This window comes from Poecile atricapillus, chromosome Z (assembly GCF_030490865.1).
Source record: "Poecile atricapillus isolate bPoeAtr1 chromosome Z, bPoeAtr1.hap1, whole genome shotgun sequence".
In the NCBI taxonomy this organism is placed as follows: domain Eukaryota; kingdom Metazoa; phylum Chordata; class Aves; order Passeriformes; family Paridae; genus Poecile; species Poecile atricapillus.
The window spans coordinates 19048653-19120741 of NC_081289.1; the positions used below are offsets into that span (position 1 = coordinate 19048653).

At 39.4% G+C, this 72089-nt stretch overlaps 1 protein-coding gene across 1 annotated transcript; it reads left to right on the top strand.

The window, feature by feature from the left end:
* Positions 1 to 17761: 17761 nt before the first annotated feature.
* Positions 17762 to 48838, top strand: LOC131573247 (myotrophin). The gene is made up of 4 exons (XM_058827009.1): positions 17762 to 17953; positions 39823 to 39936; positions 41010 to 41093; positions 45586 to 48838. Exons 1-4 carry the CDS (start codon positions 17882 to 17884, stop codon positions 45670 to 45672), a joined length of 357 nt encoding a protein of 118 aa, XP_058682992.1. The 5' UTR covers positions 17762 to 17881; the 3' UTR covers positions 45673 to 48838.
* Positions 48839 to 72089: the final 23251 nt, after the last annotated feature.

Consider the following 72089-nt stretch of genomic DNA (forward strand, 5'->3'; position numbering starts at 1 on the left):
ATCACATTTAGAATGAGACAATGGAGGCAAAAGAGCATCTTGAAGAATCATAAAGCACAAATTGTCAACTTTAAATGACCAATTACAACACAGTCTGTATTTAAAGCACTGTTGTTAATCACAAGCTTGAAGATAGAACTTTAAAAATGCACTTATCTAAAAATGAATACTAGGAAGCTGCAATTTGCTCATAGATATTTCATGATCTAAGAAAAACTCATCAGATAAATTGTTTGCTGTGAATTATTCACTTGGGTTTCAAATTGCTACATGTCCAAACAAATACAATGAAAACCTATGACTCCTTGTCATTGAATTTGCTCTTTGGGAGCTGCATTACACTCACTCCTCAGCAAAACAGGCTTTGTGTGGCAGCAACATAACATTAACAAAAGGATTTTCTTGCCTTTTCCTCCAGGTTTTAAATTAGCTTCCAACATATCCATATTATAACTCTACCTTTCCCATACAGACCCTGATGCAGCAGAAGATTTCAACTTCCTTGCCTGCAGTCAAGCACGGCTAAAGAAAGATCTTTAAAACTAGGAGAAAGAATGTATGGTGAAGGGTGCACTTCTCTTCCCTGCTGAATTGGCACACTAACATGTTTTGTAGCTGATCTGAACTTTACATTCCAAAGGCAAATATTTCTGTCAGTTAACCTAATCACAGCTGAGGTCTGACAAAGGCCATGTTATTGCTGCCCTTTAAGCTGCAGCAGCTTAAGAGCCCACCAGAGTGCAGTCCTTTCTCCTCACAGAAAAACCACTGGGCATTGCATAAAGAAATGGTTGAGTAAGGAGCTTTCAAAAAAGTATCACAGGCAATCAAAACAAAAGACTATAGAAAATAACCTTTTGCTACTGCAAAGTAATTGTAGAGAATCAGTTACCCAAAAAAAAAAAAATACTACAATATATTTACACAAAAAACTTACGTCAACGATTTGAATCTTCTTTCCCATTTGAGCCATCCAGAAACACAGAGCTTCCTGTTTGCAGTTTAAGAAGTCTGGCTTCCCCTCCTGCCTGTTATATATAAATACATCCACATAAGGCAGTATTTTTCCCCTCCCAGCTCCCTCTATTATGATCAATAATGAACCTATATTTCATTGCCATATCCTTGCCAATCTCCTTCAGCATCTTTGAAAAGGGATTATTTCAGTTGCAGAGTGCTTATAATAGTACTTATATTTTTGTTTTGTCCTGCTTCAGTCAGTAGTCTTGAGATGGATGACTCAAACATAAAGCAGCTACCATAAAAGTCCAGCTGATGCACTGTAAATCTGCACACCTAACTGTGATTAATAGAGAGAGGTGTTTCAGACAGTGATCATATGAGGGATGTTGGTGAGGAGGAAGAAAAAGAGATCCAAGAAACCATAGTGAAGAATAAATTGTCCTGACAAAAGTGGCAATATATATATATAAAAATGTTAACTATCTGAATAAGATAAATGGTGGGCCAACAGCAGAGAATGTCATTTGCCATAGTGAAAAACAGTCCTTTCCTACCAGGGAGCAAAACAACAGTGTCTTTGGCTGAAACAAAAGTGCCTGAAAGCATTACTTTTTTGGACTGTTTCCCCAGTTAAGTACCTTATTTACTTTTCATGCCCCTCTACCTCCTGACAGGGAGGCTGAAGGAATAACGGCACCTAGGGAGTGCTCTCTTAAACTGTCAGGTGCAAGTCTCTGGATGCATCAAGAAGTATGAAGGGCCTGCATACGGAATCTTCTCAGGTTCTTTGATCCCAAGCTGCAGAAAAGACTCCCATAGGTACATGAGCCTTTGGTTCAGGTCATACAGACATTTTCAGAAGCCCTGAGATATATCATTCAATAAGCAAAGCAGCAAGCATGTAAGTTTGTCTTCTGTTTGAGAAATTCAGCCCCAGATGAAACCAAATGTCATGGATCAATTCAAGTTTAAGAAAAGAGTGATTTAGGGTGGTTTCTAAAGGTCTGAAGAAGAGGTTGAATGAGTGACCTCCACACGCCAATGAAAAGAGTGCTGGACTATTTTCATGATTGTCTGCCCAGAGGAAAGTGACACAGTGCCTACCTCTCACATGTCTTCTCATGTATATCCATACAATGAAAAAAAGAAAGTTATAACTACTCCAGAGCACGCAGATATCCCTTCAGAAAGTTACCAAATAGCACTTCAGCAAAATATGTAATGGTAAGTTAGAGAAGCTACCATGAAACTAGATAATTTTTCAAATCCATTTATCAAAGTAGTTACATTTCTCATTTCAGGGCAAGTGACAGATAATAAATATAGATCAAAGGAAGCCTGTCAGTACATAAAAAGTTGTATTAAATGAAAAATTGATTCACAAAATAGTATTATATATTTTATAGCCTCTTCAAAACTCCTATTTAAAAACTGAGCTTTTTTTTCTACACTGAACTTTAACAGCTATCATATCACATAGCTATAACCCTTGGGGGAAAAATCATGGATTAAAGATCTATAGTGACTAGAGACGGTTCCAATCACAGTCCAGAAGTAGGATGTGAATCCTTTCAGATTCTAAGGACATCTAAAATGAGATTTCAGTTAGAAAACACAAACAAATGCTTTAGTTAAGAAAATTCATGCTGGAAATCAGATTCAGTAAATGCCTTCAGCCATTCTGCTGAGCACACACAGACATTTTAGATTTATTTTTCTGAGGTGCAAAACAGCAATGCATCTTCCCATCAGATGAGGCATTCCTGGAGCTTCAGATCATGTGGCTGGGAAAAGCCACGGCCCTGGGCTTTGGATGCAGATTGTGCCACTTGGCAGGACCATCTTTTACTCCAGGTCTGACTGGTAACCAGCTCTTTGGCAGCAACAAGGTGTCCCTGTTTCTTCCCCATTTTGTGATCTCAGCCCATGAGCACACAGGTGATCTCCTTCACAGCTGCCCTTGGCAGGTTTAGCAGGAGAAAATGCCAGAGACAAGCCCTGTCAAAGAGAGACAAAATCCCTTGCTGTGGGGAGGAGTGAAGTGTAGGACCATATTTACAGGAAAATGGGCGTGTACTAAATGAACCAGCCTAATCTTCTGGAACTAAAGAATGAGGTCATCTTTGTAGATAAAAAAGCTGATGTTGCAAGAAGAAAGAAGAAGCAGAAGAGTTGCTGACAGACAAAGGGGTGTCAAACCAAGTAAAATGACACTTATAGAATCTACCAATTAAATTAAAAATAGAAGTGTGTGCTTGCCTCATGGACAAAGCAGAGCAACCAATCAAGAGATACGTGGACAAAGCAGAACAACCAACTAAACAATGCATGACTGCGTAGACCAAGATAAGAAGTAAATACAAACAATGTTTAAAACCACAATAAATGGCTTTTGCTTGATGCACATTAAATTGTGCAGAGTCCTTTATCTTCTCTCCTCAGTGAAGGAGAAGTTGGATGGACAAAGCTCACGCTGAGTGGCCAAGACTTGACAGATGTGTGGATGCAGCCACCACTGCTGATCTTGGGACAAAACAAACGTTGGTGCCGATGACCTTCACACGCAGCCTGCTTGTCTGTCCTCTGCAATCCACCAGAAGTGACAGTGACAACACAAGTCATTTTTACCTTCCCCAGCTGCTTCTAGCCAACCTGGCTCCCTCATGCACAACAGTTTTCTTTTTGAATCTGACAGCAAATATGGATTTTCTAGAGTGCTGAAGTCTAAAATGTAGCCATCATTGCACACTTTATAATGTACCTTGTCATTTCTGGCTATTTGATCCCTTCCATTCCTATAGTAAGAATTAAATGTTACCTTGAAATCTCAGAAGCTGAAGTTGCATCCCCTAATATCTTAGGGATGTTTGACTGTAAAATTTGTACACAGTTTGATTGAAAGTTATCACTATTTTAATATAATTTTTTAAATGGTAAGTGTCACTTTTTCACTTAATTTTTCAGGAGAATTTAATCCTTGGACGTATTACTGAGAAAATTTTAAATGTTGCATCCATTCCAAAGCATATGCTTAAAGTTTTGTTAGAGTTTGTTTGCAATGTAATCCTAGCTTCTGATCTGGAAACAACAAATATTAAAACTGTAGAAAACGGCATGAAAATTCTATAGGTTGTCAGATCTAAAGTGTTTTACAAAAAAACATCATTTCTACAGATTCTCCTGCATCTGAAAGACCTAGTCAGGAAAACATGTTTTAGACATATAGATGAATAAAGCAAAGCCAAGAAACAGGAGAAAATGTGCATGTATAGGCGAGGAAAATCACAATTTGCTTCCTGTAATGTAATGCCATGAGAAAAACAGGGAAAGAAATGCCAGTCCTTTGGGGTTAGTTACTCAGTCCCTGAGCTGGCAAAACACTGCATAAAACAATGTTAATTTGCCTGTGGTCTCTGCTGAGGTTTGCAGGTTTGAAGAGAAGCTACGACAATGAAAGTTTAAATATATCTTTTCCTCTCTTCTAATATCTCATCTAAACCTGCCCTCTTTCAGTTTAAAGCCAGTACATGCCCTTGTAAAAAGGGCCTCTCCAGCTCTCTTGTAGGCTCCCTTTAGGCACTGGAAGGTGCTCTAAGGTCTCTCTGAAGCCTTCTCCAGGCTGAACAATCCCAGCTCTCTCAGTCTGTCTTCACAGCAGAGGCACTCCAGCCCTCTGAGCACCTCCGTGCCCTCCTTTCACTGGAACAAGCAGGCAGGTCCCATGTGGTGTCAGCACTGGTATCACCTGCCTTCCTGGCCCTGCCTTTGACTAAAAGTGCAGCAAGAAGTCCTCATGAGAGCATCCTGTAGGAACAGAGGGGCTTTTTTTCTTGTAAGGAAATTATATAAGAGCTTGAAGGACCAAAAGGGAGAGCTTCTCTCTCTCCTGTTCTGCTCTGTGCAGTGCTGTGGGAAAATCTATCCAGGTTCCATCAGATGCTCCACAAACATAGAGTGACCAGAATCTGAAGGGACATTAGATTTACTGGCCATCTATACTCTTATTATTATTCTGTTTTATTAAAGCAGTTCTCTTATGAAGACATTTGTTTTTCCTGTTAAGGTTCAGACGGGATCCTGCACCATTCCTCTCCTCTCTCACCTCTCCACCCCCATGCAGAACAGCTTCCAGATGAACACAGTCTGATATCATCTCATTTAAAAGGGCACAAAAGCACTATGCCACTCCCCAAAAATATCTCCAAGCATTTCTCACAGTGACTACTCCTCCAAAATTAACACTCTAACATTGCATCGAGGATGGGAGCTTGAGCTAACTGCCACCTCCATCCACTCTGACAGGGAGGCAATGCAGAATCTGTCTATCTGACAAAGGCACAGGCAGTTTACTGACAGGATAACAGAACAAAGCTTCCATCTGCATCCCATTACAGGTGCTGTGCTGACATCTATAAATTAACTCTTTCTGCTTCCTTCAATTGGAATTGCTCTTTTAAGGACAGCAGTAAAATATATATGACTCCCAAATAAAGGGCATGGTATCATTCTAGATACATAATGAATCATGGACAGGGAATACTATGTTTCATATGACGTTCATTAGTAAAATAAGCAATCATTTCAAAACATCAGTGCAGATTAAATCCAGTTCTCAGCTTCTTAGAAAGTAAACCTCAATACCACCAAACCCAACAGTTGGGATCACTGCTAGCCAGCAAAGCTAAAGCTGGGTTTACCCTTTTCCTGTATATAATTTTTTTAATTAGAGCAGCTGTGAATGGTGATTTTAATTAAGGCTGACTGCTCATTATTCCAATTCTTCTTAATTTTGCTAAATTTTAGGCACTGGTTAATAATCGTAAAGAGGACAATAATACATCTGGTACACCCTAATTTAGAGGTGCTTGACCTTGCATTTTTAATCTTCTCTCATTAATAATGATTTTGAGCAGGTAAAGCCAACTTATGATGGTCAAAGCTCTGCACAGCTACTTCAATTACAAAACTGCCTGATTCAGAAAGTCTTGACAGAATATGTTTAATATTACTAGCCCAAGGCTATAAAAGTAGCTAATATCAGAATTGCCAATAGATTACAGAAGTTTTATGCCTATAATGTCATGATTCATCCACTAATTTTTTTATTAAATAGAGTTTTCATTCAGATTATATTCTTGTGATGCTGACTTTGAGCATTAGTTACCCTTTTGATGTCAGATGGTTATGGAGTAGAACTCCCCTAACTGTAGGCAAATGGAACAGTTATTCATTGATGATAATGTGAAAAATTACAGAGAACATTCAGCTCAGCTCCAAACCTGCACTTTACTAAGGTAATGCTTCAAATACCATGGCTGGTTCATCAACCATGTGAGGTTCAATAACAGAAAATTAAATTCAAAATTTAATATATTAAAGAACTAGTTAGGTATAACAGGGACAGGCTCCAGAGAAAAGGAAAAAGAATCTGTTTACTGTTACTCAGAGTACATTCCCATATTTTCTCCTATTTTCTCTCCCTACTTGCATAGGAAACTTATTTCACTCTCAGATGTTCAGACTATGATGCACTGGGATTTTACACCATTACACAGTCTGGTGGATCTATCAACCAGAAACCCCTTCCAAATGCAGGAAGGCTTCTCCTACCAATTTTAATATCTGCAATACAGACAGGAAACATTAATGCCAGGCTAAAAGAAATCAGTAATGTCAACATTTCTAAGCTGAACTGCTTATGTTAAAATCATTACCAAGAGAAATTGGTGTAGGCACTGACACTGACCATTCTAATGCCACATTCATGCTTCTGGGAGAAACACCTATATATAGTGATCATTTTTTTAGAATTAGGTACATACTGAAAAGCAAAACTGTTTTTCTATTAGCATGGCAAGTGTGGCCAGCAAGATTCTGGATGGAAAAGTGCAGCAGCATCTGGGAATTTGCAGAGCTGAGCTGCTGAGATACGAGTGACTGGAACAGCAGTGTGAATACCTGCCCATTCCTTCCTCAGGTGACTTGGTTATGAACATGTCTGTTCTGGTGAATACGAATTATTTATGCTTCATCCATAGTTTGTTATAGCAATTAAGTAACTCTGTTAAGTAAGCAGACGGTTATGAAAGGTCTAAATTCACAGAAAAGGAACATGACTAATCCTCACAGGAGAACCAGGTTTGACGACATCAGACTGATTGTGCACCCACTGAAACAGGATTAAAGCAAGCAGAAATCTGCATGCAGATTCAACCTGCAGAAATATGTTCTAACACATCTCGCATAATCTGCATGCACACGCATGCAAACAGACAGGCTTACCTGCAAAGGGATAAGACCTATAACTACAGAAATGGCTTCATGTGATTTTACAAGCAATAGAGATAACCTTTGAGTATCCAGGTGCTGGATATCACTGGATATCACTGGATATCACACTGGTGTGTGATAAATATGGACATAACACACTGAGAGTATACACATCCTTACATAGATCCAGAAGGTCATTCCTTCTTTATAACATTAGGTCAGGATAGCTTCTATCTGGTGTCCAACCTTTCTATCTCTGCTAGATCAAGTCAACCTAAACCCATGAAAAACTGATCCATAGATGTTAAAGCACTTTATAAAAAGATGGATAGGTATTACTTCAGCTCACAGATGTGTAGAAGATAGGCCTAAATTCATGCAGAGGGCTTCAAGTTTCTAATCACATGCAACTAGTCATGCAGCCCTTCATGCAACAACCCTAACTGAGAAAGAGTCATAGAATCATAAAATCATTTTGGTTGGAAAACAGCTCTAAAAACATATAGTTCAACAATTAACTTAATACTGCAAAGTCCTACTACTTAACCATGTTCTTAAGCGCCACATTTACATGTCTTTTACATACCTCCAGGGATGGTGATTCTACCACTCCCCTGGACAGCCCGTTCCAATGCTTGTCAACCCTTTCAGTAAGGAAATTTTTCCTAATATCCAACCTAAACCCTCCTGGCACAACTTGAGCCTATTTCCTCTTCTCCTATTGCTTGTTTCCTTGGGAGAAGAGACCAACCCCCACCTGGCTACAGACTCCTTTCAGGTGGTTATAGAGAGTGATAAGGTCTCCCCATGGCCTCCTTTTCTGCAGGCTGAACACCCCCAGCTCCCTCAGTGGCTCTTCACAGGACTTGTGCTCCAGCCCCTGCTCTTCTCTGGACACGCTCCAGCACCTCCATGTATTTCTTGTAGTGAAGGGCCCCAAACCGGGCACAGCGCTGGAGGTGTGGCCTCAGCATCAGTTCCGTGTCCCTGTGATGTACCAGCATGCTGGCTGGTTCCTGCCGGGATGCCTTTGGCATGCTCCTGACACCCCGCCTGGCTTCTCTGCGTGCTGCACTCTCTGCACGCAGGAGATTCACTTCGGCAAGAAACCACTAGAGGTCAGGCAGGATATAATCATGGCCACAATGAGACGGGAGATTGTTCAGAGTGCCTTTTGCAAGAGCAATGAGGGACCAGAGTGACACTCACAGTAACAAAAAAAAAAAAAATTAAAAAAAAATAAAATAAAAATTAAAAAAAAATAATTGGCTACTTTTCATGTCAGGAAGCAAAACTCTGCTCGTGAAAACTGATATTTTCAAGACACATCACATGCACTGGTATGAAATTATCAGAGAGGAAATAGTTTTATTAGATAGAATACAGGTGTGGAGCTAAATATGGACATTCTATAGAAATTGAAGTTGTTCACAGTAAACACAGTTGCTGAACAAACACTCAGAAAGTGCTCAAATCTACCCAAACTTTACTGTATCTTCAGCTGTCACCTGAATCAGGTTTTCCACATTGCTTTCATTATACAAAGGTGTATCTGGGCAGGATAATATGTAGAAAAACACTGTAACACTCTTTTTTCCCTCTCTTCTGAATGAGAAATGCAGTCCCAGTCTTAGAATACATGTACAATATCATACTGAAATGAGCACAATTGCTCAGCAGCTGCTTCCCTGAATCTCCCACTGAGTTGTCACTGCTCTGGTGATCTGCTCAGGGATCTCTTCCTTCAGTGGAAATGGATAAGTCAAGCTCATGGCCTCACAGGTGACCACTCCCTGCCACAAAACCTGCGGCACCACTCAGTGGGAGAGCTGATCTGCAGCTGCCACGGACTCCTTCAGCCTCATAGGTTTTCCTGGCCACAGGAAAAGTGCTACTTCTGACAAAATATCCCTCCCCTCTGATATAGACACTCATATTCCCCTGCATCTTCTACAGGGCTGTAAGGTCAAAGGCTAGGTGGAATTTTTCTACTTCAGAGTATGATTCAGAGGATTTCCTCAAACAACCACATTTCTTTTTCCCCTGTGCCACTTCACTACTTGGTGCACTCATCATCCTGCCTGATTTGCAGCTGAGTGCTCTAACAGCACTTCTATATTTCCTGGAAGCTTATTTCCCAGGAAGCACTTCAAATAATTCCACCAACACTGACATTAAAGTAGGCTGAGTTATCAAAAAGAAGGCTACAATAGCTTTGGTTTGTTTACTCACTTGCAAATAGCCATATTTATTTTATCAGCTACCATACCCTCAGGGAACAGAAGAAATGATTGAAAAGTCAGTAACATTTACTAAGCTTCGCACCTAACCCTATCTCCTACATTCCTAATTCAGTATAGATCTGTAAATCTATATCTAGTGATACCTGTCTGTGATAGCTCTGTCAAAAATAGCACATCCAGCAGAAATATCACTTATTTTAAGTTAGGCAAAATCTGTATAGGTACTTGCCATCTACTAGACTGTGAGACAGCTGTCTGAAGTGTGTAAGTCCTTAATGGTATTAAACAAAAACAGAAACACAAAAATTTATACCTACTTGCCACAATATTATGGGAAATAAAAAAGGGAAAACATGCAAACATATGTTACTCATTAAAACAGAATCTGCTAATCTTTTAATACTTACTGACTTCTGTCAGCTCATGTCATCTTTAACAGATATTAAAAGTCCTACATCTTCTTCTTGGCTGCTTCAATGTCAGAACCGACATTACACAAAGCTGGAAAAGCTGGGAACCCTTCTGTTCAAATTTATATCTGAATAGACAGACAAAAATTAATGTCTAATTGCTGCCTGTAACAGTGTAAACTTGTTTCTGAAACAAGTTTTCTGGCTCACAGTGACTTCATTTGCCTCTTAGCACTATGAACAGGGTCTACAGAGGCAAACTGAAAAGTGCTACTGAAGACTGCTCTGGTTCCTGTGTCCCCATACATTATATGTATGTGGCATCACTGTTTTAATACTCCTAAACCATATTCATAGCCAAAATGCATGTATGCTTCAGTTCCTTTAGATTAAAATAAAAAAGCACCCCTCAGAGAAAAGCCCAAATAAACAAACAAAAAGCCCCAACCAAATGAAAGAGGGACAATTGTTCATCAGTTTCCATGGAGCAGAGGGACAAGGAAATACACAGACATAGGAAAAGTCATTGTTTTTCTCTTCTTTGTTTTTCACCTCCACTGCAAATCCTGAATTTCACATTGCATAGCTGCTGGAAATTGGAGAGTAAGACCCAGTGGATGGATAGAGAAATAAATGCCACATCTCTGTGCATAGGCTGTATTGTTACCATGTACATAATGTAATCTGCAATCGCCTTTCAGATGGGATCTGTGAGAAATCAGTCTAAATACCCAATCAGGTGTCATTAGTGATTCTGCAAGATAAGGAAAACCATGAAAGAGGGAACAGATATGGGATGAGGCATGCACAGCATGTGTTGGTTTATCCAGAGAGGCTGTATTAACACATTGCTCCTATACTCAATCCCCTCTGGCAGAGACAGAGTAGATGCCTTGACAAGAATAGTGACAGAGCTCCTGAGCATATTGATTGGATGGAGCAAAGCATAGATAAAAACCGGCTCTGCCAATTCATGGGGGATGAGCACAAAGCTTTATTTTCTATAGCTGCAGAAATATTCTGGGCATAGGATACTCCCTCTCCTTTTTCAAGTTGAGTCTTTTAAACTTCATTAATCTGCTAAGGAAATAATCAGAAGTACCTATTAGCACATGGTTGGTTAACTGAAAGTACAAATAAACCGTGAGAGTCAGGAGGGGCTACCAGAGCCAGCCTTTCCGTTCCTAAGGGTACTGCAGGCACTTTGGGAGGCATGAGATAGCACAGTGCAGAGGCACCTGAGCTGGCTCCACTGCTCCAGCCAGGCATTGCCCAGGATGAGAAAAAGCAGTGCAGATTTTTTGTGCAAAGGGCACACGGTGATGGAGAGCTGCAGCCTGTTAACAGCGGTGATGGCTGTACCCTGTCACTGTGCCCATGCCTACAAACATCAGCAGCTGTGCTTCTGGAGTGTGCCATACACACAACAGGAGCAACCTGACAGAACACACTGAGCATTACTCAGCTCTTCTCTTGAGACACTCCTGCAGTATTCCCACATACTGTGCTGGAATAATGAATGTTACAGGTTTGCTGGGGCCTTCAGTAACTGCGCTATTAAGATGAAAGATAAAATTGTAGGCCATTTCAATTTAGAATTGCATTTAATCCTTCAACTGCCTGCTAGGACCGTGGAGAATGCAGCAAAAACATTCATTGAAAGAATAGAAGGGGCAGCATTGCAACACAACATTGCTCCAGACCATACTGTACTGAAGATCCACTCCAAACTGAGCAAAATGTTTCATACTCCATACAACCAATGTAGCAAGATGAAATATACACCCATTCAAGGAAGATATTCCCTTCTGCAAAAGAAAGCACAAACTCTTACACAAAGAGATTATGGTAAGAGCATCACCACAGTTCTGCCTCTGCTAATATAAAGGGATAGCCCATGTATTAAATAGGAAATGGACAAGAGAAAGAGAAAAATATGGAAAGAGAGAAGGAGAGGGAGGGAGGGAGAGAGGGAGGGAGAGAGGGAGGGAGGGAGGGAGGGAGGGAGGGAGGGAGGGAGGAAGGAAGGAAGGAAGGAAGGAAGGAAGGAAGGAAGGAAGGAAGGAAGGAAGGAAGGAAGGAAGGAAGGAAGGAAGGAAGGAAGGAAGGAAGGAAGGAAGGAAGGAAGGAAGGAAGGAAGGAAGGAAGGAAGGAAGGAAGGAAGGAAGGAAGGAAGGAAGGAAGGAAGGAAGGAAGGAAGGAAGGAAGGAAGGAAGGAAGGAAGGAAGGAAGGAAGGAAGGAAGGAAGGAAGGAAGGAAGGAAGGAAGGAAGGAAGGAAGGAAGGAAGGAAGGAAGGAAGGAAGGAAGGAAGGAAGGAAGGAAGGAAGGAAGGAAGGAAGGAAGGAAGGAAGGAAGGAAGGAAGGAAGGAAGGAAGGAAGGAAGGAAGGAAGGAAGGAAGGAAGGAAGGAAGGAAGGAAGGAAGGAAGGAAGGAAGGAAGGAAGGAAGGAAGGAAGGAAGGAAGGAAGGAAGGAAGGAAGGAAGGAAGGAAGGAAGGAAGGAAGGAAGGAAGGAAGGAAGGAAGGAAGGAAGGAAGGAAGGAAGGAAGGAAGGAAGGAAGGAAGGATTAAATAAACCCATCTGTTGCTTCAAAGTAAGGAAAGGGTGGCTGATTAAAAATGGACACAAAGTCACTCTCGTAAGCTGAAAGACACTGGAAAGTTCTCAAGCACAGCATTTTTAGTTTATATAACCTGTCTGATTTTTACAGAAAGCAGCAACTGGAGAAATGACTGAAGTATAAATGACATAAGAATATGGTTAGTTCCTGTGAAATAAGAGCATTTTCATTAATGCAGAAAACAACTTTTTCAGTGCTGTACTACAAAAAAGAATTTGTAGTGTGGCTATGGTCTTTCTTCAATCTGTTTCTGAACTTTTTTTTTTTTGAAACAAAGAGTCTCAAAAAACAGGATATGTTCCAATTTGTGAATAAATCTACTTGTCAATGAAGTATCCTAACTCATTTTTCTTTTCCAATTCTTCTCCAAAGGGAAGTAATAACAACCATAACTGATTCCTTACACTTGTATATTCTGCACATCAGCATATGATTTCCAGGAAAAAATGCATCAATATTTGCAATATTTTTTACTGATGTAACATTCTTCATCTGAGATTCTCAAGGCTCGCCACAATTGTAGAAAAATATTGGATTATGGATGGGAAAATGAAGGCATAGAAAATGATCATTGGGACAACGAAGTCTCCCTGTGCCACTGTGTGACTGTTTTTGCTTATTTGTTAAATACCACAGGTGAGTAAGGCAAAACCCAAGAAAATAAGGAATTTGCTGTCCTTGCCCTTATAGTTATAAGGAGATACTTGGCTTGTACACATATATATAGTCAAAATATTTCTCAAAGTATTAGACTACATAAATTAGCACATACATACTTAACTGAATGAGGGTTTTTTTTGTGGTTTGGGGGATTTTTAAAATTTTTTAGTTGGTTAGTGAATTTTAGGATTGGTTTGGCTTGGCTTTATTTGTCTTCTGATGCTTATAGGACAACCAGTATAGCTGCCACCCACCTACACAAAGCCAGGACCATACTGCTCTGAAAATGTACATGTCAGGGTGCAACCCTCAGTGGTCCCCATTTGATTATGACACTGAGTAAACTATGAGCATAAATTTTTCATCACTGGTTTCAAATGCTCAAAAATTAAATCCCCTGTGTATAATCTGTATGATTAATTTGGACATTCTGAACTTGAAAACTGTTGGTTTGATTAAAGCAGATGTATTCCATATCTTGTAATAGAAACCTCTTTGTTTTCTAGAACAATGATAGCTTACAGTACACATGCACACTATACACACAGTAGAGTTTCAGACAGTGCTTAATGCACCTAAAATATGGAACTCTTTCAAAAATAGCAGGATTTGGAAGCCAGCAGTCAATGTTTCTCCCACTTGCATAATCTTGCCACCATGAAAAAAGGGGTTTCAGGAAATTCCTATAAAGGGTAAGAAAACCCTAACACATGATGAAGTACGTAGTCCATGAGTGGAAAATTGCAGATCTAGCAAGTAGAAGAGATCCTGAGGCAGCTTCCTTAAAACTTTTTGGTATTTTCTTGCTTGTTTGTCCTACTTCTGGTTTTACCCAACACCTCCACTCCTTCTTTCACCCAACATATAAATTAGACATATTTATGCTCGCTTTCCACATGCAACTTTCACACAAACACCTTTTCTGAATTAGCCTAACACTACAAGCGTAAGTGTAATTTTTTTTTTTTTGTCTAAATGGCTATTTCTAAATAGATATTCTATTTATTTAGCCATTTCTAAATGGCTATCATTTCCACAAAAGCCAGAATGTTGACATCCAATTCTTCCATAAAGAGCTGGGAATTTTCAGTTTTCTAAGTGCTTGTAAAATTCTAGAAAGTCACGGTATTACTCTAGGCAGCTGAGAAAATGTAATACTAATACTAATACTAATACTAATACTAATACTAATATTAATACTAATAATTTATTTTCATTTAGCTAAAAAATCACATTGGTATCACTTTTAGTAGTCAGTTGTTTATTTCATTAACAATGAGTACCGTGAGGGAAATGATGTTGTTACATTTCCTCTTCGTTAGTATCAGTCCCTAATGCATCCAACTCTTATTTGCTTACTAGGAGAAGATTTCTCCTTTGTCAGCACTGCAAAGTCTGAGCTGCTGTGGGAAAAAAAAAAAAAAATCTGCAACCTATTCAGCCTCTGTCCCCATCAGCAAAGCTTTGGGCAAAGTTCTTCTCACTTCCAGTGTGGCACAATTAAATACCCTGACGCTTAACCCTTCACTGCAAAGGTTTTCTTGAAGGGAATTCCAGCATCCAAAGGAAAATCAGGGACACCCTTTTTACTCATCCCTTGTGAAGCCACAGATGGAGTGAAGTTCCGGGCTTGAACTTCCCAGGGTAAAAAAGACAGGGACATATTGGATTGAGTCCATTGGAAGATAACCAAGATGATAAGCTGACTTAAACAATTGACATATGACGAAAATCTCAAATGAATTGGCTTGTTCAGCCCTGAGATGACAAGGCTAAGGTAGCGAGATCTTGCTGCTATCTTCACCTATCTCATGAGAATACAAAGAGAAGATAGAAGCCAAACATTCTTGAAGAGGTAGGTACAGGATATAAAGTAACAAATAAAAAGTTACAGCAGTGAAATTTTGATTAGAAAGAAGGACTTTTTGTTTGTTTTGTGAAAGCAGTCAAACATCAGAATTAACTGCCAGAAAAAGTTGTGGTTTCATCACACTTTGAGATGTTCAGAACTTGACTGGTTGCCCTGAGCAGCCTCATCCAAATTAGCCCTGCTTTGATCAGGGATTAGATCATGTATATCCTCCAGAGGTCCCTTCCAATCTAAATTATTCATTGTTTCTAGAATTTTATAACTTTGATTTAAAGAAATAACAGAGATTATCAAAAGTTAATTCCTTGAACTTCCATTTTCTATGACCTGCTCCTGAACAGAGAGATAAGCTTATAGAAATAAAGGTAACTTCTTTTATGTGAAGTTTGCTTTAGTCATGAAGAACAGAATAATGTATCATACATGCATACCCTTGTAAATAAAAGAAGGTACTTAGATGTGAAATAAATAATGAAAACTTTAATAATGAAAGAAAGGAAACCTACAGCCAAAAGGAGATTTGTACTCTGTGTAAACAAGTCCAGCCTGCTTACGTAGTATAGGTCAAACTTCCCAACCATTATTCACCTTCTGATTTGGCTGAGAGAATTTGTCAACACTGAATCATTCCTTGGCTCAGTTTTCAGAGCCAGCCCCTTGTTTAGAAATTGCTAATTGTGTTTACTACATAGTGTCCAAGGAAAAGGCATTTCCACAGAATGACACCCTACCTCAGCACCAAAGGCTGGCCCCCAGGTGACTTTCCGAGGTCCAGCCTCATTGGGATTCATGAGCAAGTACCAAAGAACTGGCAGTGTGTGTCTGACTTTGCTTCCCCTCCTGCTTCAAGTCCAACAATGAATACAGTCAATAATTTTTGGGTTTCCCTGTCTGCACACCTCGTTTGACCTCGGGAAAGAACAAAATAACTCTTCTTTCCTTCTCCTTTCCACTCCATCCTCCTTCAGTGTAAATACAACTAACTCATAAACAGAAAGAAAATCAATTGTCCAATTTTCACCTGTCACTCCCAGATCTCTTGTGTCAGTTCCATAACTTTTTCTAGGCTGCTATATATCACCTTTATTATTTTCTCCTCAATAGACTGAGTCCTATATGATGGTATTTTATATTATTGCTTGGCTGTTGTCTGAACTAACAGCTGTTGTGTATGAATTGTTCAGGATTACACAAAGGGAATATAGCAAGTAGGAGATCAAATTTGTGTTTTTAAATAAAACCTGCAATGGAACCAATATGTATTCAAGTCTCTTTCTTGGATTTTTATGTTGTGTTTGTTCTTTGGGTTTTGTTGGTTTGGTTTTTTATTTAGATAGCTGAATTAATTAGATTATTTTTATTCTAGACTGTTTGTGTACTGTATGATTTATACCTTATAGAATACCAACAGTGTATAACTCACTGCAGCAATGAATTGCAATTTATTTATTGAAACAGATTGGGACACTTTACCAATAATATAGGACGTCAAAATAGAATTTAGCCAGTAAGCAGCAAATTGCACTTTATCTCAAAGAGAATAACTGGACTAGAAAAGGCACAGTTTGTTGATCTAGCAGTCTTCCTACACTTTAACGCATTATCATAGGATGATAGGTTCACAGAACCATAGAATGGTTTGGGTTGGAAGGACCTTAAAGATGTATGTAGCTCCAAGCCCTGTGCCATGACCAGGGACAATTTACATTAGACCACATCGCTTCAAGCCCCGTCCAGTTTGGTCTTGACACTTCTAGGGGTGGGGCATCTGTTAACTTCCTTGGGCAACCTGTTCCAGTGCCTCACGACCCTCAACGGGAAGGAAATTCTTCCTAATCTGTGCATTTTCATACTGCCTCCAGTCACCTGGAGGTGTTCGAGACTGGATGAGGCACTCGGTGCCGTGGTGTGGCAGGCATGGTGGCGCTGGGTCACAGGTCAGACTGGACGAGCTCAGATGATCTCAGATTTGGTTTTCCGACCAAATTATTCTGTGAATCAGACTGGCGACAGTCGCTGCAGAGCAGCTCCAGCTCCAAGGCTGTATGGGATGCTGTTTGCCAGGGGGGATTAGGAAGAGCGGCTGCCTGCTGGCAGACAAGCCTGACTCACACAACAGGCCGCATGTTCCATACGCAAAACATGTGGCTTTGGGAAACAGATGCAACCGCTGAGTGCCAACATATTAATTAACCACCATGTCCTTTCTTTCATGTCTCCCCGCTGCTGCTTTGGAAGCATTATGATAATTATCCGCAGCTCAGAGCCTCGGGGTTTGCAGAACAGCTATTCAGACACGTGGTTCCCTCAACGGGAGCAGACTCCTATGCCGGACCCCGCGTCCCGGCCGTGTCCGGCTGAGCTCGGCACGGCCGGCTGGTGGCGGGTCCGCCATAGGCCGCGTCTCCATGGCAACCGCGGGGCCCGGGCGGGGCGGCGGAGCTCAGGGCGCATGCGCAGCCCTCCCTTTCCCCCCGCGGTACCTGGGGAACGCGGGGACGCCGGCGGCGCGCGCATGCGCCTCGCGCTCCGTGTGCCGCCGTCCCGCGTGGGCGTCGCGGGGGCCGGGCACTGGGGGCTGGACACGGGAACCGGAAGCGGAAGCGCGGCCGCGCGCGAGTGAAGCCGCTCCTCGCCCCGGCGGGACCGCCCGCGCTGCCTCGTGCCCGGCCCCGCCCCGCGCTGCCCGCGCGCCTTCCCGCGCTGCCCCGAGCCCGGCCCCGCCCCGCCCCGCCCGGCAGCCGGGGAGGGGCTCCCGCCGCCCGCGCCGCCGCCCGCGCTCCCGGCAGCTGCCGCCGGCCCCTCGGCGCCTCGCCCGCCCGCGTTCCCCCGCCCGGCGGCCGCGATGTCCGACAAGGAGTTCATGTGGGCCCTGAAAAACGGAGACTTGGATGAGGTGAAGGACTACGTGGCCAAGGTAGGAGGAGGCGGCGGGGTGGGCGAGGCGGCGCCGCGGGCGGAGGAGGGAGGGAGGGAGGGAGGGAGGGAGGGATGTGCGCGCAGCCCCCGGGATGGGGCCGGGGCGGCGGAGCCGCGGCCTGGGCGAGCACCGCCGCTCGCTGAGCTCCGTGCGGAGCTGAGGGCCCCCGCCCCCTCCTCGGGGCCTCTCGCTCCCTCGGCTTCCTCCTTCCCTCCTGCCCCCGGCCGCCCCTCGAGCCTAACCCTGGAGTTATTCCGTGTCACTATGTGAAACTTAATGGACTGACAGCCAAGATCCCGCTCCTGCCTCGCTGATCTTGTGTGGATTTGTGGCTTCGGTCTGGTTATCCTTCCACTCTGTGCCTCAGGGCTCGTCCTTAATAGGATGATGCTAAGCTACCGGGTGTGCTGAGGCTTACTCCATTAACCTTCTGGGAAGTGTGGTGATACCTGGTCAGGGCGAGTGCTGCGGGCACGGCAGACACCTGTGTGATGGCTGAACACTCCTCAGGTACAGGGAAGGATTTGAAAGCTGCATTCTGTCCTCATTCGCCTTCTGTCATCACTGAGGTTTTGTGGGAAAAGTACATAAGGGCAACATTCTGCTTCAGTGAATCCTTACTGTTGAGGAATATTGTCTGGGAACTGTTACATCAGAGCAGAGGTGTACATCTAATTTACCTGTAATTATTTAGATCTCCGAACAAGTTAATGATTGTCTTTGAGAGCTTGACACATGCTGACACAACTTGCCATAATGATTTAAGTTCGTTCCACTCCAGTTGTCAACTTTCAAACTTGTAGCGCTCCTGGCAAAAAGAAAAGTGTGCAAGTACTTCCAGCTGCTTAAGTGCAAAGTCCAACAGCTTAGCCTGAATAGTCTTCTCTTGACTGTTCCAGCTAAGCTTCTGGACTTTGCATCAAAGTGGCTGTGCACTCACATGCTCTGCCTATAAAGTTCTAGAGGAAATAACTGGGAATAATGTAATTATCCCACTTCGGCTGTTTGCTAAAGGTCGTGTACCTGTGTCTGTGTAATAAAGTTGAGTAATATATTGGTATGTCTAATATCTTCTCAGATTTAGGGACTTGCAGAGTGTGTCAGCAGCATATTTGGATTTTCTCTACAGCTTTTAAAGGATTTCCATGTCTAGAAAATTCACTGCACACTAGTAATTAATGGTTCCTTGTGTATGTTTAGCTGAGGCAAAAGCTTTAAAGCTTTGGCAGTAACTGTCTTGGTTCAGTTTATGTCTACAAGTTCACCACAGTACTAATTAGAAAGGTTTTTTTTTGTATTCCCATTCTTCCCGAGTGGCACTGCAACTCATGTAGCAAATGGATTTATGTGATCACTCTCTATCTACTTCAGTGCTGTGTCTGATACTTGGTTCCATCTGCTACTGAAAGAGGCTTGAGCCAGCCTGGATGCTGCTGTAGTAAAGAGCTGAAGGCTATCATCTAACTGCACTAATGAGGCAGAAATCCTTAAAAGAGAGATCCTCACTGGGGTTAGGTGATTAGTGTAAAAGGTGCCTGCAATCCTTAAGCACTCTTACATTGTAGAACTGCTTCTAATGTAGAAATTTAATAAACTCTGGGTGTTTTCTGTTGATTTGTGACCTAATCTTATTCACACTTTTCTCCCACTTGCAAGTATACATTGTGACTTCAGCTGTTCAACAACCTACAAGAAGTCAAATGCTTTCAGTCCTTTTTGTTTCCTTGACAGACTGTGGGCTAGTAAACTCTTAGGCTGGGTTCCTGTAGAAAAAAAAAGCTTATATAAGCAAGTTTTGACTGATCCTTATCCTTCCTAGTGGTCTGTAAATAATTTTTGTCTTTTTTTTTGTAAGTTTTGCAGAGGTGCAGGTAGGTGTGTTTGGGAAGGTAAACGAAGCAGAGGGGGTGCCTTCAGGGAAGAAAAGAGTACAAGAATGAGTTTATGTTTTACTGTACAACAGGAAATATACGTTGAGGAGGGGCAAAAGAACTCCCATAAATCATCTGCATGTAGGAGAAGCCTCAGCTGGAACTTCACATTCTCAGTTCTGAGATTAATGAAATATGTGAAGGCAAATCATGTTTTGGTAGTTAGAGTTCTCAGGAAAGTATCTGTTCTGTGCTGTATGTTCTTTCTGGCTTTCTTCCTTATCAGTTATACGGCTTCTGCTCCCTGCTGCTTTCCTGCCCTAAGTATGATTTAATGCTCAGGAATTTTACTTACATAAACTTTGCAGTGGCAGAAATTTCCTCTCCCTGTAATGGGGGAGGCAGTCATATATCTTACAGTCTGCATCTTCATAAAATTCTTCCTTGTCTGTCTTCCTGAAACTTTTGTTTCCCAACTTCTCATTTGTTTTGTTTCTTGTTCCAGTCTTATTTCCTCATTATTTGTTTGGAAACAATACAGCCTTTAACTATAATCTTGCAGTTTTGCCCTAATTACCACATGAAGGATTTGACCTCTGATTTTGTTTCATAGCTGAATGGCAGTGCTTGAAATGCTAACTAGGTGACCCTGGATAATTTAAAAATAATAATAAATGGATGTTATCAGTGGGACTGTAGGAGTTGAACTCTCTTATTTCTTCACTTGTGTGTAATAAGCTGTAGAGGTTGTGTCTTTGGAATCACAAGTATCTCTTTTTTTCTTTTTTTTATTTGTTTTATCTGAGGTTTGGCTAGTAAGTACCAAAAAGAAAGAGAATGTTTTAGCCCCTTCAGCAGTTCCTGGACAAAGAAAGGATACAGAAACATAATCAAGGGTCTCCATTTGAGTTACGTGTTCTTCTCCATAGGGATCTTGCATTCTCCTGAAGGTACTTTCTTCAGGAAAAAACTCTTCATAGAAGGAGTAGTTCTGAGGGGTGGCAATGAAACAGGCAGTGCTAAGTGATACTGCTTTGTTGCGTAGCAAAAGAGATCTCAACGTTGCCAGTCTGCATTTGGAAGATACTGGTGGCTTCTATTTCATGAAAATAAGAAAGATTATTTTTATAGTTTGAATAGTCTTTAAGACTTCTTTCTGGTTTTTTAAGAGACATCATATTAGCATCTACATTTCTCAACTTGCAACACTGTCAACTTTTTCTTTATAGTAAATGTAAGTTTCTCATGAAATACTGTATCTAGTGTTATGCCAGAAGTACAATGTCAGCTATTTTTATGATAACTAGATTAAAAAGTACTTTTTACTGTTTGCTTTCTTTGATGTTTTCCTTTTTAACATAGCCAGCATATGTTGGCTTCAGAGATGCCTACAGGAATCCAAGGGATTGAAGGAATTCTGCACTCTTCCCACGTACATCCACTCAAATTTTTCAAATTCCTCAAGAAAGCAGAAACTTCCATGGGAACAGCTGAATCAAATGTGCAGTTTAATGGGTGAGGAGGACCCACGCAGCTGAAAGAAATTTATCTCCCTCAAGGTAGGGAGTGGGTTAAAAAGTACTAGTTAGAAGAAAAGCAAGTTATATTAAGCCTACAGATTTTCTTAACATTATGGTGTTTGCTCTTTTTCCTTTTCTTTAGCCTTCCTCCCCAGTGGAATTAGATAAACTGTGCAGTTGCTTAGAGAGGACTTCTCTATCAGCATGTGCACATAGCATTTCCAGTCAACAGTAGATTTCTGAAGCCAAGTACAATTTTTTTATTCACTAGGCATAAAGTTATTTTGCAAGATAAACTTAGATTTGCAGGACAGGCTTCAATAACTATTTCTTCTGAAGTAGTTTCATCTCCCACAGCTTAACTGAGAATTCCCCACTTTCATGAGCTGCTTTAATCCCTTACATCGTTTCCTAAACCTACCACTGCTTACAGTTAAGTTTGGTAAATCAACTAACCTAATACCATAAGAAGATAGGACAGGCAACCAAACTGGAAGCAGCAGATTTGTACTGCTCAGAGGGCTGGGAGGTTGAGGTGATGGTAGGCTGTGAAATGGAGGTTTCTAAAAAGTTGTCTAGTAGGCATTTCTGGTATGGAGTCCTATTTGTTTTTTAAATAATGAAGCAAACAAAACCAAATTCCTGGAGGACCTCCAATAACTCATGTAGACAACAGTGACCACCTGTGTGTTCTTGACAAAACTGGTGCTGCAGTCTTGCAGTTCTTTAGGATGTAGTGAAGTTTGAATACACATCTTGAGAAATGCATAAAACTTGACTGCTGCTAAACTTACTACAGAGGCTAAAATTAAAAAAAAATGTTTAGAAGTTTTTGAAATAGAAGCAGCAGTCAGGGGTATAGTTAAGTGTTGTGAAAAAGAGAAGAGGCGTATATATCTGCAATAAGAAAGATTAACATGGAGTAATAAATAACTTAAAATTCTTGGGGGTAACCTCTGCTCTTTTCAGTGTCCATTCAAATGACTTCTACACCTTCAGTTACAAACTAAATGAAAATTAGTACTTAAATGGTTGCTATATATGAGTGGATTACTTGATTTACAGATAAAGCACACCATGGATACATGGATACATTGAAATTCCCCTTGTCTCATCATGCTGAAGTGCACATTATTATTGTGGCTGCATTGATACCTGAATTGCCTCTGGTCAGGTAACAGTTTTCGTGCTCTTGAGTGACAGCCTGGGGGCCTGTCTGGATTACAGTGCAGGGCAGCTATACCTCACTAATTTGTCCAGGGGCATATCAGAGCTAGCCCTGACCTGGGAGCTGCTGGACTGAGCTTGTTCCCTGTGGGGCCTTTTGGATATCTCTGTATTGTAACTCCCCGGTGTTATGCCAGCACTTTTACTATGGGTTTGTCTTTATCTGCAGATTCTAGGAGTTCTGTTGTTTTCCACTTGATTACTGTTGAGTCTGCTGAGGTGTGATTGATAAAAATAATTTTTGTTTTACTGCATGGTTCTAATTGAAGTTGATGTTCAATTTACATTTTGCAGATTTGAACATGATGACCTAAATTCTTCTTTTATGGAACAAGATAATTGTTTGCTGCTATAACCTGCTGTTAGCAGGTTCCATATTCATGGTGGAGTTACTCTTAACCAGAATCCCAGGAATGTACTAGAAAAACTTTCAGAAAAACACAGCACAACTGTCATTTCTTAGTAGTGTGTACAATAAAATCAGTGAGGTTGTTGAAAACCACCTTTTCAAGATGGCTAATTAATTTCCTCAGTCTGATCCAAGAGAGTCTGAGGACATGTGGCAAAGAATTATTCAGAGATATTAATTAGTTTGTTCAGCAGTTCTTAAGTAGTTTATAGGAGCAGCATGGAGTAACGAACTTGCCTGCAAACCTGGTATTGCAGGGGAATGTGTGACTCACTGACTGAATGAACATCCCAGGATTCTCAAATCTCTCCTTTCTTCTTTGTGAAGATACAGATAGAACTGATTCTTCAGCCATTTCAATTTGAAATGTAAATAGAGCTCATTCCAGCTGTGATCATTTGAATGATCATGAATCTGGAACTGCTAAATGTAATATTTTCTTTGAGATGTTGATGTCAGGCTATGGTGATTTTGTTCATTGAGTTTGCTTCTCTGCTCTGAAAATCTTGGTGGCTTTAGCATATTGCCTAAGTGATTCATAATTGACCTTTCTATGCTTAAAAAACCCAAGTTAAGTACTTCCTTGCTTGAGTCTGTCTGAGTTGTTCTTACTGTGCTGACTTGTCCTGTGCCTAATGGGTGTTTGCTGCAAAAAGTAGTTACTGAGACCAGATTGTAATAAAACATTTATTTTAATTTTTCCTTTTTTCTTTTTTGCTGATATACGAATGTATTCCATTCCCTAAATTGTAAGCAAATTTTATCTCTGAACTGTATCCTGTTTTGTCCAAGTTTGTGGTATATAGCATATTCATCCCTAAGTATGACAGTCAAAGTTGGGAATAGGTTATGAATAACAAGCAGAGAATTCAGTGGTGTGAGGAAAATACTTACTTCTACTACTGTTCTTTCTCCCATCGCTTATTCTAACTGCAGTTTTCACTCTTGCATCAGTTTTATCTTTAATAAATCCTTGTCTTTCAAGCCTAGCTCAGTTAATTTGACATCAACAAGAACAGACAATCAACAAGACAGGAGATGAGCTAAGCTTTCTAAAACTCCAGGAGAACAGTTCTGCAGTGGTATGGAATAATGTTCCATAAATATAAATAAATAAATAAAATTCCATTTGGAATAATATGTGGAAAGTTGTGTTAGATGTGAAGATCATGCAGTGAATGTTGACTTGGGTATCATGGCATTGGTGACTCATGCAGGCCACATAAGTATGAAATACTGAATTAGTGGATCTTGCAGCAGTGTCAAAATGCATAAATGAGTATTCCTTTGAGTAGTTCTCAATAGAACAAACAACTTCTGTGCTTTGTCTGAAGGACCATAGCCATAGCTGGTAAGATATCAGGACTTGAAGGTCAAATATTCTACTTAATTTCATTAAGAGCATTGTGGACTCAGGGTTCTCATGTCCAAGACTTTTTATGTCTGATCAAAGGTCAGAAGAGAAAATTTAGGAAAGATGCAGAAAACCAGGAGATGTATATGATTGTATTGCTGAAGTCATGGGGATACAGTTCTATGTGAAGCAGCAGTTGAGTTTAGCGTGTTTTTTATGGCTTTATGTTTATGCTTGTTTGAACTTCTGAATATGTGTCCACATAAAAGTTTAAGTTACTTCTTTCTCCCTAATTTTCCCACTTCTGAAGCTGAAGGTTTGTGCTACATTATGCCTGATTTTTTGTCCCCTCCATAGCAAAATGAATGTTGAATTTCCCAATACAATTCTGTAGAAAGAAGCAGTTGTCCTTTCCATAGACAGATCTATTGCTAGGACAAAAGCATGAGTTGGAATTAATAAGTGCCAATAACTGACCAGTTGGTTATACAACAGTTGTTTTTCTTACAAATTGCAGTTTCAGCAGTTTTGAACAATTAGATGTTTTTCTGCTTTAGCTCATTATGAGGAGGGGTAGGTACAAATCTGCACAGTTAATATTAAAGTGAATTTAAAACCTTTATTGAATGCTGGGTAGCAGATTAACTTATCTTTATAGTATATTGGTGTTAGATCCTATGTTGATTGTGACCGGTGATGGCAAATTCTACAATTACAGGCCTCAGATGGGAAGGATACTTTAAATTAAATGGTTAAGGAGCTGCTATCTGTAGTGCTGCTATTTTGACTTGGAATGCAGTCAGTACTAGTAAGTCCTATTGAACAAGCTATAATGTCCTAGTTCTCTATTTGATTGGAATGTACTTGAGTGTGTTGTGTGGGGTTTTTTGTTGTGGTTTTTCATTTGTTGTTTTGGTTTTTTTATCTTTTTAATAAAGACTAGGGTAGCAAATAATCTGTTTTCCCAAAAGCAAATGAAATCCTGATGAGGACAAGGAGGAAGGGAAAGAAAAATACGGTCCTGAAAACTCATAATGCACATGAATATGGCTTTGAAGTAGTTTGGGGGACTTGGGATTTGGTGCTTTTAGCACTTTGCCCATTTTTACAGTCTTAGTATTTCTTGCGCAGTGTAATTCTGTAGCTCAGTTCAGATACATTGGCTGCCAAGGGCACTGTATTTCTTCAAAGAAATAATTCTTGTGTCTTTCCTGCTGCACTAGGAGTTAGAAAATGGTCTGAAGTTTGCCTTTGCTTGCAGACATTGCTGCCTTCCTCAGTGGTTACGGGGTGGAAGGGAAATGGCGAAATCCTTTTCTCGGCCTTCAGCTATGCTTTGGAAATCAAAGAGAGTAATTGCTTGCAGTGGCTAATAAGCTGAGCAGACCAAAACATCACTAGATTGGTGTTCTAGAGGCTGCCCTGTCACACTTCCAGCCAAAGTTCAGAGAGTGTTCCGAGTCAGTTTATACAACAGAATTGTACACTCAGAGTTCCTGATGAGCTAAGATCAAGTTGTAATAATTATTGCTGAATGACTCCGGTCATTTATGAACTTGCTTTTTAACACACTTGTGACCTATAAATTAGTGATTAGCTTCAAGCAGGAAAGATGAGCTGTTAGGCCATTTGAGACAATACAGAGAGAGCTGTCCATAGAACAGCTACCATCAGCATCTCTCATTTAAACTGATTTGTTAATGACACTATGAAAGCAAATACCATAGGTAATAAATGTTTTAAACGTATTTTTCTGTTTGTTCAAAAATACTCCAGTGCTTGATTCAGGTAATGCAGTTGAAAGTAGAAAATTTCAAGTCCTTAAATAAGGAAGAGGTCGGGAGAGTTCCTGTGAGGTGAGATCTGCATTTCTCTATATGCCCTGTGTTAAAAAAACCCAAACAAACTGACAGCAAAAACCACAGAATCCTTTCACTCAAGTGAGGTGTTTTTGAGAATCTTTATTTCTTGGATTGCTGACTCCTCAATAATTTCAGTAATGCTGTTAACTCTTTCTTGACTAAAGTCATGGATATTTAGCATGGTTTAAAAAACTTGAATTTGGCTTGTGACAAAAACAGTAGTTGTCTGATATTTAAATTTATCTTGGGCATAATGACTATAAATATAATTACTTTCAAAATAGGGTCCTCTAATTAAAGTGTAACATGAAATACAGTCTTTAGTTCCATTCCTGTAACGTGTTAGTAGACTGTATTTACTAAAGCATTTTCAACAGTAATTCCTGGAAATCTGGAGAAAATAGCTTAACTTTTGTAGGTGGATTATTTCAAACTTAAAAGTGCAATACCATATTGGTAAGTTTTAATGAAAGTATTGCAGTGAAGATGAATACTCCAAGTGTGTATAATTAGTTTAGGGAACCATTCTGTAGATGTTTATCCATATGTTTTTAAGAATATAGTGCTTAGGAAGCGGCAGTTTTTATAGACGTAAAAATAGCTTTTCTGATCTAGTTTTTTTGCTTCCGTGTTTTGTTTTTGCATAATTCCAATCACCAACTGTTTCATCATGTCAACAAAACTCTGCATTAAGTCACAAAACTTCTAGAACTTACTAATTCTGCTTTTGACATTTCATATATTTTTATGCATTGCTGAATGAAGAAAATGTAAATATAATGTTCACATGAAAATAATGCCTGTTAATCTTATAAGAAAACCTATTTAGAAGCTAAGCTTCATTGCTTTGAATTTCACAGAACACTTGATTTTGCCTTGGACATATCTTTAGTTCAGTTTCTGGAGAAGTAATTCCTGTTTATAGTGCTAAGCCCCAATTAAAACACTTAAATTCTGGGGTTTTTTAACCATACCAATAATCTTTGGGAGATACATTCACCTTCCTCTTTATTCTCTCATACCTACCTGATACAGTACAACCTGAGGTTTGAGAATTCACATTTATTACTGTTGTGGGGGTATTTTAATTATTGTGTCTTTAGATCATGCAGAGAATTCAAAACATCAAGCTGGCATCTATTGAAACTGAAACCCAGAAGCTGGTGCTGTGTGTTTGTCTCAGAGGAAAACATCCACTTCCTGTTCATTCCTTGGACAAATATGTACTGAGCAGTTTAATACAGAACTTGATGTGGGCTTCTTCCAGAAACTGAAAGTGTTTTAATTGGGAGTTAACAAAATACACAATGCCTGGTAATGTCTGGAATCCTTTGTTCTATTGCTTAACTTTTGGAGCAGTTTCTGACATGTTAAGCTTGAGAAAAAAAATTCCTTTTTGCAGAAACAGGTGGTGTTTTGTAGATTTTTCTGTATTCATATTGTCATCTGTTGTCAGTTTGCTGATGGTCTAGTACTGAATTACTGAGGCAAAATTATTGCTCTGATTCCTGTTTTATGTATGGTTGATGGCTTCTGTTTAGCAATCATCTGGCACCCATGTGAGCTGGAATATCTTCTGGTTAGTATCTTAGTAATATTTTAGGAATATCTTCTGCTACCCTTAGAGTGGGTATAATCCAAATTACATCATCCAAAATGCAGTGGGAAAACGCGAAGTCTGGCCCGATCACTTCTGGAATAAAAAAATTCAACCCTTTCAGGCCAGCTCAGTGTTGCCTATGAAAATGGACACTGCACTATGTTCAATAGATGCAGTGCTTAACACATCTCTTTAGATAGGTTTATGTCAACTTAAGGTATAAAGTCATTAGATTGATCTACAGTTCTTCAGAATTAATGGTTAAAGGCTTTTATTGATGTTTGTGCGCCCTGTATCAGGGCTGACAGGTGAGTCCTGATCCTGTAGCTGAAGCATTTTAACTTTAATTCTGAATTCTAGCAATCTTTCTAAGCAGAGACAGCTTGGAAAGTGTCTTACCATTGGCTGTTTCAGTTGATGATCCAGAATGTTTCATGCACTAACATTCATCAGGTAAAGAGGTAATCTGAACAGAGAGTAATGATCCCTTGGTCTGCAACACTTCGCTCTGTCAGAACTGGTTGCTGCCATTACTCTGAGCTGTTGCCTGAGAAACAAGCTTATAAATGGAAATTCATAGGAGCTGAGAGGAACTGCACAACTGAGCCCTTCATTCCTGTTTCATCACTTGCTAGTGCAAGTAGTGAGCGGGTTACATTATTTCTCACTCAAGTCTTGCACAGACCAAGGATTTTGGGGAGGGGAGAACAGCTCTTTTCAATAACACATGTGTTTGGCACATCTTTGAAGCTGGGATTGTAGCAGGACCTTCTAGAAGCTATAGCTGGGAAACAGTTGGTTCATTACTGTTCTACAGAACAACTCATGTATCAGGTTTGTTTGTCTCCCAAAATGCTGATACAACTGAAGCACAGATGGCTCAGTAGTTCAGTTTATTTAGCAGTTGTTTCTGGAATTGTATTCGTTTGACTGAGACAAAGGACTTCAGATTGCATTTGATTATGGTGGATAAGCTTGTTTACCACCAACAAAACCTGAAAAGTATGCTTGTTAAGCACCTTTTTGTTGGCTTAAGCCAGAATAAGTGTAGCAGTGCTTTAAAAGCTTTTCAGAGTACTTTAGATACCATATGAAGACAGGCAAAATTCATCATCAGGTTCATAATTCATTTTCTTAACTTTTATAGACCAAGGATTGGTGTTATTATTAGCAATTAAGGCTTCTCCTAAAGTAGAGAATTGCAAAGTAGATACCCATTTTTTTTTACATGGACATCTACATCTGTCTGCTCTGGTTGTAGAAATTGCTGCAAAATGAGAGAGCTGGAGAGACATGCACTATCCTCAGAACTGAAACTCCTTTTTGATAAACTGATGAGGGTCTTCTATGGGGAATGTTGTGCTGAATTTTTTTGAGTAGCCTTTTTTTTCATATTTTTAAAAGCAGATTCTCTGTTGGCTATTGCAGGCTAAACTAATAGCAAATACTAGAAGTGAATCCAGAAAAAAAATGAAAATTTGATATTCATGTTTGCAGCCTCTTTAACAGGGGTTTAACTTTCTGTGTTCAAGTTCCCTTCTCGACATCTGTTAACTTGGATTTGGTTTTTGATTGCTATTTCTACAGGATTTCTTGTGGATGTTTTTTCTATTTCTGTTTGTTTCTGTAAGATGTGGTAAGAAGTGGTAAGGGGGAGGTGTAAAATCAGCTTGTCCCATATATTTCCCAAAGCATACAGGGTAGAAGGAAGACATCTGGGAGAAAATTCCTTTTTGCTTCAAGTTATAAAATTTAGAGGACAGGGAATAAAACACCCAGAAGAGTTGAAAAGATGTTATTGAATACCTCTGAGGGTAAACACGGAAATAATCGTTAGGAAGGCTTAGCTAATTCAGTCACTCTCTGCTGTTAAACAAAAACCAACAAACTTCCAGGTTGTCTGAAATTCTCCAAGTGGACAGTGGTTATCCCACAATAAATTTAGGTCATTTGCTTCAGGTCACTTGTCTGCAGACAGCTGTAGTCCACTCAGGCTATGGTTGGAAAGCTCCTGGAATGGGTGGAATATGCTGAACCACTGAGCAGCAACAGCAGTTGTCTCTGTACAGGCTGAATGAGGCTGGGTTACACAGATTTTTTTAGGTTGACTGAAAGTAAGTAATTTTTGAAAATACAGGGGATTCACATGAAAATTTGGATCTGGCACAAAATTTTTGCAGTTGCCATTGGAAACTGCCTGCTTGAGTTGATAACCTTGGCTCTGGCAGGATCTTATCACAGGTTTTTAACTGAAGAAATCAGCTTCAAAGTCATAAGTAATTCACAGCTTACAACATTAATCTTTTTACTTCCCTTTCTGCTCTTTGGGCTTAACCCACACTTGAGTTACTAGTTATTTTACCAGGTTCCACTCTTGCTCTTGGTTTGAATATCAGTGACTATTTGTGAAACATGGTCATTTTTCTTATGAATCAGAAGATAGAGGCAAGAAAACTTGAGACTCAATAAACATGCTGAGCAGAAATGATAAAATACTATTGCTTCTTCTTAGACGTCCTGCACTGTTTTAGTAGTTTTTTCAGTAAAACAGGCTGAGTGGAAAAATGAAATTTCTCTTTTCCGTCTTCTCTGCCCAGTTCTTATGATGCCTCAGTGATAGCAGACCCATGTCAAGTGTTTTTATCCATTTATAGGGAAAAAGAAGTATAGAAGCTTAAGTGATACCTTGCACTGACTTGTTCTGAGCTGGTCATTTGAATTGTTCTTGCTCTTAGTTAAAACAAATGGGAATGTGAAAACAGCACACTGGACTAGCGTTATGATAAAATACACAAAAGCTGACAAAAATTATTTCCTTGTCTAAAGTACTGGACTGGTGGTTCAGTTACCTTCAGATTTGTATTAAGGAGAATAATGTGAGAGTCTGTCTGCTGGATCAATGTACAGCTGTTCCAGTTCCTGTCATAGATGCAAATATTTAAGCTCTCTACCCAGCAGAAACTGCTTCAGGCTGGTGCTCATTTCAGTTACCATAATGAAATATTTAAAGGAAATTTTATAACCAGCTTGGAAGAAGAAATTAATTTATTTTCTCTGCTAGTCAAAGGTGTTTAGAGTAGTGCTAATTTTACACTTGAAAACAATAAATATTTTTTTTGGAAACACCATAAAATGGATTCAGTAATTCATACCTAATGTCTTTTCCTATTGGTAATCTCCAGGGATGTGTGAAAGTGCTAGCATGGATTTTGGTTGGCTAAATCAGTTTGTCTTGGCAAGAATGAAAACTACTTCATCAAAGTCAGTGCTGCTTTTTAGACTCTGAGACTGTTCTGTGGGGTGGGGGCAAAAGTTGAACTCCAGCACTACTCAAAAGACCGGATGGAATGTTGTGGGATCACTGAAGGGCAGACCGGGTGACTGTTTTTGTGCAGCAAGCTGCCTTGCTTGACCTGTTATTCTACAATGCTGTCAGAGTTCTTCAACATATTTTATAAAAATACATCTCTTGGGTTTGTAGGTGTTTTTCATTTCAGGTTGCAGTTAAGGTTGGCAGTGTGTGAATCAGTGCTTTAGGTGAGAGCAAGGTTTACAGAACGGAATCCATACACAACCACTCCAGGGCAGACTGAGGAGTAGGAACTCCAAAGGCACTCTTTCCAGCCCAGGTCATATGGGAAATCCAGTACTCTGCACAAAAGCCCAAGGATTGTTTCAATAGCGATAAAATTCCAGTAGTAAGAATACTGGTGTAGTAGCAGTTGAATTTTCATTGGTAAATCTCAGCCTACTGTGTTAGCTTTTTGTGTTTGAACTCACAATATTCAATTTTAATTCTTCTGAGGCCTTCAAAGTTAATTGAAAAACAGAGCATTTGAGGTTCCAGTTCTGTGCTTGAACAGCTGATTTGTGGAAGAATTCAGAAGAGGAAAGCTATGTAAAGTTCTGTTTCTATGATGAAAGGTCAGAACGCCCTTTTTTGTGTTATTTCATAGAATCATAGAATGGTTTGGGTTGGAAAGAGCTTAAAATGAGCAGGGAGCTCCAACCTCCCTGCCATGGACACAGACACCTTCCGCTAGACCAGGTTGCTCAGAGCTCTATCCTCCTTGGCCCTGAAAACTTCCAGGGATCTGGGCAACCTGTTCAGGTGCTTCACCACCCTCTCAGTAAAGAATTTCTTCCTAAGAGCTCAACTAAATATTTCCCAGAGCTGAACACAGCACTCCAGGTGAGTGAAGAGGGGTAGAATTGACCTGCTGGCCCCATGGCTTTGGGTCCAATCCATGGTACATTTGGCTCTCAGGGCTGCAAGCACCCTTTGCTGAGACGTGTCAAAGCTTCTCATCCACCAACACCCCCAAGTCCTTCTCCCCAGGGCAGCTCTCAATCCATTCTCTGCCCAGACTGTACCTGTGCTTAGCTGTACTTGTGCTGTATGAGTACAAATAAGATGTTACTGCAACCTTTCTAAAGTGAAGAAGCTCAAGATCATCCTTCAGGGGCCTTTCTTTAGAACTTGGAACTCTCTAACATGGGAGCAGGAGAAATACTAAGTGTTTTTCAATTCTGCAGCTTGTATCCCTCGTCACATGTTTAGAGGAATCTTAACAAATACTCAGAGTCACTGAGGTAAGTTAAGAAGGGGGAAAGCAAAACTAGTTACTAGTTAAGAAGGGGAAAGCAAAGTGGTCCACTGGAAGGAATCTAGAAACATACAAATATGCAGAGACAGGGGAGGTATGACAGCTGAAATTGAGTTGAAGTTAGTTAGGAATCTGGAAGGCATAGGAAGATCTGTACCAATTAGTTTATGGAGCAAAGGACTTGTTGAAATAACGATGAAAGCTTTTCTACTGCTGTTTTTATTGGTAGGTGAAGGATGTACAAGTTGATGCTGTTAGAATTGCAGTAGCTTGTTTTTTTGAGTTTTGTTGTTAATATTTTGGGTTCTTTTCCTTTTAGGAAGATAAAGGGAAGATTTTATATTTAGCTTTCTGTACAAAGGGCAAGATATAGAGAGGTTTGCTTAGCTGTGCACAGTGAAAGTGTAAGAGACAACAGTTCCAGTTGAAATGCAAGAAATTCTGATTAGATGTTAGAGAAAAAATACTTCCTTATGAGGATGATGAAACCCTGGGAATGGCTTATGCCTGGAGAACTTTTGTAATCTTCAATTCTTGGAGATCTGTAGAACTCAGCTGAGCAGCCTGATCTGATTGGATCTGCTTTGAGCAAATGTTGGACTGTATAACCTCCAGAGTTCCCTTTCAGCCTTAAATAGTCTGTAATGGCATGAGTCACTAGACTGACAAGCTTGTAGAATTAAACTCTCCTTATATTTTTAGATTATTAGTCAGATTTCAGGAAGTGTGGTATTTGACTTTTCTCTCATTACCACCAGTGTTTATGACCCATGGATTAGCTATATGAAAAACATCATCTTGTTTCTACTGTTTGAGTAAGGACTGAAGTTTGTGCTTGGCTTACAGTATTTTTAAGCTCATAGTTACTTTAGAAATTGTAGAATGATTGTGTATAGAAAATGGGTGGTTTTTTCAGTTGTTTCTGCTGCAGTTTTTAGGGATTCTCCATTAAGGTGTTTATATCTTCAGTGCTAGAGAGGTAACTTTTGGTTAGATGATCCCCAGAGCTGACATGTGGTAGCAGGAGACACTTGAAAACTCTGAACCTATAACTGAAACAAACACAGGTTAAGAAGCACTTTGGCTCAAGTACTTCAAATACAGCCATTTTGAGAATTTAAGTGGAGTGGCAAAAATAATGTATTTTAATCTTCAGAGTACTTACCTGGTGTTTGTGGAATTTTGATGGTTTGGGGAAGTGGGCTTGCGGTTTTTTATAAAGTCGTTCCAGAGATGAATGAATCCAGAGAAAGTTGTAGTGGAGAATTATTGAGGGGGTGTGAGCAGACTCAAACTCTGAGAAAATGAAATAGTGTGTTTGGGGAAGATTAAGACATAACCAGTTCATCCATGCCCCCCACATACCCATTGTGGAAGTGCAAGATTTATTTTCTAAACTGTTTGAGTATATGCCTAATAATTTTTTTCTACAGGTGTATTTATCCAAGCGCTTGCTCTTCCTTCAGAAGACTAAGGAGTATATTGTTCTTAAGTGATTTCAAAGCTCAGTTTATATATGTTCTACTTCAAATAATATAACTTAACATTTCAGGCACTTAGTTTGATTCAAAAACTAAAACTTACTTACATTGGAGGGAAAGATTTAATTTAGTGGATAGCAGCATAATTTCTGTTATGGCAAAACATTTCTTGAGATTGTATCCAACGCCATAAATTACAGTTTACTTCTGCCATCTTACTTAATCTCTTTGAATTTCTAAAAACAAATAATACAGCCAGCATAAACAAAGCCTGTGGGGAAAATAGTAAATATGAAGTTTTTGGAAGTAGTATTTTCAATATGCAGCAAAATAGTCAAAATATCTCATCCATAGGACTTAAACTTTTCTTTATAGTAAGAGGATTTTTTACTCTTCCTCTTTTCCACTGAGATAGCAGTGATTAAGTTGTTGCTATATTTAATATGTCAGAGTTATCTAATACACTGTAGGGGTGGCCATCCCTTGTATGCAAAGAGATGGAAGTAATGCAACAGACTGTACAGAGAGTTATTTTCTTTCCTAGAATAATGAAGACAAGAATTGCCCAGTAGCTCCTGCAAGATGCTTCCCTGCACTCTAAGGACATCTGACTGCATGGAATCTGATTTCCTTCATTAAAACTGAAATGAAAGGAATGCATAAAAAGAGGAGATGCAGTTATTTTTGCATGACGGGATAAGTACAGATGGGGATATGGAGTTGTTTCTAAATCTGAAAGAGCATTTTAATGCCACAACTATTGCAGGCACTGCTCTACTAATACAGTTAACCTATGCAATAGGATTTAATGAGGCTGCAATTGTCAGTTTCTATTCCTGTGGTAGAACTGCAGTGTAAATCCCAGCTATTAATTGCTGGTGTGTTCAGGTGCCAAGTCATGGAACAGATGAAGGAAATGATCAAATAAATTCTCACACTGATTAATTTCCTCACTGGATTCATCATTCAGTGACTAATTCTGGTGCAGGGGTGGGAAGGGTCAAACTTTGGCTGGAAGCAGCAGAGCTGTTCCTGCCACGCAGGAGAAAAGTTGGTGCTAAAGTGAAGCTGTGACATTTGTAGCCTGGCATAATGTTCTAGAACAACACTACTGACAAACCACAGTGCTCACGTGAACACCTGGCTCAGGTTTGGTTTCAGTTCCTGTGCCACTGCAAAATAAGCCTGTGCTTGAGGCACCTGGAGCATGCTGTAGGAGTGCTAGAATGGTGCTAGATGAGGTTAAACTTGAGTTTAGCTCATTTGGCTTTAAGTGTTGATGCTTCTGAAACTGGCAGGTGCTAGGAAAAGAGGGAGTTAGCAGATAAAGGGAGACCAAGGCAGGCATAGGATACAGCCTTGTGTAATACAGGCTACAGAAAGGCAGGGGCTGTTGAAGGATGGAGTCAGTTTGGTATGGTTAAATAATCTCCCTGGAAAATAATGAGCTTTAGAAGTTGTACTTTATGACTAAACTTGTTCATCCAACATTTACGTGGAGCTTATGTCATAACGTGCATTAAGGACAAAGTCAGCAAAGTCTGGTTCATTCTTTTAACAAGGGCTGCAAAAGAAAAAGAAATTAAATCTGGCACAACTTATTGAGGGCAGCTGTTGAGGTGCAGATCCTTCCAGATTACTCTGGGACATCCATCAGGTGTACAGGAAGGCAGCTTGGTTGTCAGGGTATCCTCTCTAAGCTCAGGAAGAAAGAGGGGTAGCATAAAAATTGGAATTGGGGGTTGAGTACCCAAGAAGAACACAGGCACTTTCCAAGGGTATGCAGGGATGGAACTAAAAAAGCCAAAGCCTTGACTAGAGCTAAACTGGAAAAGGACATGAGATATAACAAGGGATTTTGTGTAGGTATATTGCCAAAAGAAGGTAAAGCAAGGAAAATGTGTGAGAGAGAGGGTAATGAAAGAATTAAGTTCAAGAGTAACTACTTTTGACAGTATTCATTTAAGAAATTAGTCAGAACAGATCTTTTTATGGATTAAATTGCTCCATTACAGAAAGTGGGTGATAGTTGCATTCATAAGACGATATAAAGAATCCTACTCTTAGTTACTTAAAAAGCAAAGTTCTCAAAGGTATTTTGAAGTGAGTTTCCAGTTTTTTATTTTCCTGTCCTTCAGTAAAAAGTTGATAGCCACGTCTCAGCTGGCATTGATACTTAAAGACTTTCTAATTGAATGTGCTGTTAGCTATCCTATGTGACTTTTTGAAATAGGCTATATAAGTTTTCTTTTATGTCATCTTGTTTAGTAATTGGAGATTCACAGAGGCTTTTCTTTACCCATAATCAGATTTTAATAGAGGGGATTAAAGCAGATACCTGGGAACTGCTGTTTCTGATGTTTCATGGGTTGAATAGGTTTTTAATGTTATCGCATAGCTGGTGCCCTGGGTCTTTGATCTGAAAAGAAAAATGTTACTAATGTGGATTATGCCAGACTTAGCCTAAAATGGGTGACTGAGTAAACTCAATGTATTCTGGAAGGTCATTAAAGAGGTGATCATGTCCTTTTCTTTTGCATGGGCAAATTTTTGAAGCTGTGCACAAATACTTGCACCATTGTTAGTGAATTTGTGGGTCTGCTCTAGAAAGTGAACATAAATCTTCTTTCAGGAGAAGCATGACCTTTGACTGAAGCTGTGTTTTATTTTGAGGGTTATAGGATTCCTTGATCCTGGAGTAATTGTATCTTTTCCACATATATGAGTTAATATCCTTGCTGATCTGTTAGACTCTAGAAGATGGCAGAAGGAAAAAACTTCTTTTGAAGAATCCTTCTGTCACTTTTGGTCCAGTGCACAGAAGATTTTACTCCTGTGGGTATAAATGAAAAATTATGCTCCATTTTGTCAGTTCATGTGGATTCTGACCATGTCCCTCTGCAGGGGATGGTGATTTTTAGTGTAAACCTTCAGCAGCTTAGTTTCAGCCCACCATTACTTTGCCATCTCAGAGTTCTGTATTGAGAATGGTCATTGCATAAGACTGCTGATACCCAAATTCATAGCATTCATTATGGCATGTTTGGCCAGTATTATCCAAAACCACAGTAAATCTGGAAAACTTTATGTAGAGATAACATTTTTCTTTGAATCTTTACTTGTGTGCTGTTTGCTGTACCAACCTATGGCAGGGCTTGAGAGACCACTTTGTCTCATTGTGTTGGCATCAGCAACCACACCTTCACCAGAGGTGTTCCATTTATGAGGCAGGGGCTCAAGTCTTCATCTTATGCTTAAAGATTTAGTTCCAACTCTCCTGCATGGACAGGGGCACCTTCCACTAGACCCCATCCAGCCTGGCTCAGAGCAGGGAGGGTTGGGACTTGATATTTAAGACAACTTCAATATGTATTCCTGTATTGTGTAATGTGCACATTATAAAATATATCCCAAAAATGGAAATGAAAGGTTGAACTTAAGATGAAATAGACACTATTTTTATGTTTTATTAATAGTGCAATATAGATTTTCTGTTCACACCTCAATGGATTGTCTTGCACTTTGAGTTTTCACACCTCACTTGGGAAACCACTGCTTGTCCTACAGAGAGATGCCCTTGGCAATATAAATAGGAGATCTAAAGCCCAGAGAGAAATTATCTCTGAAGAGTCCTGCAAGTTTTTTAATGTATATATGTTAATGATTGCATTTGAAACAAGTGGTTTTGCCAGAGTTTGATCCCTGTATATTAAATATTTTGCTTTACCTTCCCTTCCTATTTCTATATATCTTGGACTGGCAGTAGGAAAGGCCAGGTAAAGCTTTATAACATTCAGTGGTCTGTTTTACCATGGCTTTTCACACCTGTGAAACAGCTGGATATTTGACTCGGTTTATTGCAGAATATAAGAGTACTTTTTTTTTTTAATTTTTGTAATTTACATGATTTTTTTTTCTGTTAATTCAGACTAAAATGTTCTGATGTTTAACTTTGAATGTTATTGATATGTGTTCTCAGTGTCAGTATTCAATACCATGTTATCTGTATTTGGGACAGCTTTATTTGCAGACCTTTTACTAGATACTCCCCTGTAAATAAGTTTTCATCATCTTTATGGGGATCTTAAAAGAGTAGGAGATCTGGTGGTTTTTTTTTTCCTTCAGAAAGCATTGTCCAGCAGGAATTTATTCCACAGCCAGCTTAGGAGAGAACAGAGGACCTTTGTTTTATTCTTTAAAAACAAAGAAAAACTACTATAGTATAAGTCAGTGAGCCAAATAATACAAGTTTAAGAAAGTGAGAGCTTTGCTGTCCTAATCTTGAGAAGTGGTGACTCTAACTTTCCTTTTGACTGTGAGCTTTGTGGCTTGACTGTGTGCTGTCCCAGGACTTAGCTTGCCTGCCCTTCTCCCATGCTTCTTTTCTTACCATGTCTTGGCATGTGCCAGATTTTACAAGGGTTGTTGTAGACTGTTTTGGGTTGGTTATTATGTGGCTTTCATGTGGTTGGCTTCTCAAACTTGTGCACCCAATCTCTAATGTATCAGCAAACATGAGGGGTTATGTAAATGCCAGTTGTTTTAAAATTGATGGGAAGAGTCTGTTTGCAAATAAAAGTATGGGTAGAGTTTAATGTTCAGCATAAGTATATGCTGTTTCTTTACTTGCTTTCCCAGACTATTTATGTGCTATTAGCCTACTTTGATCTGGGTGATTTTTTTTTTTTAATTTTTTTTCTTTGGAACTTAATTGTCAATGAAATTCAGCAAATGAGAAGCTACATCACAATACTATCTTCTACAAGGGTATATGATGAATAATTGAATATCCTATTGAGAAGAGAGGAGAATAACAAGGTCATCTTGTTATTTGATTAGTAGTGTAAAACTCTGATTATATAGAACATCAAAAGCAGAGTAAGATTTCCTTTTGGCAGTCTTCTCTTCCATTCTTAGAAGGGAAGTAATGTCTGGAAGATAAATGTCAATCCCTCTATTCTGTGTACTTTCTAGAAATTTGGGACAGGAGTGAGGGAACTGCAGGGGCCCTATAGAGAAGTATGAATTAGTGCTGCAGCCGAAATTCTCCTGGTTGTTTTTCTGTGGAGATACAGGGCTTGGAGTATGATGCTAAATGTAGCCACTTCCTAAAATACTAACATCCTTTGCACATAGGAACAAGAAGTCACTTACCACACAGCTTGTCTCTAGTTGGTTTCTAGTAACTTGTCACTAATGAAGGGCAGTAAATCAGTTTATCCTTAGTTGCACAACCCAAGGTGAAGAAACAAAGCTGATTAGGTACTCAGTAAATTAAATTTTGTTTACGCCTTAAGAGGTGTCTCAATCCACTCACACAGGAGGAATTAGAGTACAACTTCCTGTGGCCTGATTCGGTTGACTCTTCAGACTTGTTTATATCATGTAGAATTGGCAAGTACTATTTATAAAGCAGTGTGGACAGTTTCATAATTGGGTTGTAAATTATGGATAGCCTGGACTCATTTGCTGGTAGTTATGATGCTGACTTACTTCTATGCAGCTGGTTTGTCATTATGCAAAACTTCAGTATTCATAGAAGCAGATAAAGGAACTTAGCCAGATAACTATGATCCTAGCTGTGGGGCAAGAGGAGAAAAATGAGCCAAGGGGTGCATTTCATACAAGTTCTAATGATTTTTTTTTTATTGATTTGGTTTGGGGTTTTTTTTAAAATCATGAGTTACTTAGTGCACTTGGTACTTGTTACACCTGAGATGCAATATGGAACAAGAGATCGAGGTTGTCTTACAGTCATAAAAGCTGATGTGAGGGAATAAAAATTGAGTAACTTATTTTTCATTTTTCTTGGGCAGTGACTGAAATATTTGGGTAGAACATTCTTCAGCATGTTCAAAGGTGTTGGATTTCTTTCAAGCTCTCCCTCGTGTGTTAGCTCAAAAATTTTGCTCATTAGATTGTGTTTATATTGAAGGGTGAAGATGTCAACCGGACACTTGAAGGTGGGAGGAAGCCTCTTCACTATGCAGCAGACTGTGGACAGCTTGAGATTCTGGAATTTCTGCTCTTGAAAGGAGCTGACATTAATGTATGTATTAATGTATTTGCAAACAGGTCTTAGTCTTCCCACACACACCATAGGGGTTGGTGTAAGTGCCTAATAAATCAAATTAAACAGTTGGATGCATTTAAGAATATTTGAGATGTGGGATTCTAGAGGTTAGAATCTTACAAATTATGTTTATTAAATGTTTTAATTCTCTTGGGACACACTGGAAAAAGTTGCTTGTAGCTATAAAAAGTTAAAATTTAATTTGACCGCAATTAGAAAAATTATTCCAGTAATCACATCATAAGGTTTGCAATGCATATTTACATTTATTGGAAGGGGTTTAAGAAGACATCCTCAGCCAGGGCAGGATCAGCTGTTAAAATTTTCTTCTTTGGAGACATTCTTTATGGTTTAAGTCATTTTGCTGTAGCTTGACAGGCATGGCTTCTTGTTTTGAAAAGACTTGACTGAGCTATATCAGCTCTCCAGAAGTTAAGCTCCTAAATACTTTAACCATACACCCCAAATGTTGTTCCTTAGTGCTTGTCCAAAAGTTAACATGTAAGACATCTTAGCTTTAGTTCATAACAAAAATGCTTAGATTTTCCTCCTGGATGTCTGGAAACATTATCTCTTCCTTGGGAATTTTCCTAGCCGGGGAAGAGTTAAAAATAGCATTTCAGTTGCTCCCTTTCTTATTCTTTCCAGGGCTGTAGTTTAGAGAGAAGACAGCCAAAACAATGTTTCATCCAGAATTGTTTTATAAAGTAATGTTGGCTGTGAACTGGAGAATTAGGAGTAGCATTTTTAAATTGGGCAAAATTTGTCACCTGAAACTGCACAATTTCCATCACTGGCCTAAAATTATGGACAATTTATCTAGCTTTGGGATACCTAGAAGTCTTGTGAAAGAAATATCTTGCTACTACCTATTTTTTAAATGAAAACTTTTAAAAAAGAGAGAGAAAAAATCCAGTAGAATGTATTTCTGGCTAATATTCTTAATTTTTTGCTTCCTCTGCTGTTGATTAAAGATAATTAAAAAGTTCTGTGAAACCCTGTAATGCTGTGTGAAATTGTCCTTCAAGTAATTGTGTCTCAACTTACAGGCTCCAGACAAACACAATATCACACCACTCCTATCAGCAGTCTATGAGGGCCACGTTTCCTGTGTGAAATTGCTTCTGTCAAAGGTAAGATAGGAGTGTTTTGAACAAGTCGTCCATTAGCAAAGCCTATTACTGTGATATTTTTTTTTTCAGGAAGATTATGATGCTCTAGATCATATGTTCAGAACATCAAATAAATGCCATTTATGTTGCTAAACAGAGAGGGTACTCTGTGGTGCAAGACAGCTGAAGGACAAAGTTGCAGGACTTCTGTGCTGTAGCAAAAGTAACAGTGACCATAAGACTATTGTGGGTTCTAGCTAGAGAGCAGAACTGCTAATCAGTAAGGGGAAAAAAAAATGCATTCCTTCAGTGGATTTGGCTTTGGCAGCTGTTTAAGTGTTTCATGTGATGGAATCTCTGCTGTGAAGTTGCTCAGAGGTGTGGTTTCCCTCAACTTTTGCCAGATGACTGAGAACCCATCTGGGTTGGCAGAGGGAGAGGAAATAAAAGTAGGAAGCCAAGCTTTCCCTGTCCTATTGCTTTGTAAATTTTGTCCTGGGGAGAATAAACTTAATCTGACTCTGTTTGCACTTCGATTTATATTACAAAGGTGATCAATTTTACAAAGCCAGTAGTTAATTCAGGCCATCTTTTGTCTCCAGTGGTATGCACTCCTACTTGATTACATTTACATCATTTGTCCAAAGGATTTCTTGCTGTGTAATACTTTCATATGCCACTTCCAGGGTAAAGTTTTCCTTAACTGCTTTAATTCTGAATAAATTTCACTTGACTTCTTTGATCTTGTCTGATATTACTTACACATTTTTGCCAACAAATGCAGTGACGTTTAATTTAGAATTCAAATGGTGTATACTTGCTTAAGTTTATTGTGAGGATTGATCCTTCATTTAGGATCATCAAAAAATGAGGTATCCTTTATCCCATGTTGATTTATTTCTATTTCTGGTTTGGAGGTTTTTTCCATCTTAGGTAAGTTATATAATAAATATAAAATAATATATTACATATATGTAATACCTATATATATATAATAAATATATAGGTAGGTCAAATAATAAATTACTTTCATATTTCTTCATGCATAGTTAAATGTTGATTGTTTCCATTTACATGGGCTAGCTGATGAAATGTTTATAAACTGGAAGTTGGCTTATCAGCTCTGTTTGAGGCAGGGTTTATATGCAGTGGTTGTTCTGTCTTCTAACACAGTTATTTTATGGCCCTTGTTTAAACATTAGTTTAAACATGTCACACCGTGTTTGTGCCATAGTCATATGTTCTTTGGTAGCAGATACCTGGGAATCCAGATTCAGCCCTTACTGAAATATCTAAAAATTCCTGACTGTTCAGTGTTCTTCTTGGTTACTAAGCCAACATTCTCCATTGCTTTTTATGCATCTTCCCTGCTTGGGGAAGAAATGTTTCAAACATTGATCCATGTTTTTCTTTAATAATTCAGTGTTTGGTTTGTAATGTAAAAAGTTGTGATTTTTTAGTTTCAGAGAAACCAAGGTGTTAAAATAGACAATTAAGTTTGAAAGCTTCAAATGGAGGGCAAGAGTTGTTGCATAGGATGCAACAAACTTCATCCATTTGTTCAACTTCCAAAATAGTTCTGCTTTTGTGTTACAAGAAATATCCTGTTAAGCTGGGCACCTTTTTTCTTCTGAGTGTGGCAAAAAGAAGAGCTGTGAGTATGACATCTGTTCACTCTTTCCCCTCATTCTTGGTTGCTGTACTGGGGATTTCAGAGGTGCTCACGTCTGTCCCCCGTTCAAAAGTGTTGGCAGATCTGTTGCCCATGAATTCATCCATGTACTTTTTGAACAAGAAGACATCTGCCTCTGTTATGTCACCTGGCAACTCTTTTTCAGCAGTTTGCTGCTTGCTGTGTAAAGCAATCTTCTCCTAACTTCATTAAGTGCCCCCAGTTCTGGTTTTGCAGTTTGATGGGGGCTCAGCTCCCAACATGGGTTCTGTGTTTGTTGCTTTGGGTTTTTTCCAGAACTGCAGCTGGAGCAAAGTAGTTCCTGTGTGGCTCTCAGAGCTTGTTTAACATTTGTGCTTGGCCTGGTGGCTTAAGTGGGCAAACATTCTTGTTTGTTATTACCCTGCAAAGGGGAGAGAGGGTTTATATTTGTGTATGTGTATTTTCAGAATAGAACATAATACAAATATTAGTAACTTTTTACTTTAGGGAAGTAGAGAATACTGTGGAATCATTGTACTTTTATGAGTTTTTTATTAAAGTTGCTTCCAGGCAGTGTTGTACTTCTGCAAATTAAAGTCCTCTTGATCTGACCTTTATTGTTTCCTTCTCTTTTTATTGAATGTAGGCAGGAATCTTTCTGTCTAGCTAATGGGCCATTTTCTAAATTTATTGGTACTGAGTTTAATAAATGGTGTCCTCCTTAGGTAGTTATGACCCTCTTATCGTACATTCAGTAAAGCTGTTTTAGAAACCCAGGTCTTGCATGTCAATAGCTTTACTGTAGTATTTTTCTGAGGGGGGAAGAGCAGTCCTGTGTTAAAATTAAAACCTCTCTTTATACTTCAAAGGTACCTCAGTTAACTGTTACCTCTGGTACCCTAAATGCTGGTACATTGGCAAACAGTTTTGTGAATTGAAGTTCTTTCCAACTTGTCAGATCAGTTACTGCATAGTTCCATTTTTCTTCAAGATTTTCTGAGCTTAATATCAAGGAACAACTTTGAAGCCTTCTTGATTTCAACATAGACTCTAATCTGAGTGCTATCCAAGCAGTGAAAATAATCAACATCTGCAGAAGGAGCTATTTGTACTCCTAGTTGCCAGTCTTTTCCCTGGACAACTAAGACTGTAAATGTTGAATACCTGCTAAATCTCTCGGGGGTATTTTTAGGGGGGAAATAAATGTTCTACAAGCAATGTTCCCATGCTTTGAGCACAAGTGTGTGTTTTCAGTAACCAAATTGTCACTTGTTGGGAGCAGGCTAATTCAGCTCATGTTCATATCCCAAAGAACTGCAACATCCTTGGGCCAAGGATGTTACACAGTGATAGGAGAGAGAAAATACTACAATTTCTCCTGTCACTGGAGTGAATTCAATGCATCTCTTGCACTGAGAGTCTCTAGGGGCCACAAGGAAGGTGAGCAGCTCCAAGAGGATCGGTTTGGCCAGTGGACCTCAAGACTGGCAGTGCTGTGTTAAAAACCACTGCAAACCATCTTTTTTGAGTGACAGGTTGAGTACATGCAAGTAAAGAGTACAAGTTTCAGAGGGAAATATCCTACATTGGGAAAAGTAGTATTGGTGGCACATGGCAGTGGTATCAGATCCAGTTTATTAGAAAAGTTTAAGGAAATGAGAGTTGTCTCAGGAGCAGACATGGTATTACGTTTGGAAGTTCAGTGAGGCTTTGTGTGTTTAATCAGTAAAGAAGCTATGGAAATTCAAGATCCATTATGTTCTTAAGCTATTCAGTCTCCTTAATAGTAACTCACAGTCTTCCTTGTAATTGAGAAGGGATTTGTACTTATTCTATGGAGAGCTTATGCATAAACCGAAGACAACCTTCTGCTGTGCACACTTTTGACAAAATGTGTTTGGACCCAAAGTGTTTTTCCTCTCATTTGATATAGCAAACACACATATTTTCAAGCGAGATTTGCCTATCATCTTGCAGAGTTGTTCTGAAATAAGTCCTGTGATCTCTAATAACTTTTGTCCCCTTATTTAGCTACCCTATTTACAGTTTAATCTATGTTTTCCCTTTCATGAATATGATTACACAGTGCTCAAAGCAAACATGACTTGTTAATCACTGTTTCCCTTCTTTTGTTCTCCTCCTATAAATCTGGCACTGTGCTTGTGCTTACTTGAAGCAGTTTATTCTAATTCTTTGATTTAACCAGTTGGTGCATTATCCTTCATTTTCCTGTTGCCTCCCTGTTCTGTTTTGTTGCTTTTAGGTGTGCTCATAACTTTCAAAACAAACCTGAGCAGTTTTGGACTTGGAATGATTCTGTGGTGCTTTTCTGATGTATCAGTAGGGACTTTTTTTTCAGAATGGAAAAGAAGCACAGTCCTTATTGAGTGCTGCAATTTTATGATATAGAATGGATATAGTATGATTTGTTAGTAAATCAGCTCTTCCAGGTATTATCCATCCAATTTAGCACGTGAGAGCTTCTTGCACTATAGAATTTGTAGAAGTGTGTAACATTGAATTTTTGCTTCTGTGAGAGTAGTAGTTTCTGGAAACAGAAAATCCATCTGTTTCTAAGATTAACACTGATAATTTGTTGGACTTGCAACTTGCTGTGTAACAAAAATATGTGGCTTTTTTCCTTATTTTTAAATGACGAAGCTGGAAACTCAGATTAGCTGCATGCTGAAAAGTTCTGTACATAAATTGTGTCTGGTTGGTTTCTGAATGAAAACAAGGCACTGCACTAAAAAGCTGTATGTAATCAATATAATTATGCAAGGTATATGAATTTAGACGCACTTTGTACTGATGCAGCCTGGCTTTATGAATTGACAGTCCTTCTCATTGTCTTTCCAGGGTGCTGACAAGACTGTGAAAGGCCCAGACGGACTAACTGCCTTTGAAGCCACTGACAACCAGGCAATCAAGACTCTTCTTCAGTGACGGATGGACTGATACCTTAAATGTCTCTCCTGTGGCCTCACACTGCTGCCTGTCTGTCACTCTTTGCATCTTCCAGCTTCTTCAGCTAAATACTTTGGGGGGAGGGAAATTCTTTGAGTAAGACTAGTTAGGGGCTTGTATCGAAGATAATCTGGTTGGAGAGGGTTGAAAACTATTATGAGCAGTGTCCCTCTAGGACTTCTTTCCAGTGCACAATCTCTTCCCGTTTCTAGTGAAAATGGAAGGAGGAAGACAGACCATGCTGAATTTTTGGCTTGTAAGCCTCCTAGATTAGTACTAAGATTTTTTAGATAGATGGAAGTACTTCCTTTAGATGGAAGTACTGTGCTATGTACCTGAAATTAATTGTGAAGGAGACAGTAGTCCCATGCTATTAGTGTCTGCCATAATCTGAAGTGTAGTAATGTAGGTGGCTGGGTTGCTCTTCTCTCTTCTCTCTCCTCTCTCAATGGGTAGCTTTATTATTCTTCTTCTGCCTGAAGCTTCTGTTGCAGTTTAAAGGACTTTTGATACTAGTTATTGGAGCTGTTCTTTATATTGACTAATTGGATGTCACACTAATGTTTTCTGACTCTTGAGCAAACCGAGAAAGACCGGTTGAGGCATGGTGGTGTTACACTCCATAATATCTGCCAAGGTACTTCTGGGTGCTTGAATTTGAAGTCTTTCTATCCCATATTTGTTCTGGTCCAGGACAGGCATTTTAAGTAACTGGTTTTGAGAGAGAGGTCAAAATTTCACTAGTTTTTTTCCGAAAGGAATGTAAGATGAAATTTCTTTACTCACCACATCAGCATAAAATTCCTAGACACGTGTGAAAGCTCCACGCTGTTTAGTACACAAGGATAATCAAGGCAAATGTGGAAAATGAACAGTAGTTATTTAGACATTCATATCAGGTGAATATTGTTGCTAAACTTTCCTGGTAAACATGGAACCTTTCTAAGTTCAGATGTAGAAGCAGGAAGATGTACAAGCAGAAGTCTTAACTTGCTCAAACTACTACAGAATTTTTTAATCGTGCATATCTTCAAATCAGTGTTTCATTGTCAAATGGATGAACCTCTTAAATTCCATTAAGGCATGAGGCTTGTTTTGGAAGTTGCCAGTGTGACCATACCACATTAACCATTGACTTTTAAATAAGATTTACAATCCCAGTAAGTATGACAGTCTTGATCATTTATGGGACGGTGTTTAATCATGTTCTAGGCACTCCCGTCACATCTTGTGGTCCTCAGGAATGTCTGAGCTTCTGACTTTCATCCTGAAAATTTTCATTAGACTCTTGGTTCACCTAAAACTGAATAACAGGTTCTGTACCACAAACTATACATCTTCCTCTCTTTTGGAATACCAATTTCAAACTTTCTGCTGACAAACGCAATACAGCAAAACAAATGTATATAACGTCTCATGCTGAATTCTTAAACAAAAGTAGCTGATATTATTTTGATATCACTGTTGAAATTGAGAGGATATATAGAAGTAGACTGGTGGCTACCACTTGTATTTAATGGAGACTTAGTTTTACTTGAATAATGTTGCATATTAGGATTGAATGTCTTGGCTATGAAAAGCATTGCGTTTAGACTGTAAAATGAGAGCAGGAACCAATTTACATCTTCACCTACCATAAGAAAAGCAATGGAGGAAACAATCAACTCTGGCCATAAACTGTACAGAGCAATTACTCTTTTTCTTGGAGATGGGTGGCGAGGAAGAGCAGAAGGGTTGGAAATCAGTGATAAATCAATTGGTGAACTGCTGATAAAAGAACAAGAATATTTGGTGAACAGTGCTTTTAATAACTATTTATAAGAGGACTCTTTAATCTTATCTCTGATCAGTGCTGGATTGTCATGTCATTGTAATAGTGTGAACACAGACTATAGGTTTAACTCTTTATTCAGCTATGAAAGTAACAATCTTTGGCATCAATTTGCCTCCATATTATGCTATTAAATACTTAGCTATTCAGATACTAGTCTAGAAAACTGCAAAAACTGTTTTTACGTGGAGAACTTGATTATTCAAGTTTTTTGTGTTGACTAGTGTCAAGTTGTCTGGCCAATAGCGGTTTTGTATTTTTGTTGGGTTTTTTTTTCTTCTGTATTCTTTCCCGCCCTTCCCTTTAACTCATTTAAGTGAGCAGAGAAACATCATCTTTGTACTAACTCTTCTGGAGATTCACTGAGGCAATTTTGCCTCCCTTTTTCTACAATTATGGGGACACCTTATTTTTTCTTACTTCACCCTGTTGGGGGAAAAAAGAAGCAAACAGACTTCAGTGAGTCAAGTGTTAATTTGGCTGTAATATATACCCAAGCTGCCTTTTGAGATAGTTAAAAAGATGGCATTTAACGTTTGGCTTATAAAGAAGAAATACTTTTCTGCTTTTTGCACTACATAACAGATGTTTAATCATTTTGCCCAGGATTTAAAAGAAAAAGTAAAAATAAAAGCTTATGCATTTGTAATTGCCTAGAGACTGGGCTTGTTAATTTGTTTCTTTCTTGTTAGCTATTTTGTGCAAAAAATAATGGGTGGCTTCCTCTATCTTTGAGTAGGTCCTAACTAGATAAAAATACCAAACTGTAAATTATTTTTCATTCTATAAACAGAATTTAAATACTTTGTCAGACTGGAATTGCATATACTTGGAAATCCACTCTGTTCTTAAACCTTTTCCTTTGAAATTTGTGCTGAATAAGTTATAAACTTAAGTATGTTTTGGATTTTGTACCCTCTGCTCCCTTTTTCTTACAGGGAGCAAATGAGAAAAGGAGTACAATAGCTAAATGGAACTGAACATAACATTGATTATTTGTAGAAGAGGCTGGCAAGAATAGAGTGTCCTAGGTCAAGCAATTGCAGTGTTGCATGCAAAATTTCAAAATTAACTTGTCTTAATTATATTTTGTAAATGGATAAACAATCATCTTTCTACGCAGTGACAGAAGAAAAATTAGTGCTCTGTGCATTTTGATATTTGACTTTCTCTTTTCACCATTGTTAACTGTTTTGACACAGTTGGGTTCATCATTATCATGGTTCATAGACATCAGAATGCTAAATGATACTGTATTTTTAAGTTTGTGTTGCAAGAATGAATGGAATAAACTTGAATTGTGCTATATGAGAATTTGGAGTTTCATTTCCCTTTCTTGCTGCCATGTTTTGTTAACCTCAGGCTACAACTTTTTGTTTGCCTGGAAAGCATATGAGTTCCAGCTCACATGTACAGTGATTAAACTGTTCAGCTGCTTATAAAACTGAAACGTGGAATGGAAGCTGCTTTGAAAACTAAATATATAATGTTCTTTGTGGTTGTTTTAGGGGGTTTTAAAATGCATCCATTTAAAGGGGGTTTTGATTATTTTTGTGGTCTTGTAGTCTGCTCTTCCTGCTTGAATGGTAATTCATGAAGATCTTCTATTCATGTTATATTCTAAGAGACAATCTGTAGAGAGAGGAATGTTTCTCCTATTACCTCTGAAGACTGAAGCAATTTACTTTCTCCTTTACTTCATCTAAGAAACTGAAAACGGTTATTAACAAAAATTGCAGCTGAAGTATAAATAAAATTATATAGAAATGTTTATTCATTATTCTTGTGACATCTTTACAGTGACTTTGTCAGAACTTCCTTTTATAACTTTGCTTGTCAGTAGAGATTTGAATCTAATTGCCTGAAGTGTTTGATATGATTTATTTTAAAATAGACCCTTGAAAAGTACAGGAAGATGTGTCAAAGTAGAAGAACTATAAATATCAAAAAAAAAAAAGATTCAAAATAAATTAAATTTTCCTGGTTTTCTCTGCTAAACTTTGAAAAGTTTGCAGAACTTCTCTTGCTGTGTGCACAACCTTTCAGTCAAATACTGGAGAGAGCAGGTGTGTGTTCATTATAAATGCCAAAGCAGTTCCAATGGTGTAATGGCCAGTGGCAACTGATGTATGTGGGCTTCAGTTCCTGTGTTCATATTACTGATTCTTTGTTTTGTGTTTTTGGTGTGATTTTGGGGTTTTTTTTAATGGGCAGTTTTTCTATGGGAGGAAGTATTCTCAGTTCAAAATACAGATTTCTTTCACTCGCATTCCTCAGTGACTGGCAAACCAAATTGATCTCTGCAGGTAAGGAATCTCTAATATTTATGTCTCTTGAAAGAGAATGGTTTGCCAGGTCCCATTCCAAAAGGATGTTGGCCCAAGAAAAGAATTTTTTCAATTGCACCTCTTGATTGTTTCTCTCAGTTTGGAGAAAACTATACGCTCAGAGCTCTCCTCAAAATATTTTTGTTTTACTCATGATATCTGGGAACAGCTTTCTACTCTAAGCTATGCCAAACTTCTTAGATGAGTGTTTGAAAAGCACTTGTTTTCATGCAGTGCCTTCAGAGTCTTCAAACCCATGCAATTGTTGTCTGCTTGGGAAGTGAATGAACATTTTTTCCTAGGATCAGGGCTCTTCTCTCCCTATCTTAGCCGTCAAAACAGTGTTTTTGAATTTTAAACTTGGATGTGTTGCATTTAAATACCATTGCTTGGTATTGTGATCTAATGTTTTGGAGAGCACATCTTTTAAATTAATTAATTAAATTAATAATTAAATTAATTAAATTAATAATTAAATTATTTAAATTCTTTTAAATAGAAAACCCTGGAGTCTCTTGTCTTCACTCTTGAAGTGGTGTTTGGAGAGCACCTGGGTGCACCTCTCTATTCTCCCACGTCCTGAATGTCTCTGGCTTGGGTGCACTGCAGGCTGCCACAGAACATCGGATTCTTCTGTGCTTTTTGGTCAGTTCTTGTTTACTACATCATTTTGCAGCATTTCAAAATGAAGAATAGGGGCTTTCATGCACTGAGGTTCATCTCATGGCCATTCAAGTTAAGAGGCAGGACAGTGTGCCAAAACCACAACAGACTGCATGTCACAGTCCATTTATCAAAATTCATTCAAGGAAAATTGTCTCAAGCTGAACATAGATTTGAAGGGTCCAAAACTCAGTCTCAAAAATAGTTTCTTGGCAAATGAGCTAAATTTTGGTGCTTATATTAAGTACTTTATCTCTGAAACCTTTCTATGTGTTTCTTATTATTTTTCCTCTAAGTTAAAATAATTCCTCATTTGGAAGAACATTCAGTTGGTTCAACTTAAGCTTTTGTCTCAAAATAAGATCTAGTTTGGATTCATGTTTTAACTCTGTGTTGTCTGAAAAGTATTTGGAGGTGGGAAGTCTTGGAGAGTATGTAACACTTCACAGAAGTTAAATTATGCTTCCTCTCGCCTTTTGAAATACACTTTTAATTAAGATTTGTAGCCTTTTATTTGAATAGCAGCATCTTGTGACCATGTCCAGCCACCTTTTTTTTTTTTTTCTTTTTTTACTCTTTTTATTTATTATTGTATTATTCACAGTGGAAAGCCAACAGATCTGTTTGATTGCCACACAAAATATCTTGGTTGGTTGGTTATTGGCAACGTTTCAGTGCAGCCACCAAACCAGATCTATGGCAAATAAATTTTGATTTTACATTCCAGAAGTCTTTCCCAAAGTTTATTCTTGTTACTTATAAATATTTTGGTGGGCTTTGTCCTGCAACACTACTTTCAAAGGGTTTTTTTCATCTTTCTTTTGCATAAAGCAATAACTTTACCTTTTACGGTAGAAATTTATCATCTTCAGTATTTTGGCAAAAAAAAAAAAGTTTAGCATGTATTTGTGTGTGTCTGTTCTATGGGAACATTGTGCTGAAGGATACCTCACATCTACACTTTTGACAAATTACTATGGAAAGCCAGTGGAGCACTTCATACCAATATCTACATGTAGATAAGTCTGGAACAGTTTTTGAGATGCTGGTGAGATGCCACTAGAACTGGGATCAGTACAACAGCAGCAGATTTTTATTTTTTCTTTGTGACTATGCATAAACTCTGCACTTCACTTATCAGCTTCTTCTCTTTTGTCCACTAAAGATGCAAGCTGATGGAGGATTATCTCTCAGGTCTTGATACACCTTAAGGAGTTTATTTCATTTTGCAGTCAATGTCAGTAATGTTCTCAGAAGCACAGAAGAGCACATTTAGAGAGAGAGATGAGACAGATAGAGGAAGCACACACAAATTTCTAGTGTCAGAGACTTGAAACATAAGAACAAGACCTAAAATTATAAATTAAGGAAATTGCTGAAGATTGCTATACATTCAAATATTTGCAAAGCCATATTAAATAGTAGCTTGAAAGAAAATAGATCCAGCCTACAGCAGTGAGGCTGCATAACCTGTACATCTAATAAGGAGGTGCTTCTGAGGCTGTCTACTCACTATGAAAAGTGAAAAGTATATAAAAGTATATATTCTTTCTTTAGGCTTTAAGAAAAAATAAATAACTGGCAGTTACTTAATAGATAGTTAGTTGCTTTGGGGAAAAAAGAATTCCCTTGTTCCTAATTTACAAAGCTCAGAGGCTGAGATTGTACATCTCTCTCAACCTCACATCTACCAGTAAAACAATTTTAGAGAGTGAAGTGTGCTATAAATTACCACCCAAACATCCCTGAATGGTTTCAAAACATCACGTTCTGTCAAAAGCAATTGTTCTCCATGTGCCAGAGCTGGCCTGTGACACCTTTTACCTGCCCCTCCTGAATGCACAGTTTCCAAAAGCTGTGCTTTACCCCTGCCACAGTTTTCCCTTTGTATCAGGTACCTTGAGAGTAGGTGGAGAGCTTTTAGTAGATGTTTTTAGAAAAGAATTCCATATTAGGCTATCTGTCATCTATAACAGGAAAGAACGAAAACCACAGGAGGAAGGACTGGGAGAAATTAAGTAAATTAAAGGTTTTCTCCATCTTACCTCCTTTCTACTACAGGCATATTCTTTAAATCTTATAGTAGTTTGTGTCTTTTTTTAAAGGATCAGATGCTTTATTTCCTTACTGCTTTTTTTTTTTTTTCACATTTTGGGGCTCGGTAGTTGCAGGTTTGGAATACCATCATTTACTTTCTCCTTGTTTGTTTCTTTGGGAGGGTTTGGTTTTGTTTTGGGTTTTTTTTCCTGAAAGCTTCTAGGAGATAAAGTGGTTGCAAAATACTGCAATGTCAGTGGTGCCACGGAGATCCTTGGTGCTACCCTGAAGTAACGTGGATGTGACAGAAGTGGTTTAACTTGCCTGTTGTTTGAGTTCCTGAGGCCCTTTTGACTGCCTCTCTCCTAATTTTTAGTGAAAGGTGTTCCTGCCCATGGCAGGGGGTTGGAAGATCTTGAAGGTCCCTTCCATCCCATGTTGTTCTATGGCAATGCAACAGGTGGCTAAGAATAATGTAAATTACTGTATCTTGTTTCAACCTTTGCAGCAAGAGAATTTTCTGAAACCTGCAAGGTACTGAATTTCTCATACTGAACTGCTGATGGTTCATACATCATACTGCTGGCTGAAATAGAAGACATCCCATGTTGCTATCCTGCAGGTCTTCATGCTGTAGTTGGCCTTGTGATTCCTAATGTCCGTGTTAGTTGTGATAACAGCATAATTCAGAATACATCTGGGCAAGTGCACACCTCAAAGATTGGGCATTTTTGTAGAAGGATGACTCGGAAACAGACATTTTTGATTAAAGAGCAGGATTTAAAAGACCATCTGCAGTGCAGAAGAATAAAAAGACAAACATAGGAGCCCAAGAGGAGCTGGAATTGGACTTTGCAGGATTTTAAAATACTGCACCAATGAACAAGGCAGGCAAGTGAAGGATAAAAAATAAGATCCCATAGTGACTGAGTAGTTTTTCACAGAGCAGTTTCTATTTCAGGCTGATTTCTTCACAGTTTCTATTGGAGACTAAATGCTTCTCAGTAAGAATTATAAGCCAAGTTTATAAAAATCTGAGCTGTGGACTAGGGGCTTGGAGGGCAGTACATGTTGAGGTAAGGCAAAGAAAGGTGTGTTGCATTCAGGTTTTGTGTTCCATAAACTCCATTTCCCTGAGCACCTGGTAATTTAATGAAAAAGATATTTTTTGTGCATCTGTGGGATACAATTTAATTAATTAAAATTGTTGGGTTTTGTTATAAATGTTTGGAGTTTAAGTGTTTGATAATACTTGTGTGTGTTCATGCTGAATATGTGTTTTATTGCCTTCCTGCTTCAAAATGATAGATGAAACATGTTCTCTGTGAATTGGGTTTTATTATTTTAGTGTTTTAATTTTTTTTTTTTAGGAAGATCTTAGGTGTCCCTAGCTCCTCAGCCATTTGGACTGGAAAATGCTGCTTTTATTGCACTGGAGTTTTGCTGTGAAGCAGAGGCCTGTGTCAGTGCAGAGCTGCCTGCTGCACATACAAGCCCTTTTCACTCTGGAGAGCTGTGACACATTGTGGACCTTCAAATGCACTGGTGACTGGGAAAACCCATCAATAATTTTATGGCCATGTAGGCAGAAAGCTGTTACCCTTTAAAAAAAAACGTTTTTGACCAGATTGTTGTTCTTTTTATCTAGTGATAGCATACCAAAGTGAGGAAACACTGATTTGAAAGAGCTTCCATGAGTTTGACCTGTCTGATGAAAACTTCCTGCAGATAAAAAATGTATCCTGCTGGAATGTCTCCCAAATAAATGTTCAGACCTTTTCCAGGTAGTATGTACATGTGCTAGGATGTACCTATGGATGGGTCACATCTCAGTGATTTTGTGAGGATTTGGAATGTTTGTTCACAGGTTCTGTGTCCCAAAAAAAAGCCTTTGGCCAAAACCCCCAGTGTAAAGCTCTGTCACTCTAGCCAGCAATCCCATTAAGAAATCACTGTGGATGCACACTGAGAAATAAAATAAAATTTCTTTCTAAATTTTATTTAATGTAAGTGTAGCAGTGATAAAGGCAAATACCTAGTAAGGGATTCAACTTCGTAAAGTATTTGACTAAGAGGAAATACAGAACTTGTCTTGCACAGGCTTTGAAATTATACTGTATCTATTTATTGACAGGTTAATAGTACAAAATGACATTTTTTAGTATTTTATCAGCAGTTGGGATTATTTTTCAAGGTTTCTTTTGTCATAATGAGGAATTCAGTCAGGTTTTTCCCTTGTATTCAAAAATTCATCTACCTGTAATGTTAGATGAGTTCATTATTCTGTGTCTTCCAGCTCTTTCAAAGCTGGGAGTTATGTTGTGTATGTTCTTTGATTAAAATAATCCCTTGTTGCCTGAGGAAAACTTCTGTATGTGTAAACAGACAGAGTAACATCTAGCACCGAAGTAGATTTTTTTTTTCCTTTTAATTATTGTTCTTTCATTTTAGGAAGAAAGAGGGAGGGTAATTCATCTTACTCATGGACCATCGATCTCCAGGTAGTAAGAGGCAGGAATTTCCCTGATTCCTGGACTTTGATAAAATTTTGTGGTTAAAAATTGATACTTTATGTCTTTGGCAGGGTCAGTATAAGAATAAGAACTGATGAAGTTTTTGTAACAGCTGAATTCTACGTAGACAGATCACATCAGACATCATTGTTATCACAATTGGTACCTACCATATGAGAATTTCCTCTTGAGAATCAAAGAATTTAGGGCTATTTAATCCACACACTTTCTTTGTAATGAGGAATTAAATGGTTGTTCTTGAGTTTGAGAGGCAGCTGGTAAGAAATATGAAAAGCTGGTATGAAAATAACCTTGGTATTCTGCCACTTCCTTTCCAAATGCAAAACAAACAAACAACCTCCTACCCTTCCCTCTCAAAAAAAACCTAACTACAAAAAAAAGAAAAAGGAAAAAAAGAAAAGCAAGCAAGCAACCAACAGAAACTTTGTGTTTCTGCCTGAGAAATTGCCACGTACTCGAGTTCTTACTGGTGTTTTGATACATATGCCAGTACTGGTAGCATCTTATAACTGGTTTCCCCAAGGCTGTGTGACTGCATCAGAGAAATATGAGATACTGGGCCTCAAAGGTTCGTGTATTAGCAATCTGCTCTATTTTCCACCATGTCAGGAGGCAAATGTTTCTGTGTGGTGGTGTTTTCATTGATATCCAGGCCAAGTGTCTACAGGAGGCCAGCTCTTCTCAAAAACTTTGATCTTTTCTACTTCTGTGAGAGGTAGTGCTTCTCTCACTTGAGAAATACTAGGGGGAAATATTAGGGAGGGTGTTAAATAGTTTCAGTGTTTTAATCTGCAGCGTTCAGCTCTTGCAAAGATAAAGCTGAACTTTGAGTGTTGTTCCTGCAACAAGTTATTTTTGCAGCAAAGGAATTCAGACTCATACAAGAAGTATGTAGAGAGAGGAAAAAAGAGAATTTTGTTTATTTCTGGTTCTCCAACATATAAATAAACTCAGGCCCCAGAAAATCTGTGCCTCCCTCAGTTTCACAGTAATTTAGCAAGTCCCTCCTTGCAAAGATTTGGTTTGACCTTGCCACTATTTCCCTCTGGAAAGATATGATCAAAAGGAGGAAATGCTCATGAGTTTAAGCACCATTAACCTGTGCAGTGCAGCTGCCCAGGGTATTACTGCCAATTTGAACAACTCTGAATTTTTCCTACTTGCATGTCAAGAAATAATACTTGGCTGGAAAATAAATTGTGGTTAAAAAGTGGAGCCAGTGGTGGGAGGACTTTTTAATAAACACAAAACAAGAAGCTGAAGTGTGCAGGGTCATGTGCAATTCATGTGGCTGTGCTGTCAAAGCAGCTGGGTCCAAACCTTTGCTCTCTTTTGGATTATGAATTGATGAGTTTTGGAGGAAATTGCATTGGAAGGTGATGCTACAGAAAACATGTCTAGAGGTAACACTTAAGGGGTTAATGTTATTAGGCAAACCGGAAAATGATCAGGTAACATAGTAAAGAGGAAAATAATGCGGAGTATGAATTGCAAAAATTTGGTCAAAAAATACAAATGGCAAAATTATTCTTGCAGCCAAAGCTGTCATTGTGGCTGGGACAAGAGAAAACGTTTTAACCCTACAGGAAAGGGAAGCAATGAGTGTCTGTTGCAATGCATTCACTAACAAATTTCATGTTTACACAGTCCAATAGTTTATGCTGCAGAGGGCTTTGACTCAGTATAGTAAGAAAAAAGTTGATGAAGTTCAGGGGACTTTTTGTGCTGCAGTCTGGGAGAGAGCAAAATACATAAGCCCAAGCTTGAGATATCAATTATAATATTTTCAAATTAATTAACTGTGCTTTTTAATTTAGCTTTTTTCTTTTATTGTAGTCACAATTTTAAATACATGGAAGTTTAATTAGTGAATGTTGCAGCTTTGAAGTTCTTTGGCTCAATATTTGCTTCTTAAGTGGTAAATATATATTAAATAATATATTTAATCTTGAACCGTAAAAGCACTATATTCTGCTGAGTTGGAAGAGCATTGTGAAATATAGTATTGCAAAATGCACAGGAAAGCAGTTGTAATGTTTCTTCCTGAAACAGGCAAGCACAGCAGCCCTTCTAAAAAGCAAAAGCGTATTTAAAATTGGCAGAGTATATAAGAGAACAATAATTACCAAGCGCTACTTTCCACAGGCTTTTCACACTTTCAGACTGTCTTCTTTTTGAGAATGACCACGTTCTATTAATTTATATACAGCTGGCTTGAAGTTGTGAAACTTCCCTCTGGTTTGATTATACAGAAAAGTTTGAGAACCACTCACCCAAGCCAGTAATCCTTAATACAGAAATAACAAAGATAAATGTGTATTTCAGCCAAATAAACAAGCACTAAACTCTTTCCATGCTGGAATAAGCAATCCCGCTGGAGGTTGGGATGTACAAATCTATCTGGCTGAAGGTGAGCTAATTCACTGTGACAAAGCTGGGGGTTCTCCTGTCCTTGAGGCTGCTCCCTGCTCCTACCTCGCAGTGGCAGGAGTGCCTGTGTGGGGTGGCTGCAAATGACTTCATTTTTCACAGCTGTCACCTCTAGGGTTGCTTTAAGCTCTGCTAAACACCGATTTTAGCCTCTGGTCTTGCAGGCCTTGGTTGAGGAGCTTTGATGAACCGCATTGAAGGGAGAGGAAAATCCATTTAAAGGGTAACATATTGGGGTCTGGTGTGAAGGATCCTTGTGCAGCAGCTGTGAGATACAGCGGCGTGAGCCGTCCTGGCTTCTACAAATGTGTTGCTGTCGTTGCAGCAGTGGTGGGAGAATTACAGATCTCCACAGAAGGACACAGTGGACAGAAAGACACCGTGGGCAGCCAGGAGGATATTGCTGTTCAGTGATTTCCCCTGCTGAGAAGAATGATGTTCCAAATAATTAAGTGGCCATCTCTGGATTCAGGGAGCCTTGTTATTTTGTTTGATCTTTAGGCAAAGCATTTGTGCTGCAGTTTGATGAAACAGTTAAAGTAAAATGTGCTGCTGAAAAAGCAGAATTGCCTCCCCCACCATTGTGATTTGAGACCCAACCTCTTTTCCTGCATTAGCACTACTTCTCACCTGGTCCTAAAGAGAGCTGAAACAGCAGAAAATGCAGCCTAACAGCAACAGCAAAATTATGATAGCCCTGAGACAATATTTTAACTGCTGTTAGGGAGAAGAAGCAAATTTTCCTTTCTTAATTTATCACAGTGACAAAAATTGTAGCTGTCTGTGGATTCATTACATCTGTCACATTCCCCAGGTCTTTGCTCTGTCTTTCCAAGGTTTCTTGTAATCCTTAGTGGCCACAAGAATCTAGACTAATCAAGGGGATATAGTCACCTTGCTGTTCACCTTTCCTTTCAATTCATTAATTTGTGGGTTGAATGTCCTCAGTCCAGTATGGAGGCTGGTCCCTAGGTCACTCCAGTATTAACCTCTGTCAACAGTGAGAAATGGCTGCTGACATCCAGTCCTTTCTGTCTCCAGTTTCAAACTCTGCCACAACTTTTATCCGTGCTGACTGCCAGATTTCTTCAATAGCTTCTTGTGAAGGGAGATGTTTTTGTCAAAAGTCTTTGGAAAACTTAAACATTTTCTGTCTATAAATTTCTCTGTTTAAAATCCATTGGCTACCAGGAGTGAGGGGCAATAGAGAAGAAACGATGTGGACAATTATTTTACAAAGTGTATTTCCTTAGCAATCACTAATTATGCTGTAACTTTACAGGCCCTGGGCGCTCTGGCCTCTTGGCGTCAACAGGAGCAAGAGAATGTGAGCATCCCAAACATGTAAATGGCCAGGCAATTAAAAGTTCTCCTTTTCCCCAAAGTCCTTGTGAAGCATCCTACTCTGTAAACTGCTCTTTACAAGGGTAAACATGTGCTTAGGGGAGCAATCGATTCCTTTCCTGAATGAATTAATTGATTCCCTGCCCCTGCCTCTTGTAGCGAACAACAAATTACCAGTGGCTGTTAAGGCAACTTCAATGCACGACTTCATCTCCATCTAAACTAAGGTTGGACAGATCATTAATTTTGCAGGCCCTGGAATGGAGTGAACTTGTATCTCTGCAGTATATTCCAGAAATGCTTTGCAACTGAAAATCCAAGGTTTCCAGCAGGCTGAAACTTCGAACAAGCCATCAGACTGTCTTGTGTTCCAATTACTTATCATCAGCCTGTGAATGCATGATACAGTCCTTTGGAATTTGAAGGAATACTTTGAATGGAAATGTATGAACTTTGCTAGAGTTGCTCACTACAATGATAGTGTGGGCAAGTGGCTGAAAAATAAAATTAGTAATGCCTGGTTCTTACGCACCATTTGCATGTGGGAGGTTTGACAGAGGAAGCAGATACTTGGAGATAAAAGCACCATGGTCAAGGACAGAAATAGAAGGAAAATTCACAGTCTCCAAATTCTCAGTCAAGTTCCTCTGGGGCTTGCTGCTACTAAATCTGTTTAGGTCCTTATAGTGGTGTCCAGAAGTCCTGGCCAAATACTGGTGTCTCTGTTCCGCGATACAATGCACACAGGTAAACAGTTTATAGCAAGCTAATGTTTGACATCAGCTGCCACTTCAAATAGTTCTGAGAGATCAAAAGTCCTCAGTTTCAGTAGGATAAACTCTGAGTGCTCTTCACGCAGAGGAAAGCAGCAAGAATGATCAAAGGTCCTGAAAACAGGCAATAACAGACCTTCTGATATGTAAAACACTCTTGCAAAGAGGAAGGGAAGCTGTCTTTCTCCAGAACTGTCACAGATGAGATAAAAGTGAATATAAACTACAGTGAGGAAACTGGTATCAAGAAATAGTGAATTTCTGAAACATTTCTGAGAAAATCTATGGAGTTTCCATCATTAAATGTTTTTAATAACAGATACGAGGGATTTTTTTTTTATTTTTTAAGGAGTTGCTCGTGTAAACCTTTACAACAATGTGCTTTTTCCAAACTCCTCCCAGGCCAGAAATTTTGTGAAGTTTCATCTTGAGGGGTCAATATATTTTTAATGCAGCTAAATATACTTTTTAAAAAGCATTAAAATAGATGCCAGACAAAAAAAAAGCATACAAGGGATGCATATTTATGCAATTTATATGGATTATGATATCTTAAAATCATAGTGAGAATGATAAGTTCAGCTGCCTTTCTGGGCTTTTTAAAGGTTGCCTTTGGATTCGGTATCCTCTGAAACTGAGTAATTCAGTGTATTTTACAGATACTTTCAGATGTTTTCAGATATTGTGCTTGTTGAAGGCAACCTCTGTGTAGACCTTATGGAAAAAGAAAAGTGAAAAAGGCATGGAATTCTAAAAAGAAAATTATAAATCTTGAAGATGGGGTTGGTTTTTCTTCTTCTTTCTTCCAAGGATACATCCCCTACAGCTGTTTGTATTGATTGTAAACTGACTACTCTGCAGAATCCTACTGAGTCACTGTGACAGCTCAGTCTATGAAAAACAGATTGCAAAACACCTGAAAATATTTCCAAAATGGCCCTGAGAGCCATGTTGGATGTTGAACAGTGTTAAAAACACAAAGCTCTTCAACTGATCAAAGTTCAGTTCTGATGCCTTACATAGGCACAGGCTGTATGTGGTGTAATGAATTAATTTCATAATGAAATACTTCATATGTGTGTGTGTGTGTTCACACTGGCTGTATTAGTTCTCTAGTGTGAAAACAGCTTCTAGCTGTAAAGTTTATTTCCATTCCCACTCAGATAGGATGTCTGCCATCACTGGCCTCTCTTCATTCATGACATATTTAGCTGGATCCCCAGTGCTAAGGTCATGCTTCCCTTGTTGTACAGATCTACATGTCTAAACAGGATATTTTTTGTTTGTTTTTTATTAGGTTTTAGCTTCCTTCATGATGCAGCATTTGCTGATTAATGGATCTTTATTTACAGGAAAATGGGATTTATGAAAAACAAACCATTTGCCAACTTGCTTTGGAGATTCCCCCATTCATTTTAGTTAATGGAAATTATAAAAATTCTGCTGCTTCTCCAGCAGAGATTTCTCTGCAGAGTACCACTTCTGGCCATGCTTCACAGCTCTATATAACTTCAGCAGATGCAAATAAGATATATCAAGAAATGTGTATGTTAAAAGGCCCCATTAATTTGAAATAACATGGCCTGGAGTATTGTTTTGCCCCTTAATAAACATATTTGGGGTTATAAAAGCCTTTTTCTTTTCTGCTATGAGGCAACTATCCTCTGAGTTTTGAAAAATATTTCAGGATCATTTATCTTCTATTATTCATTTGTGCTTAAGGTACAAATCTGACATTATTATTGACTTTTTATTAGTAACAAATGATATGCAAATGAAAGGAAAGCACCGTGGTCTGCACACAAACTCTGAGCTTTTCAAGTGCGTGACCAGATGATCATTTTAGCTGCAGGCCATGTCTACATTACCAGGACCACTAGTGTGCTATGCTAGAAAAATGCTTTTTTTGTGGAGTGAACACAGCAGCAGTAGGAAAACCATACTTTTCATCAGTCCAGACATCACCCTAAGCTATAAAAACAACAAACACACAAAACCAACAAAAGGTCTGGCATGGCAAGATCTGCTTCATCTGCTTCAGTGGCCAAATATGTCTACAGATATCACATCCCTCCTGGATACAAAACTCCATCTGCATGGGTTGTAGTTTAAACTTTCTCATGGAGGTTGGACTAGATCTCCCAATGCTCCGTAGAACCATGCCATAATTCAGATTATATGTTGCATTTTGCATGAGTGTTAATGTTTCATTCAGTTATAGTTTGAATTCGTACACACGGAAAAGAAGTATTTCCTAAGATTTTTCCTTAGTATCCTTCTCTTTCTTCTGAAACTGTAGGATGGTATACTTTCAGGTTTTCAAGTGAAGTGCTGGCTAAAATCAGATATTTAAAGAACAACCTTGCTAGAGCTGACAAGCAATCCTTTGCAAATGGGCTGGCACGTTTCAAGTCTCAGTGAGTCAGTCAGACATACACTTCCAAGTTTGATCCAGGTCATCCATTTTACAGGTGAAACAACTCTAACATAGAGTTTAAAAAGCACTTTGCAACTGCCCATGGGCAGTTTTTATCAGGTGTAGCCTGTTTTTATAGCTCAGCCATTGAATGGGGCTTTGGCAAACCACAGGGGCCTGACTGGCAGCAGCCCCCTGCCTGCTCCTGCAGAGTGAGCAGAGGTTTGTCTCAGGGGTTGTACAGTTTCTCCCCAAAGGTCTCGTTGCAGCTCAGCAGCTGGGACAGGCATGGCAGTGTTGTGCTGGGGGTCTGTGCAGCCTCTCTGACCAGGCAGAAGCGGGTGAGGCCTTCTTCAGGTAGCTGGGAGAAGCCTCATGATGGAAATCCTGGTCCTCACAGCAGACTTCAACAGCCCCAGGGTCTACAGGAAACACATCTGAGGCAATATAAAAACCTGCAAAGCAGCCCTGCTTGCAAATAAACACCATAACCTCAAAGGACCTCAAGACACAAAAGCATGTCAGCCATAAAAGTGGCTTCCTTGGGCCAGTCCTACATTATTAGGGAGAAAATGACGAGCTGTAAGTAATCAGAAAGGTGATGTCAACTGTACTTGCAATGAAATATCAGTTAATTCTAAATTTTCCATGCTATTTTTAAAAGCATTCCATGCTTTTTCTTCTCTACTTACTAGGTTTTTATTAAGTTACATGAGACAAATAATTACGGCTCTAAGAATATCTGGAAGTGGGATATAAAGCTTTGACTCTGCTGGGCTTTTAACTGTACCTAAATTTGAGGATCTTCTCACCTTGCTTGTCAGCTGATAACACATGGAACACTTGTTTCAACACCTAACAGCATCACTGCTATAACATATTCCTTCCTAGAAAAATGATCTGCTGTACTCTACTCACCTGTGACAACTGCAATCTCTTGATGTGATAAAATGCAGGATTTTCGTGTACATGTTCCATGCCACATATGGTTTGATCTGAATCATCAGTGAACAATCTCAATCATCCAGCTCTCAGTGTCATTTTTAGTACAGATTTTGTCATTCTGAGGCTGACAAAGGAGATGAAGATCGATCATCAGAGAAAGGAAAAGGAATGAAAAAGAGAAAAATGGGAAAGCCGTTTCCCACAACCTGGGAAAAATGGTTATGAGGCTCTAGATGTACACATAGAGCCTTCAGTGAGCTAAGAGCACTTTGGTCTTCAACAGCAAATGTGTGAGTCTGTGGTTGATCTGGGTAAGAGAATGTTTATTTCCAGTACTCTCGGTTTGGTTTCTCAATAACTTATTTCATCATTTATTGAGCCTATCCATTATGGCCTCATAATGAATAGTTAATGCTGAGATATTAAATGTCTTCAGGCTCTGAAGCTCTGTTTCAGCTATTATGAGATTTTCCCTTTTCATTTTTAGAGAGCTCTCTTAAAAATACACAGAGAAATGTTCAAAGGTACTGCAGGCACCTTTTTTATCCCAGGTTTTTTGCTTCCTGTTGACTTGGACACTTTTAGTTTGCCTTTGCAGAAGGCCTCTGTGGGGGCACTAGAAGACATCAGATACACTGAAATTGAAGAAGGGACCTCCTATACCTCAAAGATAAAAAGTTCACTTGGTTAATCGGCTTTAGGGAAAGGTGAACTTTCCTGCCTGCTAAAATGGCCATTTTTGATGTAGCTAAGATAAAAAGAAATAAGTGGGGAGGAGGAGAAGACTTGAGGAAACATTAGAAAACCTCACGGATTTAGGATTTCTTGCACCTTAGAAAGATGCAATATTGGAAAAAGATGTTGGTTTGTTATTTATTTCCCTAACTATAAGGGAATTAATTTATTTTTAAAAAATTTCTGTAGATTAAAGAAATGGTTCTTGGCTACTTCCCAAAATGTCTGAGTGTTCTCATACCCAACATTAGCAAAATAAGGAAAACAAAAGCTGGCTTCAAGATCTTACTTTTTTTCTACAAGTCTGTTACATCACAGACTTGTGGAACAAAACCTGTGGGGTCTGTTAATTACCTTCAGAATTAATCACAGAATACTCTGAGCTGGAAGGGACACACAAGGCTCATCAAAGTCCAACTCTGGCCCTGCATGGGGCAGCCACAAGAATCACACCATGTGATTTCATATTTAAAATATGTGTTGATCTGCAGAGGATTTTGTAATTTTTGCAGCGCCATGTATTCTTTATTACTCTTTATGCATTTCTTTATTATTCATTATTCCATGCAAGGTGAATCCTGGGTTATCTTTTCCAAAAGTTTCACCACTGCCATGGCTGGAGTAGCATACCTGACAGTGAACAAACCTTATAAAGTTTAGAAATTTCATTTGGGAACCACCAAGAGTTCCCAAAAGCTGAATCTGACTTCAATCTTCAACTAAACTTAGTGAGAAGAGTGTTGCATGCTAAGCTTTGGTTTCCAAGTATTTTTGGTGTGGCTAGAAATAGTGTAGCTTATTTTGTATATATTTCAGCACTCCTTATTTCAGCCAATTCTATCAATAAGCACCCATGGAACAAACACTTATGACAAAAAATAATTAAAAAGTAACCAGTTTCATTTTGCTGTCTCCTCGCTTTGCATCTCGGATTAGTGGATCAAATTCCCTTGCAGGGCAGCCATTTGTCATTGTCATCAGCTGCAATATTAAATATTTGAGAATGACTTAAAAGCCAGTTTCAAACCATTCTGGGTAACCTGACTGTCCTTATCTGTGAGTCACACCTAGGAGCTTTGGGATACATCATGAAAGACTGAAATGGAAAGAGACAGAGATTTTGATGATGAAACCTCAAAATAATCTTCTTTAGGACCCAAATAATTCTGCTTCTTCTTCTGCCCCAGGCTGACTGGTCCTACTCCCTTCTTTGGTGATTGTATGACAGATTGAGGAGAAGCCTGTAAAGCTGCTGAGAATCTGAGCCTGTGAAAACTTCTGATTTTAGAGGACGATGCCAAACAACTCTGCTGTCTCCTGATGGCCAGCAGCAGGGCTGTTGCAAAGGAGTGGGTTGTGCTATGTGACTCTGGGTGACACCTCCAAAGCAGATCATGTAAAGCCTCTGTGCAGGTGCACGATGAATTATTCAACTGCTGCTACTGAAGTGGTGGCAAGCTAAGCAAGGGTTAGAAACAGCACTTGGATTCATCAAAAAGGCATCACATTTAGATATTCAATCAGAGACCCTAAAGGAACATTGTCAACTGGTTCAAAAATTAGGAAAGAGAAAATGCAACTTGGATTAAGCTTCCTATTGCATTAATTTGAAATGTTTCCTAAATTCTGCATCTGGAGCATTAAAAGAGCTAACATCTCTCTAACACAAAGTCCTACATTAGGTCCTACAACCACAGACACATGATCTAGTTCAGGGTTGTAGGGTTTTGACCCTTGTTTTTTAACTCATTTTATTTTGCAACAAACTTATTTGCAAACAAGAAAGGCCTCATGGTAGGAAAGGCCTTCCCTTGGGCAGTACCTTTGAGCAGCACCATTTATTTCTCTAGGGGAGGTTTCAGGTGAACAGAGCACTTTTCAAAGACACCGAGCCTCAGGCAGCAGCTCCTTTTGGTCACACTCCAGTGTCACACTTTCCATGGCTCTGTGGGTGACAGGAGGTGTGAAACCCCAGGTGAATATGTGATGATAAGGGACAGAGGGTGCTCTGCTGTGCATTCTGTGTTTGATGTCTGGGGCTAACACACTGCCTGCTGGAGAGCTCCAGTCACTTCACTGTGACTCAGAGGCCAGGGAAGTGGATCTCGTTATAGACCTAACCTGCAGATGAATACAAAGCTTATCTTCCATTATAAATGACATCTGTGAAATGCAGCTTGGCTTCCTAAGAGAAGGAACACTCCAGCTCAATACTAATTCAGCAGTTCCATCCTTTCCGGTGACACAGTGATCAAGTGCTTGTTCTTCTTCTCCTGTGGATGTAGCACATCTCCCTCGAGCAGGGAAGCACTTTAGTTTAATGTGTGGGTTTAATTTTCCCATCATTCTTCCTGCTCTCTAGAATATGTGTCTGAGCTATGGGAAAGAAATGTAAATTTTTCCAGGAGGCTGTGGCTGGGAGCAGTGATTGAGAAGCAGAGAGCTGTAAAGAGCTCTCTGTAGCAGTAATTGCTTCATGTCCTGTTCAAGCTATTCTTTATGGTCTTCTGTGACATGTAAGAATTATTTCCGTGTTATGAAGTCAGGGGCTGCGTGCAACAGGCAAACCCCTCTTTCTCCTGATTCAGAATCTGCCTCTGGTGGTGCTGGAAGATTTTATGCATTGTCTGGAATTACTGGGGATTGGATCAACCTATGACTACCCCTTTTCCTGCAGGACAGGTGGTTTCTCCCTGATATAGATTTGGAAGATTATGAGTCACATTCTCTTGTTACTTTGTCTTCAGAAAATTTTAAGTTTTTTATTCTTCTTTTAGAGAATGCCAAGCAAGATTTTTTTTTTTTACATAAATAAAAAAAACCCAAACAAACGTGATCTTGCTAGATATGACTATTCATAGGAAAATATAGATCAGTTAAAAAGCATAGAAAAGCACAGTTCTGCAAGTTCTTTTATAAAGTCCAGGGAGAGATGCTTCTAAACTTGCTTCACTATTACTCACTAGAGTTTGCAGAGGCTTGCAGAGGGCAGCCTAACTTTCTGAAAGCCTGTCAAAATTGCCTTACATAGGGGAGTGGTGCCCTTTAAGAGGAAAAAAACCCGTGTCCTCAGCCTTAGAATTGAAGCATGCAGGTGGGGTTTCCTTTGTGGCCACATATCTCGTTTTCTTGATCTAAAAATAACAAGCGACAGCGGATTTTGTTGTAGTTGCCAGCTTATTCTCAAGTTCAGGTAATTCGCTTCTGCTTCACAAGTGATGGGACACCTTGAACTGGATCACCTGACATCTGTCTTGCAAACACATTGTCCCTCAGGGCTGGAAAGCTAAGCAGAAAGGGAAAACAAGGGTTAATTAGAAAAGAAAGGATAATTATCTGGTTTTTGTTGTTGTTGCTGTTTATGTTTTTATTTTTTATGTTGCAACCTTCACTGACCTATAGCTACTGCTAGTTCATTTCCCATTCTGCACTGGTACCTCTGTGCATTTGAAATGCCTTTTCCCACTGCGTCTCTGCTTAAATAAAACCCTGGGGATTCTTCAGCCTTTAATGAAAATTACAAAAGCCTTTGCATATCGTGCAATTACCTCTCCCTTTGTTTTCCTACGAAATGGATTCAGCAGCTCCCCGTGGGACACCAGAATTAGCATGTCAATATCACGACATCTCTCTGCAGAGTCATGTTGGGATTGCAGCATTCTGATTCAAGGTTATGTGTTTTCAGGTGCAAACCACTTCGAAATGAGCAGTTTGCACCCCCAGGGCATGTGAACACTGAGTAAGTTGTTCATTCCTGTCCTGCCTGCAGGGTCTGCCACAGGCCTCAAAACAATTTGGGTTTAGGGTGAGAGGTTTTAGAGGAGCTTGCCCTTCCAAATCCCTGCCCACTACTGCTGCTTCCCACAGTCCTGTCACATAAGACTCCCTCTACTGCTCCAGTAGCTTCACATGGAAACAAATTTTATTTCTCTTGCCGCTCGGCTTTAAGCATTGGAGCCTTAGCAGTGACATCCTGATTTTCAACACATTTCAGCATATGCATCTTCACTATGCTTTTCTTGACATACATACAGTGTATAGACAGTGAACCTTTTCTAAGAAAAAAGAAAGTACATATAGACATGCATATATATATATATATATATATACATATATTCAAAAACACAGGGCATTCTGAAAAATTTCCTAGGTCAACAATATGACATTGATATAATGGTGTTTTGAAGGTTAAATGTTCCAGTTAAAGTCTGTCTCCAGTTCTGAATCATCTGACTTGTGCTAGAAGTCAGAAACATGTCTGTATGGTTCAGCTTGCCTACCAGGAAAAAAATGCTGTATTTGAAGGCTCTGATCCTGTTTATGCAATCTGCCAGAGTAAATTGTGCTCTTCTGATAAAAGGCTGGTGAAACCAAACAACCAGGACCAGAGAACAGCAATACCCAGAATCTGGTGAGAAAACAGTTTGCACAAAGCAGTGCTTCATCATTCAGATCTCCATCACTAAGCCACAACTCTGCAGGGAGATCAGAACAAGCTTGGGAATTGCCACATCCATAGCATTGCTTCAGAATAAAACCACAGATTAAGTGAAAAACCTCACCTCCCATTTCTCTTTGAAATTGTTACACTAAATATCATAACAAGACTTTCTCTCAGCAGGGTTGTACTCCACCCTCTTCTTAGGAGGATTGTGCTCCACCCCTTCTCAGCTCATATGGAAATATTAGTTCTGTCTCTGATGTGAAATTTGTATGTGGCAGATCTTATTTTCTTTTTTCCTTCCTTGGTGCACTCTGTTGATTTTGGAGAACATTTTACCCATCCCTTCAAACCATAACTTTCAGAAAAGCTTGGCAGTAACTGATGACATTGCAGGGTTTGCTGCTGATGAGCCAAGTACATAGCTTTGGGTTGTGTGTACTCCTGGATGGCATGATGCTCTCTTGTCTTTGCAATAGATAATAAAAGGAGCTTGAGCAAGCTTGTAGCTGGATCAGGCTGCCTATTTGGCTCACCCACCTCTCCTCCTTCTGCCTCAGCTTGCTCATCTGTGAATTGGGAGTAAGGATGCTGACCTCATTACAGTGCCTTAAAGAAAAGAATTACAGAGAGCTACTGAGCTCACCAAGGCCTGTGCAAGAAGTGTGGGCACCTGCCTCAGAGGTCTGCTCTGGGAGCATCAAAAAGCTGATTTCTTTTGTACTCCAGTTTTCTGGGCCTAGATCTGCATGTCCTCAGTAGATCTCAGTTGCTGTTTATCTACTTGTCCATTCTTATTCCTCCCTTCCCTGCTAAGAGCTCATGAAGATGAAAGTTCGCTTGTTCCTAAACATGATTTCTCCCCTGCTTTGGTATTAACAGCTTCAGAGGATCCTCATCCTCAGCAACATCCCACTGAATGCTGCTGGACCTGCTGCAGCTAAAGGGCACCAGAACATTCAGTTCAACACATGCACTGATGTGTTACAGCAGCTCCTGGGGGCTCATCTGGAGGCACAGGGACTGTGGCTGTTGCCAGACATGGTGCATCAGCACCTCCAAGTTTACAGCCTAATCAGGCAAACAAGACCCATGATAAAAGAACAGCCAGCAGACATCCCCAGCTAGCAGATGACACACAGCAAAATAAAGTGATTTGTCAAGGACAGGGCTGGGCCTTATCTTGCTGCACCTCTCAGGTGAGAGCTGGGTATGTACAGACAGAAGGGAATGTACCCTTGTTCTGGATGAACAGACACTTTGGATTTTAAAGTGGTTTTACTCATTCTCCCACCCCTTTCTTTTGGTCTATTTGCCTCCTTCATTCTTTCCTTTTTCTTTTTTTCTTTTTTTTTTTTTTTTTTTCAGGCCTGCTCCACACTGTCCCTGGCATTCTCTGTCCCTCTCTCCATCCTGGCCCCCAGGTGAAGTCTGCCATCAGCCAGCCCTCACTTCCCTCACAGAAGTGCTTGCAGGTAGCTGGTGCCAATTCCTCTTTTCTCCAGTAATAATGGATGCCCTGGAACACTCTCTGCCTTAGCTGTAATTTTGGCCTTGAACAGAATAACTTGACTGTGCTAGTTGCTGGACACAACAGCTACTTGCTCAGGTCTTTCTGCCTCCTCCCTGTTTACAATTCCACCTGCTCTCCCAGCCTTGCCTGCAGTAATCTGATCGTTCCTGCAGCTTCCCAGCCCTGGGTCCCAGGGGCTGCACAATTATGGAGAGAGAAACAGCCCTAGACTAGGGAGATACAGCCTAGGGGTTTGGACAGTGCTATTGAGTAATCCATCAAGAGCAGCATCCCTGTGGAAAACAAGGCATCAGCAATATGAGAGGTGTGACCTTCCCCTCTGAGCTCCAGAGCAGCCTAGGGCCCAGCTCTGAATGCTAATGGCTTTGTGTAGGGCTCCTTGTCCTCCATCTGTGCTCTGCAGTGCAAGAAGAAATCTGCTTCCATGGGAAAACACTTCCAGCAAGGTTCATAGCAGTGTCTGTGTAACTCCTTGTGCAGTTTAGAGCTACTGAAGGTTTCCACCAGAAGCGCTGTACCCTGGAAACCTCTCGTGTGCACAGAGCAGCAGCTGCTGTGGTCTCATGGTGCTGTGCAGTGTCACTGCCTGCTCCTGCTGTGGCCAGACACTCTTGGGCACCACAGCACTCGTGGTTGTGAGCCACGTCTCCGAGGCAGCTTGTGAACCACAGCTGCCCAGGTTTCTGTTTTAGTCACAAAAGAAAGAGAGAATTTTGTTAAAACTCTGCTCCTGCAAAGGCTGTGGGGGGAAGAACTTGGTCTCCAGTGCTTTTTCAAGAAGTGCATTTCTGCAGGATACCGCTGCTGCTAAACTCCCATGACTGTTCTCTTACCCCATGCATCTCCTCTCCCACAAATCCCATACTTTTGTTGCAGTCCCCTAGTCCAGTGCAACATAAAGTGTGTGTTGCACAGATGTCCAGTGACCCTTCCTGTAGCATCTGAGTCCTGGGCTTTAAAGGATGCATTGGCTTTCCATTCCATACCACTCAAAAGTATCCCAGTAGATTCCCCAAACCTTAACTCAACTAGGTTTTTTCTCTTAATAGATTTGCTCTGCTTCAATGACCCAAAACAGCCTTGTTAGCCAGAAGAAAGAACTTCTTTTTTTCCTTCAACTTTCAAAGAGTTATGTGGGCCTGCAAGTCTTCAAAGCCTATGGTCTGTGGTCCAAGAACTAAAAACAGACACACATTTCACCACCAGATGGATGAAAACTTAAGGCTCATCTTGCTCCTCTTTTTCCTTCAGCAGTCCAAAAAAAGAGTCACTTTTAAAAGGGTTTATCAGTTGGAATTTTTCTCTGCCTGTAACTGGGAAGAAGCTAAGAAACCATGGCAAGATCACAGATTTAGACTATCTACAGGATTCGCAGTCCTGAGAAGTGCTGGCATGACTGAGTGACGTATCACTCAAATATGTAAATAACTTTCCCATGGGGAGCGCTCAGACTCTGCCTCAGAGGAAGAGTTTTGCTTAAATAAGCACAGAACAGCTTTGTTGTTGCAACTTTGTGGAGCCTATCCCTTTGGGCTGCTAGTCCCAAAAGCTGTGCAAGTCCTGGCCAGGCTCACTGAAGAGCAAGCAGATGTGTTCAGCTACAGGCACTGCCTTCTCCAGTCCTGCCAGGGCTCCTCTCCCAGCCCTGCTGCTGCCCTTTACTAATAATAGACCACTTGTATTTTTTTTCAGGGAAGGAACATAGTAGATGTGGGTTGTGCACAGTGAGGGTGATTCTGAAATGCATTTTTTGTGGGACTAAATTAAAATGATTCAACTTTTGGCTTGCTTTGAAATTAGTGCAGTCATGCTATGACAGTTGTGGATCCTTTTCTTACCAAAAATACAATGTGAGTTGTCCCTTAAAATGATGGCAATTCCTGCTTCTCTGGAGCAGCCTCCTTCCTGACACAGAGCACTAAAATTGTTTTGCCATTATTTTGGACAACTCTTCCACTTAACCCCATGTCTTTAAAGCAGGGATTTGGAGATCTTCTGTGACACCATGAAGAACTAATTTAAAGCATAGAACACAACATTTTAGATAAATTATTCTCAGAATAAATTATTTTCAGAATCTTTTAGAAGAAGACATAGTTCAAGAGATCCAGGGAAAATAGTCACGAAATGGAATGAAAAGGAGGAGGAGGTGTAGGCATAAGAGCAGCAGAAAAGGCACAACCAGGAGAGAGGGAACAGAAACTGGATTAAATCAGGATATAAAAGCTTATAAATCTCTTTATTTTAAGGTACAAAAAATACCAAGTCCTAAAATATGATCTTTTCCTGGCAATGGCCACGCTGTTAAGAAGTTTCTCTTTTGGAGCAAAAAGGGTGGGTGTGCTCAGGGATATTTTTCCAGCCTTGTGCTTGAGACCTCTTTTCT

What these genes read in the sequence shown, in the direction of transcription:
- LOC131573247 (XM_058827009.1), top strand. Translation starts at nt 17,882, where the DNA reads ATGTCCGACAAGGAGTTCATGTGGGCCCTGAAAAACGGAGACTTGGAT. An exon ending in TGAAAGGAGCTGACATTAAT is followed by an intron (nt 39,937 to 41,009) that starts GTATGTATTAAT and finishes CTCAACTTACAG; the next exon opens with GCTCCAGACAAACACAATAT. An exon ending in TGAAATTGCTTCTGTCAAAG is followed by an intron (nt 41,094 to 45,585) that starts GTAAGATAGGAG and finishes TTGTCTTTCCAG; the next exon opens with GGTGCTGACAAGACTGTGAA.